This window comes from Polyodon spathula, unplaced genomic scaffold, assembly GCF_017654505.1.
Source record: "Polyodon spathula isolate WHYD16114869_AA unplaced genomic scaffold, ASM1765450v1 scaffolds_657, whole genome shotgun sequence".
Classification (NCBI taxonomy): Eukaryota; Metazoa; Chordata; class Actinopteri; order Acipenseriformes; family Polyodontidae; genus Polyodon; species Polyodon spathula.
This window is the reverse complement of record NW_024472146.1, coordinates 10,131-75,000: the sequence shown is the minus strand read 5'-3', so window position 1 is coordinate 75,000 and position 64,870 is coordinate 10,131. Positions and strand designations below refer to the sequence as shown.

The 64,870-nt window shown below is 37.9% G+C and overlaps 5 protein-coding genes across 8 annotated transcripts; 1 reads left to right on the top strand and 4 right to left on the bottom strand.

Moving 5' to 3' along the window:
- Positions 1 to 6,149: 6,149 nt before the first annotated feature.
- On the bottom strand, positions 6,150 to 22,417 carry maco1b (macoilin 1b). Of its 3 annotated transcripts, none has more exons than XM_041240675.1 (11): positions 22,146 to 22,417; positions 16,131 to 16,272; positions 15,884 to 16,010; positions 15,144 to 15,267; positions 14,414 to 14,592; positions 13,296 to 13,803; positions 10,374 to 10,547; positions 9,888 to 10,070; positions 9,157 to 9,277; positions 8,512 to 8,686; positions 6,150 to 8,148 (listed from the first exon to the last, which is right to left on the bottom strand). In XM_041240675.1, exons 1-11 carry the CDS (start codon positions 22,223 to 22,225, stop codon positions 7,946 to 7,948), a joined length of 2,016 nt encoding a protein of 671 aa, XP_041096609.1. In that variant the 5' UTR covers positions 22,226 to 22,417; the 3' UTR covers positions 6,150 to 7,945. The 3 variants fall into 3 exon arrangements, with proteins under 3 accessions (XP_041096609.1, XP_041096610.1, XP_041096611.1); XM_041240676.1 differs by having other exon boundaries at positions 10,374 to 10,532; XM_041240677.1 differs by lacking the exon at positions 22,146 to 22,417 and adding an exon at positions 21,908 to 22,103.
- A 1,463-nt stretch (positions 22,418 to 23,880) lies between these two features.
- rhd (Rh blood group, D antigen) lies at positions 23,881 to 30,054 on the top strand. The gene is made up of 10 exons (XM_041240671.1): positions 23,881 to 24,196; positions 25,676 to 25,862; positions 26,220 to 26,370; positions 26,534 to 26,681; positions 26,910 to 27,076; positions 27,430 to 27,567; positions 27,993 to 28,120; positions 28,264 to 28,343; positions 28,626 to 28,699; positions 29,126 to 30,054. Exons 1-10 carry the CDS (start codon positions 24,028 to 24,030, stop codon positions 29,150 to 29,152), a joined length of 1,269 nt encoding a protein of 422 aa, XP_041096605.1. The 5' UTR covers positions 23,881 to 24,027; the 3' UTR covers positions 29,153 to 30,054.
- Positions 30,055 to 30,118: 64 nt separating this feature from the next.
- tmem50a (transmembrane protein 50A) lies at positions 30,119 to 35,539 on the bottom strand. 2 transcript variants are annotated; one of them, XM_041240673.1, is made up of 7 exons: positions 35,420 to 35,539; positions 34,292 to 34,399; positions 33,764 to 33,876; positions 33,116 to 33,183; positions 32,065 to 32,157; positions 31,803 to 31,863; positions 30,119 to 31,649 (listed from the first exon to the last, which is right to left on the bottom strand). In XM_041240673.1, the coding sequence occupies exons 2-7, from the start codon at positions 34,388 to 34,390 to the stop codon at positions 31,604 to 31,606; spliced, it is 480 nt and encodes a 159-aa protein (XP_041096607.1). In that variant the 5' UTR covers positions 34,391 to 34,399; positions 35,420 to 35,539; the 3' UTR covers positions 30,119 to 31,603. The 2 variants fall into 2 exon arrangements, with proteins under 2 accessions (XP_041096607.1, XP_041096608.1); XM_041240674.1 differs by lacking the exon at positions 35,420 to 35,539 and adding an exon at positions 34,848 to 34,935.
- Positions 35,540 to 36,398: 859 nt separating this feature from the next.
- mgst3b (microsomal glutathione S-transferase 3b) lies at positions 36,399 to 38,842 on the bottom strand. The gene is made up of 4 exons (XM_041240672.1): positions 38,582 to 38,842; positions 37,595 to 37,717; positions 37,381 to 37,453; positions 36,399 to 37,058 (listed from the first exon to the last, which is right to left on the bottom strand). The coding sequence occupies exons 1-4, from the start codon at positions 38,705 to 38,707 to the stop codon at positions 36,958 to 36,960; spliced, it is 423 nt and encodes a 140-aa protein (XP_041096606.1). The 5' UTR covers positions 38,708 to 38,842; the 3' UTR covers positions 36,399 to 36,957.
- A 2,915-nt stretch (positions 38,843 to 41,757) lies between these two features.
- Positions 41,758 to 46,779, bottom strand: syf2 (SYF2 pre-mRNA-splicing factor). Its single transcript, XM_041240678.1, has 7 exons — positions 46,677 to 46,779; positions 45,914 to 46,015; positions 45,496 to 45,621; positions 44,404 to 44,521; positions 43,097 to 43,187; positions 42,630 to 42,728; positions 41,758 to 42,273 (listed from the first exon to the last, which is right to left on the bottom strand). Exons 1-7 carry the CDS (start codon positions 46,692 to 46,694, stop codon positions 42,108 to 42,110), a joined length of 720 nt encoding a protein of 239 aa, XP_041096612.1. The 5' UTR covers positions 46,695 to 46,779; the 3' UTR covers positions 41,758 to 42,107.
- Positions 46,780 to 64,870: the final 18,091 nt, after the last annotated feature.

Sequence of the window (64,870 nt, the reverse complement as noted above, 5' to 3'; positions counted from 1 at the left end):
AGTACTAGTATAGAAATATACAGTGCCCGAGTGTAGCAGGAGCTTCAAGGAGCAGGTTTGCATTCCGATTCTGAACGCCACACAGTCGAGTGCTATGGTGTAAACATGGAGAGTCCCTTTGGAGAGCTCACAGCATCAAGTTATCACGGAGTGTTTAATGAAATGTACTCCAAGGACAGAAAGCGATGCAATTATAAGATCAATATCGTTAAACAATCTTAAGGGAAATACGTAGACCTGTTAAATTAAACAAGTTACTTCTGAATGGCTTTACTCATAGCTGGCACCGCTGGTGCACAAAAAGCATTGGAGGCCGGCAAATGAATGTAATTGCTACACTTTCTTTAGAGTTGTCGGGATTCTTACCAATAATTAATTAAAAGAAAGCTGTTAATTGCATTAATGATTTTACTTTTCAATGCCCCATCTAAATAGTTTTTTCTCCAAAGAGAATAGCCTGATTCTGAGAACAATATATTCTCCTTAGCAAAAAAAAGTACTAAAAAAAAAAAAAAAAAAAGTGCTTCTTTTGCCCCTCTGGAGGTGGGAGTGTCATAGCGTGCGTGACAAATATACATTGATATCCTCAAGCCGACCAGTGCCTGCTGCACCCCACTCCCCCCTCGAAGCTTCCCTGCCACCATCAACTAATACAGCTGGGGCAGCACTGAGGAACAGTGATGTTAAGAGAAGAGACAGTAAGTCACTGGCTAATCTGTCAGTCTTCTAGCCTCCCACTGACACATGCAGACTGTATAAATCATGCATGAGATTCCAAACTATTGTCGTTAAGGATTTTGACAACTGGACGACAGAACTGAACCATGATCTTTGAGCCACATTCATTTTCACAGAATATCTGGAACGACAGTCTTTAGGTGTCCTCAAAGAACAGTCTAAAAGGTGCAAGATCCAGAGAGAGCCTCTAGTCTCTGACCGCTCTCGCAACAGAGCGGTGAAGGGGATTAGTTACCGTGCTGCTCCATTTCAGGATCAGAGCCGAACACTGTTCACATAATCCACTGCAGCAAAGCTAATTTTAGCTCGGTGAGGAAACTGACTTGCCGTAGAGGAGAGTCTTACCTGACAAATCTTTTGAACTATGTGGCCTTGTTCCATTCTAGACATTATGAAACTTAACGACATCTCTTATCACTGCCCTGCCCTTAACTGACCCTCCCTGTGTGTGTGTCGAACGCACAGGTATCTTGTAGACCTTGTAGTTTACAAAGTCACCTTAATTTTAAAAGTGAATGGGAGTCCTTCCTTGATGCAGAAAAGTCCTTAAACTGGCTGTGTTGTGTTTCAGATTATAGTCAACTAAAAAAAAAAAAAAAACATTGCCCGCTATGCTGATAAATATTATGCAACTCTCTCTTTGCTGGAACGTGCAGGGGGGGATAATCAATAAGGGACGGCTGTACTTTATAAAGAAAACAAACCAAAACGTTGTGTAAACACACACAGGTATATGCTATTCCAGGAATTATTTACTTTAATTCATCACGGTAGTCCGAAGAGTTTACTTTACACAGACCAGAGACCGATGCCAAAAACGAACTGGCCAACACTGTGGTGCTTCTTTTCTTTCTGTTATTATTTGGGATGCTAACAGTTTTGAGTCCAATTTGTTCAACTACAAAATGTTAATGGATCAGAATTGTGTTTCTGGTAAACTTTTTCTTCTTCTTCATTTCCAAAATTACTTTTAGCACTGCTGGTAAGCACTTGTTAGAAATGTTCGGGTAACCATGGTTAAAGGGATTACTGACCCCCATGAACATTCAGGATCTAGATGAATGGCTATGCCCATTGTTTCACTCGGAAAAACAACAAACTAGGCACCACCCTCTCAGTTAATACAGTGGGGGCTTCTGTATGGTGTGCCAGCGCTGTGGGGCGACTCGTGCCAGGGAGATTAAAAGTGGGACTGGGCACCCACTCAATCAGGAATTAAAATAACCAGAAAAAAAGAAAACAAAACCTTGTTCAAAGAGCCATCCTGTCTTGATTAGACAGGGCAGCATACAGGAAAGCCTAGCAGCTACTGTCAAAGTGAAGCCCACCTCAATTCTAGCCTGGTCAGACTGGGCAATACCTGGGGAGTAATCTAGCTCGACGGGATGGTTCAGCGTCATGATAACAGAGTGCAGTGCGCTTAGACAGATACATTCAGTGCTGCATGCGGTCAGCGTGTGTTTATCTCACAACAGTCAAAAGAAATGCGAAACGTCACCATTTGCTAGCAAACGTCACAACGTGTGAAAGACGCCTGTGCTTCACTTTAATCCACATCGTGCTGCAGCTTTGTTCCCCTTGCGCTGCATTATTTCAGGTTCCTTTAGTTACAGCCTTACAAAAAAAAAAAACCTGCAATATTCTAAAACGCTATACAGGTGATTCAGTCCGTCCACTCGCCCTTTCGAAAAGGGTTCATTTGTCCTGTCTTCTATAAACCTGGCACTAAAGCGCATATTTCTCAAACCTCGTGGTTTCAACCACAGTCAGAAACCTGTCCATCATTAATTGAGGGACTGAGGACAGGGTATCCTCGCCACTGCTCAGGAGAGACGCCTAGTCAAATTATGAAATAAACATGTATTACGTAAAAAAATAGCATGCATTTAAAATTAAAGTTCCCACATAATGCATGAAATTCCTAGTAAATACATATAATGAAACTATCCAAGCACATTACGTTTAGACCTGCTATTGTATATCAAAACCACCTAAAAACTTAGCGTGCAAATGTAAACTCAACAAAACTGCTTATATATATATATATATATATATATATATATATATATATATATATATATATATATATATAAAACATTTCAATTTGTGTAACTAATTAGAGGTTCAACTTTTAAAGTTGGCGTTTAAAACGGATACAATGTAACGTGGCTGCTGTTGTTGCAACATTAGATTCGTTAAATATATACAGTATACTATTTTAAATCGCGACATCGCAGCAATGCATCTTTTTGAGTCTAGCTCACAGCACGACTTTGCACGCAGTGTTGCCTCTGTTAGCAACAACGCCAGGTTCTAAAACTTACTTTTGTGTTTCCCCCCGCTCCATGACTGCTTCGCGAGGCTCGGACTCCGGATGATGGCCCTGCCCGCGGACTTCAAAGCGTCCATGCTTTTAAATCCACGACCAGAGAAGAGAGCCGAAGAAAACCCCGGTGTTATTAATCCTGCGCAGGTCGGAGCACCCGTCTCGCTTTAAAACTAGCTCGCCAAACTTTTTTTTCTTTCTTATTTTTGGGGGGGGGTGAGCCCACAGTCGATGGATTATACGTCTCGCCCATAATGGGAGGTGTAATGTATGTAAATCAACCGGATAATGTGCATGACGTGAAACCTTTTAAAGCTGTACCGACAGTTCTGCAGGGTGGGAGACGACCCACCGGTAGCTGGTACGGCCACTTCCCACTGGGTTTCTCCTTGTGTGTTTCCGCTTTGCGCTTGCAGCATAACAAGCTTGTATTCCTGTAAACTATTAATGACTAATTAACGAAAATGACTGCTGAGCAACGGAAAGACATTTTTAGAGAGAAGGCGTGCTTTCACTCTGTACTCGATTGAAGGACTCACTAGCAATCTACGTGGTGTTTTTTTGTCCCAGCTCAGTCGAATTCAAAACATTGTCCCTAAGAGGCTGTTCTTAAAGCTGCAGAGATCCAATTTCTTGTTACATGATGTGTGTGTGTGTTCAATACATTCTTCAGGCTTTGTGCACCCTGCTTTATCAGAAACGTCATGGTTTAAAGTCATGTTTACATTCCCACAAAAACCCACGACATAAGCTTATCACCTCCAACCTAAAGTATGTAAAATGCTGTGAAATCACGTATTTCTGTGAGTAATGTTTCTATACTCAGTTTAACCAGTTTATCAAGATGCAAAATTATACATAGGTGTGCTGCCCACAAGTGGTAATATTTCAATACTGCAGCCCCTTACACATTCCTGTCAGCCCTGGGCTTATTCATAATGCGTTATTGTGGTAGCAAATCCATTTCATGTCTGTCACACTCAAATAAGATTATCTTGGGCTATATGTGAAAGTTGCCTCCTACAGTGGTGAAGGTTCAAATTAGTGCAACAAACAGAATCTGCTTGAAGGTGACTGGTCTGAACAAAAAGATAGACTTAAACACAAGGTTTGCTAGAGACAGCGCTCTAGTCTATATAATAAGCAGTTTTACCAACCATCTGGATATTATTCTGAAGTTTGTTTGGAATGTCTGCCCACTTGGTTAGACCGTGTATCTAACAGCATGAATAATAAAAACTATCCAGATACATTCAGTATTGGTAATTACCCCATCCCTCCAAATGAGGAGTCTCAAGCACCCAACCCATTAATAGAGAAGGCTGGCAAAAACACTGATCAGTGCGAATTGTTATGATTGAATGGGATTGGTATCTGTGCCAAGTCGAAAATAAGAGAAACATGTAAAATTATTAAGAAATACCTAAGATAACAAAAAACACAGCTGTATGGAGTTTATTATTATTATTATTATTATTATTACATTATTATATTTATTACTATCCATGTTTTTATGTAAAGATGAATTCTGGTTATTGGTAGCAGTAGTGTTGTTGTTATTAATGTCATTTTTTCAAAGGCAATGATGAATGTCTTCAGCACAGTTTATATTTCTTTGAAGCAGTTCACACAGCAACACTGATGGTAAGGAAAGCTGTGAACCGCAGCTCTGCAGAGAGGACAGTGGGATGTATAAACAGTAGGGAGCCAACACTGCTATCGGCTATATTCGCTTTTATTTGCTTGACTTCATCACTCAAGAAAGACGGCGGCTCATTATTTACACCAGGAAGACTCGCTTGCCATTCTGACGAGGGCTGAAAAACACTCTCTGAAAAGTAGAATGTAACTTCTTTTTTTTTTTAACACGTTTTGAAACACATTACATCATAGTCATAGATCATTAATAAACAGCTTACCCCCTCACTGCGTGTGGCTTATTTGCATACCTCTACACTTAGGCTGCTACACCTTGGTCTATCACTGCTGTAATGTTGGGGTGTGAAGACAGAAGGCAGTGCCAGGAAAAGGAAGATTTAGAGAAAAATGATAGCTCAGTATCAGAGCATAGGAACCGCTCATAATGCTTGCAACACCAGCAGATTTAAAAGGGGTCACTGTACTGTAATTGAAACAGATAATTCCTGGGCAGGGTGGACATAAACAACTTGAGTGCTGAAAGGGGTTTCAATATTTTCCTTCCCTTCTGCATGACAGACTGGAACTGGATAAACACACCACCTTCCTGTTATAGGCGGCTCCTTCACTGTCGTGCCAGCATTCCACTGGCAAGGAAAGCATGCGGCAAGAGCATTCAGCTTGTCGTGCAAGATTCCTCTTGGCTTGGTTATGCTGGTGATGTGTTCTGTGTACCACATGTGAAAATGTCTTTAAGCAAAGAGTGTACAGCTTTTCAGCAACAAGCATGGGAAAATACAAGGATGTAGTCGAATAGTGGTTTTCCATGCACCTGGCCTGTGCAGTAGCAGCATTGACCAATGTGTCCATCAAGATAGCTTCCCGGCTGTTCCTGGAACGGTAACACTTGCAAAGAAAACATCAAGTGAAAGCAAATCTTCAGTAGCAAGCCGGGCACGATGGATCAAGCCCGCGGAGGTGTAACAAGCAACAGATGTGCTAGCATATAGCCCAAAATCACAGAAACTTTCAACGCAGGGCAAGCAACAGTTTCTACTTCAGCAATGCACCATTATGGCTGATCGTGACCCCCAAATCATGTCACTTGCCAGAACACAGCTCCCCAGTAATGAAAAGTTAGTGCATAAACTCCTTGTGCCAAGTTCTTTGCTTTATATATACGAAGAGTATATATATATATATATATATATATATATATATATATATATATATATATATATATATATAATGTAGGGGAGTGACAGTAAACTACAAATTAAATATTATCCGTGTTAAACAACAAATGCCCCCTTGTGGTGAAAAATAAATACATCCCTTATGAATATTTAAGAAATTACAGAACACACACACACTGGCTGGTGGGGGAAGCCACAATAAAGTTACAGCCAACCAAGACATGAAAGAATTGATAACACTTACAGCTCTATCATCTGCAAGAAAATGTTTATTCCTTGTAAACCCCACAGAAAAAGAATGCAGCGAAGATCAGTTATATAAAGAAACACGCTGAAATGGCAGCCGAACAAAAAGAAAGAAAAGGATTTACCCTCAGCATTAAGTCAGTGACAATATTCCAAGTTCTGCACAAAGCTTCAAGAACCCAAGAACGACTGAATTCCGCAACACTTTTCCATGGTGACAAATACACAATGTATACAATACCATTTAAACAAAAAAACAAAACACTGTCAAATCGTTAGTCTACTGCAAATGCGTGGCAGAGTCTATGGTTCAGTATTGCTTCTCTTTGAAATTTAAGTAACGTATATTTTTCCAAGTGTAACACCTTTAATTAACTATTATCAGCGACTCTTGCCAATGTATTTGTAATACATTTAACTTTTACACCCATGTATGAAAACATTTCAGGAAAATAAAGTATTTTCTTGGCACAAAAGCTGAACCCAGTATTCAGCTGTAATAAAAGATGCTTACAAACAGAAGTTGAAGCTAACCTTAAAACACACTGAAAAAAAAAATGCTAGAAATGCAAATTGTACTTGGCAGGTCAAAAGCCTAGAAATTGCACTAAAACCCATCTTAAATTAAATGTTTGTTTCCCTTTTTCACATCATGCCTTGTAGGATGCAACATCTTTCAGACAAATAATAATAATAATAATACAATTTAAACAAAGGAAGCAGTCATGCTATAGTTTTGTGTCCAGACTGCAGTAGACTGTGGTATACTTGAAAAGGAGACTGAGAACCAAGCACTTTTCTCTTGAAACATTTCTATTTTCAAGGCACTGTCAAAAAGACAATTACCAACTCAGTAACTAGAAACAGCCCAAGTAGATTCAGCACCCTCCATTTCAATATCATAGTTATTCCCACTTTACGACTTGAAAGGTACCTCTCAATCCGATTAGTCCAGTAAGCGGTGATCTGTATATTTTTGCGTAAAGGAATGACATTCTTCACACATCTCGCTTCTCATCAAATCTTCATCCGTTTTTGATCTGAAACCTTTTTATAAAAACTGTGGTATGGAATTTCAAGAGCCTGCCTCAGCTTATTATGTATACCACTGTTGGATCTTTAAATTGACTTCAACTTGTACAGATCTTAGATGAACTGAAGTGCTCTAGTTTAAAACAATGAGAATACTATTAAGCTTCTTGGACACAGGGTTTACCATTCCTCTATCTGGCCAATCTAAGTCCGGTCATGCAAGTTCTACCCTTGATCTTGAATCCTTTGTATTTAAATTATAGTTCTCTTGACAGAGAGACTATAAAGAGTATAAACAGAAAGGGTGCCATGTTGCACTTTAGACACTATTCTTTTTAAAGTTCACAGATAAAGATTTATACACTTACCCAGAACAGATCAGAAGAGAGAGTGTAGAAAGATGCAACTATGTTTTTTTTTTTTCCTTTAAGAGGAAACCAAGTTAAAAGAGAAACAAAGGCAAAATGGGTGACCAAGGAGAGGAGAAAAAAAACAAAACAAAACAACTTTAAGCAGCAATGCACTGACCAAAACAAATATGCCAAGTTCTGTGAGGTTATCTAGAAATTTACAAGAAACAAACCATTGGGCAGTTCTAGTCGACATGTGCTGTCATTTTTTTTTTTTTTTTTTTTTTTTTTGTGTGTTTTAACTACAACAAATACAGTCACACAATACAATGTCTTCTTGACCAGAAAAAAAAAAAAAAAAAAAAAAAAAAAAGTCAAAAAACCAAAACTCTTCAACAGGGCAAAGAGAAAGGCTGCATTCATTTCTTCAGGGGCTGGTAAACGGAGGCGTTTGGATCCAGTCCGGAGGGGCTAGTATCCATGAACTTGGAGGAGTAGTGTGGGGTGACAGGGTTCAGGTTGTTGGTGTCTGTACTGTATGTAATGCTGGGCATCACTGCCATCACCTCGGCAATCTTTTGTTTCAGGTCCTTGATCTCCTGGTCTTTCTGGATTATTTGCCCTTCAAAATAAATTCATAAAAAAATCGAGTCACAATATTGTTTTAGCTTTAGGGAAGCTATTTAAAACCTCTCACAGAAAACAAACGTAGGTGTGTCGGTAAATGGAGGGGGGAGGGGTGGGGGGTGGCAGAAAAACAAAACTTTTCTTCTGGAGGTTTGTGGCCAAAGAACACAACTATTTTCAACACATTTGCTTATCATAAAGAGAAGCTGCTTTGTAATCTCAAAGTGGAAACTGTGTTTATTTCAAAACAGACAGACGGTGGTCTGTGCACCAGGATGTTAAAACTGAACAGTTACAGTCTACTGTATTAGTGCCTATCCTAACAGAAAATCGCCCACATATTTCCTGTGTCTCTTACCTTGTGCAATTTCAAGCTGTCGTTTGGCATCCCCTAGTGCGGAGAACAAGTCCAGTTTAATCCTGGTTTCTGCGCTCAAGCTGTTTTCTAAGTGCTGCGTTTTATCTTGCATGGCTGAAAGAGCCGACATCAACACTTCTGTATCTTTTTCATTTTCTTTGTATTTCCGTAGTTCCTAAATCAGACACAATTCAGAACAGGTATACAAGTTGATTAGCAGGACATAGTAACAGTCTTACTCTTATTATGAAACACAGGAGGATCATTTTTCATCTATTGCAGAGCACAAGTACATATTCAATTTAACAAATGCAATTTAAATAGTTAAACCCTTTTTTTTATCACTCTAAATGGTTCTGTTGCTCCAATATTTATATTTATATTTTTCTCTGTACCCTGGGAGATTATCTAAGGCCATCTTTGTGTCAAGACATACATATTTAGCAAACACCGGTAACCCTGTAAATGACAGCATATTAAGTCAGAGGTCAATGTGAAGGGTACCACTGCATTTAGCCAAATGAGTTTCCATAACAATGAAAATATGAAGTAGGCATCTCAAACAGTTTAATAAATGGCAACATTTACAAAAATACAAATTAGAACACACACAAGCCAGAAAAAAAGGGGCAACACTGATCTCACCTGCACTTTCATTTCTAAATCTCGGATCTGCTCCTCTTTGACTTTCATATCGATTGTTAATTTTTTACACTCTGTCTCCAGCTCCCTGATGCGATTCCTGAGTGTTTCTGTGCACTCCCCTCTGTGGAAACCAAAAATATACAGGATAAATAAAATAAAATAAAAAAAAACAAAAGCACACACACAAGCAACTGTCTTCCTGAGAACTAAAACATGGTTCTTAGTCATCTTGTGGAAACAAGTCTATTGCATTTAAGTCTGCAGTCTTTTCAACCCTCAGTACAAGCAAAGAACAATGTAAATACAATCAAAGAGCTATACTGTTTTAAAGTATAAGAGATAGAGTTCCGTTTTCAGATCAGTGTCATTTTTGTATGATGTTTTAGTTGATGGGAAAGGGCCAGCCAATCCCTGTACATCTGGTAAAATCCCTGTATATTTTTAACAAGCTTTGACTGATAGACTATACCTGGTAGTAAAATCCCTGTATATTTGTAACACGCTTTGACTGATAGACTATACCTGGTAGTAAAATCCCTGTATATTTTTAACACGCTTTTACTGATAGACTATACCTGGTAGTAAAATCCCTGTATATTTGTAACACGCTTTGACTGATAGACTATACCTGGTAGTAAAATCCCTGTATATTTGTAACACGCTTTGACTGATAGACTATACCTGGTAGTAAAATCTTTAGACTATACCTGACTTTGACTGATAGACTATACCTGGTAGCAGCAGCAAGTGCCACTGCTCGTGCCGCTGTTGCCTCCTCAAGTTTCTTTCGTTTCTTTTCCTCTGCCAGTTGCTTCTCTGCAATAGCCCGCGCTTCCTGCTCCATTTTCAGCCTCTTCTCCAACTGGCTGACAGTCTGTTTATCTTTCTGTTTCGCCTGTACAGCATTGTGCAACCTTGGGACAATTCAATACAGTACACAACATCTATCAGCTGTGCTAACTTAAGACTTACCATATAAACCCAAAGAACTTCACCCTGGACAGCAAGCTAGCAGTAGGTGGACTAGCTTCCAGAGTCCTTACTGCCTTTAATTAGAACCAAAACAAGATTTTATATTTATATGTTTTGCCTAAAATAGATACATATAGAAATACACAGCAGAGCAGGAATGGCCAGGGTCTGATTCCAGAATATTAAAGTTAGAAGACATAGCATTTCAAAACATTGATTGAAAGGCAGCGGCTGACTGCTCTTACTTGTTCTGCAGCAGCTCGTTCTCCTGACGAAGCTGACCCAACTCGGAACGGATACTGCGCTCTGTGGTGCTCAACGAGCTGATCTGGCTGCGTAGCTCCTGTTCAACCTGTCTGCTGGCCTGCAGGTCTGCCTTCAGCTTCTTTATATCCTGCTCCAGCCTTGTGAAAGAAGAACTATTTAAAACACAATGTTCATGCTTATAACAGTTACATAAAAACTAAATGTAATAGTAACAGTGAGACAGTATTTACTGAAAAGCAAAAAAAGATCCAAAGTCATTTTTCTTTTTTGCACAGTAAAAGCTATTTTTTTCTGCTAATAACTATGCTGTATTCACCAGTTAATTTGTCATATTCATATGCAGCATTTAAAACAACAACAATCTGTCTTTCAACACAGCGTTTCAACACAGCGATACTGTAGTCGCTGCACCTTCAAAGATAGCCAAATCGGTGAAACCTCTTGTGCACACGCAACCCCATATTAGCAGAGGATTTCAATATGCTTCACTTTCATGACTACAGTCACTGGTATCTAACACAGTCTAATCAGGAAGGAAGTGTCTTACTTCAAACTAGACTTGTGTCCATTTCAGGATAAATGAGTTTTGTTGCACCTACCCTGTCCCCCAGTGCTCTGTGACCAATATAGGTTACCATCCATATGAACTTACCAAGAGGAATAAAGCAACTGTAAGAGAATATTACTGGCCAAAAAACAACTTCCCTGCAGGAAGGAGCAGTTAAAGTATTGCTCTCATTAGTTTTATACTTTTAAAATGTTGTATAGCTTCACTGGTAGTTTAATTACACAATGTAATATTTACTATTCAGCAAACCACCTTTGTAAACTTCTTATGCAAAGTGCTATAATTAAAAATGTAAACTGAAGTTTTACTCTAACAGATGTTTTATCTGCAGTTCAACATTTGCAAAAAATGTCTTTAAAAAGGGTCTCAAGTTAGGATACCTTAAATTCATACGTTAAGGTGTGGAACAGCTTTTCCTAAACTAGTTCTTTCGTGTATCATATATATGTGTTGTGCGCGGTGTAGTTGAAATGCAGTATCATTTAAATGCTAGCTTGTTAACTGTATTTTGTTTCCTGGCTTGAAGGAGCTTGATGCCACATCACTGTGACAACAGTATCAATGAAATCATAATTCATGAAATTAGATAGTATTAGACTGTGTAAAATAAATGCAGTATCACTGTACTGCACACGTACTTATGATGTTTATTTTAAGCACAGCAACATATTAATTGGTTTTCAGTGATCGAAATAAGACTGTCATTGTATTGCAGTTTGAAATATACAAGGTTTTGAAAAGATCTTAATTAACCTCACCTGAGCTGTTCCTCTTTAGACGGTTTGCCTAATTAGTAAACTCAGGTGAGACCAATTATGTGCACCGTAAAACCTGAAATGGCTTACACTGCTCTCCAGTGGGGGTCTTATCTCTGGTTTGTGGTATAATCAGAACAGTCAAACACCATGGGCAGATAATTCAGTTGACCCATGTGGACCACTTTATGTACAACAACTTGAACCAGGTCTTAAAATGAGTATGAAAGTTACACCAATCGTGGAAGAATTAAAAAAAAAAAAAAAAAAAAAAAAGTCTTCAACATTGAATCCTAGAAGCAACGTTAACCAGAAGGAACAGAACTCTAGAAAATTAAAATCGGTTTCCTTAATAATTAGCCAAGGCTGGATGTCAGATCATTTAAATTAGCAAATTTGGAAACAAAATAAGATGGGTGCAGAGATACACAAGATGATCTTCACTTACACTCTGAACGCAGGCAAGTTCATTCTCAAACCTTTTCACATTATACCATATTGAGCTTGTCAACTGCCAACACCAGCCAAATGATTGCTAGGGTAAGATCTTCTTGAAACACTGCACATTGAAAAATACATTTCTAACAGTTGCAGAATGAAATTCAGCAAGGATTTATTGAGCCTTGACAACTTTTCTAGACTCTGACGGGAGACAGCATCTGCTGCCTAATGTTGTACTCTTAAGGGTTATTCATGTTTAAGAATCCAAAATAAATTTCAATTAATTTCTCTATTTTCAAGAATGTGAAAAGCACAAGCAATAACCCCCTTAATGGGAATAAGGGTCACCTATTAATTTTGTTTCATATTATTTACTGTGCATTAATATTATATATAATATAGATGATGTAAAATAGAGAGGTGAAAAAAGATCTCTCGTTGCCATGCTACGCAATTAGAACAATATGGCAGTGAAACAGTTTATTATTATTGGACACCAGCTGTAATAGAATACAAGTACTGTAATTCAGTGTTAATAATAGTCATTAGGTCAAATTAGGTAAATGTCAAGGTTACCAACATGATTAGCATGCACACCTTTTTCTAATCCTGCAAATATGGTTACATCCTTATATGGTCTCTGAGATATGAGACTCTGATACTGTTGCAGTGGCTTGATTGTAAATTTAATTAGACAAAAGTGCCATTTCTTCTTGCATGATACGTATGGTAGAGCATAGTTGGGTACCAAGAATTAAACCAATACCTCTAGCATTAGGTCTATTGGTCCAGAAACCAAAGTCATATGAGCCCAGTATGGCAGCAATCCTAGGTCAAAGTGAACAGTACCATTAAATATTGCAGGAGATCCCCAAACCAAAATTTAAAGGCAGCCCCTAAAATGGTTTATGAGATACTAGCAGTTAAAATAGAGTCTGTGATACTTTACTAAGCGGTTCAAAATACTTTTACAACATACTTTTTCAATGATGCATATTTCTCAATGATAAGAACAGATAGTGCTTGAAAATGGAAGTGTATTATACCAGTATTTAAGGAGATTTGGGATCAAAAGGGATGGGGTGCAAGATACAAACTAAACCAATAAATACATTTAAAAAAAGAAGGAAACATACCGAACTAGTGTATCAGGTTTGCTCAGCTGGTTATTAGGTATACAGTTTTCCATTAAATCCTTGTGAGTGCTCGGACTCTTGCTGGTGATCTTCTGTTTCTTCTCGTTCTTATTGGACGAAGACGAGGGAATACTCCCATTGGACGCACTGTGGCTGCGAGGAGACGAGTTGCCTGTCCCGCTGCCGTTCTTGTAGTTTTTCGAGGAGGCCAGACAAAGCTCCTCTTTCAACAGGTTTTCTGTACTCCCCACGAGATCGTTATTCAATCTCTTACTATTGATATGATTTTCCATGTATTCAATTTCTTGTACTTTAGAGTCTACGGATTGTAAAATATTGTTATTTATTCCAAGGTTCTGTTTTTTGGCATCTTTGTCCTTGTCTTTCCCTTTTTCTCTGTATTCAAGTTCTGGTAATGTTGTGACCAGTTTTTTACTGGCTGGGATTGCCCCATTCTGCTGTGAAATCAGCGTGGAATCCACTTCTGAGATCCCTTTGGCTGCTGCAGCTGGAACACAAAAAGAAAGATATAGCTTATTAAACAGAAGCAAATGTAAGGAACTGGCTTATACGTTATATATGCTGAAATATTAAAGTAATTTAAGATACTGTTCAAAATACATTTATTCAAACAAAAAAGAGGTGTTTCCATTGTGGTTTACCACAGCATTTAAGAACAATACACTTTCATGTATAAGCAGCACTCTCATGGACAACCAGCTACAGTTATATAGGAAATGTGAACCGACTTATAAGAGATGCCTGCTGAATTCACTGCATCTTTGCATTAGCTAATTATACACTTCAATTTTACAAAAAAATGGTTTTCCAGGAATAATCATATTCATTTATTTGATTCATAAAAAAGGTAGAAAAGAAAAAAAAAATCTCCTAATTCATCTTGTGTTTCATAATAGTTCTGAACGATTAACTTGCATATTAAAGTTTCAGGTTAGAAGAAGCAATAGAACACTTCTTGTGTGAATTTTTCATCACACAGAGTAATTGTAAAAGTTTAAAGAGCAATGTCAAGATTAAGCAGTATTAAAAGTCTTTAAAGCTAACAGACTTCCTTTTAAAACACTACTTTAATACCAACGTTCACATCCAAATCTCACCTTCCTCTGCTTCCCTCTCCTGCCTCTGAAGCATCTGCTGTTCTGGAGGCAAAGCCTGCTGAAGAAGCTGCATATAAAACTCATTCTCTTTCTGCACTTCCTTTTGTTTTCTTAATCGCATCTTGTAGCTGACATAACTTTTGAAACCAAAGCCCAGTGTGACAACAGGATACCCAATGCTTCATGGACAGAAAAAAAAAAGAAGAAACTAAGTACATTATTCTTCATAAAACCAGGGAATATATAATATTGTACTGCTGTTCTTAATGGAAATGATTATGAAGAAGTGCAAAAATCTACCAGTTATGTGCTTCCATTTGCTTTATAGGTCTTGTGTGCAGTTTTGAGAGAAATACATGTTATGCCACTATGTATTTTTCATTTTAATAATTTTATTTGGGTTTTGTACTATAGTATACCTTCTTGCCAATTGCACCTAGAGCGTGATATAGTCCCACCCACTTCAACACATGCATTCCTGTCATTAACCAATCAGCCGCTTGCTTAAAGCGAGAAATGCAGACATAGCTTTCTTTATCCTAACGTGGCACTATATATATATATATATATATATATATATATATATATATATATATATATATATATATATATATATATATATGGTACAACAGGTTTTTAAAAATGTAATGAGACATATAAACCCAATGGAAGTTTACAACAAGGTTAGTTGTAACTACTTTTAAAGGCGTAAGAAAAAGGTCACACTTACCAGTGTGCAGCAAAAGGACGACATAAATCCACATGAAAATTTTTCAGATCTTTAAATCTGATTGCAGCTTCTATATAAACAAACAGTATCCATAGTGATACTGTGGGTAAACATACTCCCCTTTCTGTGAAAAATAAAACACAACAAAATTGATTTTTTATTTTTATGGCATACTTCATACACAAATTCTACTCCCTGCTCTCACAGCTAAATAATGAAATCATGGCCTTCATCAATGTAAAACTCGGCTATTACTCAAAATGTAGGTCTTTTGGCTGGTGCCACAAACCCTGATTAGCATTAATCTCGGAATACTTTACCTGGTTAGCCTACACATTCAATGAGGGGAATGAAAGCTGTCAGTGGTGAGGCTTACTTATTTGTAACATGTTAAACAAGTATCCAGGTAAATATTTACTATTGCAAACAAGTAAAATATCTTGATCAGTCACATAAGCTAATTTAGAAGCACATTTAGCTTATTCACCAAGCTGAAAAAAGGCTTGCCTCAGGTTTCCATATGCAAGCGGTGTGAGCAATTACAAGTCTCCAAGTGCTAATTAAATTGTGCCCTTTTTTAATTTAGTTTAGAATGAACATTGTATAAAATGTAGCCTTATCCTCCAACAGCACTGCCAGAGAAGGGCAACAAAACAGTTTCTGTGTGTTTAAATACCACAACAGTATATCATTTTTCAGTATACTTGTCAACCAAACAGGAAAATGTGATGCAATCTTACCTGTGTGCCACACATACTGTACCCAAACGTACGTACTGGCAGCAAAGAACAGCCATTGTACAGGTATGAAGAGTAGGCATATTATATCTGACGTGAATGCTACACAAACAAAAAACACTGAAAATGCCTGAAAGAGGAAACAAATTAAAATCAGCATTCGTATAAAATAACAATTTTAACAAAGCTAAGTTTCTTTTTTTTTTGAAAAAACATATTTTAGTTTTAACCTGAAAAGGGAAATACATACCAGACCCTGGTACCTGAAGGAATCATAAACACTTCTGATAAACAGCCAGAATGGCCACAGATATTCGAATCTGAACTCCAGGACGAAATCCGCCAACAACACCAGCGCCCAGACAACCAGGAACTTAAGGTACAAGAAGGTGCTGCAATTAAAAACAGAAAATAGTTCAAAAGAAAAACAACACCAGACCTTGTACAGGATTATTGCAGTCTAATCTTTTAAAAAACACACCAAAAGCCAACAATCATTTACATTTTTAAAGTAGTAACACATGCTTACGGTTCAGTTGCATAGTTAAAAAGAACTTGAACAGTTTGAGAGGAATCTTGAAAAGAGAGGTTACATTTTATTCAGGGACATTTATTTCTTTTTTTCCCCACTGATAGCATGCTATGCTTTGGTTCCTGTTTGTACAGGGTGACCTCTTTACTACTATATTCCACATCACTGCCAGATTAAGCTCTATCTTTACTTTCTAGGAGTCAAATTATAACATTTACAAAAAACAACAAACGCTCAGATCCCCTTGTCTGAGCTACTGTACATGGGCATGATAAAAGCAATATGGGGATCATCTGCTTGTAGCTCAAGCTATAAATAAAATCAGCATGTACAATTGGATCACCTTGACAAAAAATGCATGGTCATAAAACACCACAATCAGATTTGTCATTTTATCTTACAAAAAAAAAACATCTCAAATTTGCCATTAACAATGAATTAAAACATCAGCACAAAAAAAGCATTAAAACAAACAGTCTATATATTTCCATGACTCATTAAATGAACCAATTTGCCTTTCTGTCATGCAAATGTAGTCTAAAAACAAAACTATGGTCCACAGAAATCATCAGGAAAGTACAGTGTAAACAGAAGCTTGGTGCATCCCACTATGCTTCATTAATCCAGACAGTACTGTAAACACTTATCACATGAAAATGTGAGCATTGGATTTTGCCTAAACAGTTTTTTTCCAGAATTACTTTCTCACCACCCTGCTTATTCACAATGGTGTACTGTAAAACAAAGAAACTGGACTGATATAAATTCAGTCATTGCTTGGGATGCGGACAAAATACACAACAATTTAATCTTTCCAATATGTCTGTTGAGAAATCCGCCTAGTGAAGCCAATAATCTACATTCATCTTTAAAAATGACACATTCTGGCAACAGAACAAATATATTTTTAAAACACATTCACATTCACACAAAAACAAAAGTCTAAATGCGTAATGGAAGTTCTCTGACCTTCTGTTTAAATACAATGAACCATTCTTCTTTTTTAGCAGATTCTAAATAATTTTTTTTAAAAAAGCTTCCAACATTTCAGCATTACAGCCTGTTCAGTCCAAAATCCAGGTACAATTACCATGCCCTTCCTTTTCAGAATTGCTCTCATGTGAAGGTGACATGCATGCATAGTTTTGTATTTAACTTCTTTTCATTTAAGTGACATTTTTCGAGTACTTGGATAATAAATGAAGGGCTCGAACTCACCCCTACCCTAGAGTATGGTGGAATGTGGCATAAAAGCTGGCTTTAACAAAAAAAACAAAAAAAAAAACATTTAAACTGGTTTGCACAAACTTATCTGCCATTAGTTCATAATGTTCTCATGATTTTGGCTCTCTGGTACTCGTCACTTTATTCAAACAAAATCCCCAAGTGTGTTACAGAACTAAAACAAAAATGTTCCTGCTTCCTTGCAGCAGGATACAAGCTGGACACTGTCACAGAATCATATAATCAAAATTAAACAACATGTCTATTAGTGGATATTTCCAGCTAAACACCCTCTGTTCTTAAACTTAATTAATGACCTATCATCCATTCATTTACATTTGAGGAATACATACATACACACACACACACCACACTATATATATATATATATATATATATATATATATATATATATATATATATATATATATATATATATATATATATATATATATATATACACACACACACACACACATACATACATACATACACACACACACATAAACCTCAGTACACAGTAGCACATTACATTTCACTGCTATCTATGTTAATTTCTCTCCTTATTTGGGTAAGTTTTGAGTTTGCCTATTTTAATATGGTAATCCTGACTTACATTTCGATTTGCTAGTTCAACAGCACATTACCGTAATACAATTTTACTGAAATGATTTAGCAGTAACTATAATCATCAGCTAGGATGCTCTTGTTTACCTCCTCATTCTTGTTTCCCCAATGCAAATCAGGCAATTAGTTCAGATTACAGCAAGCAGGATGTTTTCTAAATGATGTAATCAACACAACACTGACAACAAGGAGGTTTTTTTTGTATTATTAGTTTGCAGACACTAGTTAGGTACTTTACGGCAATGCCCATCCTGGATAAAAATCATTACACATGTTAACATAAAATATAGGCCTAGATCACACTTAGAAAAAGTGCATGCAAGTTTTATTTATATCACCCTCTGTAGGATTAAAAATCAGAGTTGAGTTTTCGTTCAAAATAAGTACCTACGTGCAATGTTTTTTTGTTGGACTGAACATGATGTGGCGATTAAGCCTGGGAGTCATTATAAACCAATCATTTAACATCGCGTACCAGCACTGCCATTACACACATCTCACAAAAATGCATCACTTCTGATTTTACTGTTGAGAAACTATGTCTTGGCCACCACTTACCCACCTCTTTGAAAGTACTGTACTAACTGGGGATTACAAATCTTTTTGTAACAAAAGAGAAAAGGACACGAGCAGCACAAAACAAAATATTTAATCTTTCAAAGACGATTATTAATGTTAATGAATGCAGTGAAAAGGTCAAGTAGTAGCTGAAATTATTTAGAAATGCTTTGCTTCATTATCATAATGTTCTTTGGGGCCTTTTCAAAGTATCTGCACCCCACCTCAGATAAAATCATGTCACCATTCTTGATAACCTTTTGGCACATGTGTTCATCTACTTATGGTATTAGGAGGAAGTTTAATAATAATATTTTGCATTTTCATAGCATTTAAAAAACTAAAGAATCACTTACACGGAATGCAAAAAAACAAAACAAAAACAGTAAGTATAGTATTTTATGGCCTTAAATGGGACATGCTGTCCAAGTTAGGGCTTTTTTTTTTGCTGCTGTAGGTCACATTAAATAAAAATAATTCAAGTCAGTAGTGTTCAATATCTGGCTGCGAGCAGTCGTTAAACTGTCTTTTCAAATTGAATTAATGTGGTGCTGCTAGGTTCAACTTCGGGAAGCAAAACCTTCCACTGAACTTTTTAGAGGCTACAAAGTATACCATTTCTGTTAATCATGAATCTGTGAATCAGGACTCAACAGCTGGATAATTGAGAGGCTGGATGAATTCACACTGTGCAACTTTTACCAAGACCCTGAACAATGGTTCTAAAAACAGAAAATATTGGTCCGTCACGTCAGCCGATACAAACAGTTCTCATCCTAACCTTTTCTCCCATGGCAGTGTACACATACTACAGGAAAGGTGTGCCTAAGCTTTTGCAACAGCCTCAAAGTACTTGATTCTCAAGAATCCCAACAAGTAAACAATGTATTTTGGCCATGTAGCCACAAAGCAGCATTAAGCAGGTCGATTTGTTCTGCATTACACTAGCTATATATTGAAGTTAAGACTTGCATGGAATGAGCCATACCACTGCATCAACATTAAAGACAAACCGTAATGCAAGAATCTACAAGCTACCATCTGTTTGTTTTTAAATCAAACTAATGGCATATGATAATGCGACTTATTTGTGTCATTTGGTTGTGTGAAGCCCTGAACCATTCACAAATCAGAAAAAAAAAAAAAAAACAGGCAAAGTTCAATACCCATTCATTGGTTTTGAATCTTAAAAATAATTCACATTCAGATTTTAGGGTTCAGCTGCAAAAGCAGAAAGATTTATAGTCAGGCAATTAATGAACCTGGCCAAAAAAAAAGAAAAAAAAAAAAAAAAAGACAAGATTCCTTGGTGTGCTGACTAACACTTGCGAGTATCAATTTATTCCTGTCAGCACTGCTGCCTTAAAATCAGCCCAAACCTTTTTTTTTTTGTTTTGTTGGCAAGTCAAAGTCTAAAACCAATGATGCACAGTTTTTAAATACAAGAGAAAACTTTTAGGAGCCAAGTCAGTGAATGAACAAAGCCAACACCTGTGTACATCTGCAATCAAATTAAATGTGCAGTATGGCACATTGAATACGTACTACATCTACATAAAACATTTCAATTTAACAATGAACAGTCAATTTGTGTTTCCCAGAATTCAAATGCAGTTTTGCCATTTACATGAAAAAGGCATAAATTTGACAAAAAGACAGAATGATCTTTTGGCAAACCTTGAAAAACCACTAATTAACCTGCAATTAAAACTTCATTTTAGGAATGAAAGTTAAACAGATGGACAGCCATGGATAGTCACAGCTGCTCTGTACACTTCTTTCATTTTAGTTTGACACCTCTTCAGAAAAAAAAGGAAACATTGCAGGGATTTGTACTTGCATTTAAATGAAAGATTCAAAAGTCACTTGACCTGAGCAGTTAGTGGATATGGCAGAGGTTGCAATCTTTAGATAAAAGCAATCAAAGTTGGAGGACAGAAACATTAGACCATGGGAATGAGCACCCCATACACATCCCAACAGAAAACCCTGGTAATAATACTACCCTATTGATCTCATGGTCAAATCACCTAGCATATTTGATGAGTACCAAAGAAACATTAAAATGTACAGAACCTTGAACACATGTGCAAGGTATTTTGACACATTTAACCAGGTACTGTACGTCCTATGATCTACAATGTCATGCTTGGGGTCTGGCCTTACTAAAATTTATTTTCTAATGCAGCTTTTGTTGGCATTTGTGTGGCCCAGTGGTTAAAGCAAGGGGCTTGTAACCAGGAAGTTCCCGGTTCAAATCCTAGTGTGTGACCCTGAGCAAGTCGTTGTTGTAAGTGACTCTGCAGCTGATGCACAGTTCACACGCCCTAGTCTCGTATCTTGTAAAGCGCTTTGTGATGGTGGTCCACTGTGAAAGGTGCTATATAAAAATAAAGATTATTATTAAACACAAGGATACTTAACAAACCTAAACTTTGGAAATATATGGCCAAGATCAAAATGCAAAGACTTACAGACTTAAATACAGCTATGCACAGGTGCGGTTTTAGCTTTGTTAGACGAATTACTAGATGTCTTTCTGCGGGGGGTAACCTTTATAATAAGTTTATCTGACAGACGCCTTTATCCAAGCAGACTCACAGGTGTCACGGTAATCAAGAGTGTTATTCAAATACAGATACAAAGAAAATAAACTACATCAGGCGTGAAATCAAATGCAAATCGCATTTTCCCCATGAACATAAATAAATAAATAAATAAATCTACATAACATTAAGGAATGAAAACAATCTGTTTTATCTAACAATCAGTGTATCTTTCGTGGACTTGCTACACAAGAAAGGACGTTTGTTTAGATGACACCGATACATATAACAATAGAATAATTTAAAATCAGAAGACATATTTTTGTACGGCAGTAGTCGCTTCATGATCCACGCCGTAGCTATAGACAATGTCAAAGATACCGTCAGCCACACACACACAAAAAAAAGGAAACCAGCACAATGCTATATAAATAGCACAACAATCTCGTTGGGCTGTAAATGCACGCATTTAGGCAGTGTAAACGTGGAGTCTGGAAAGGGGTGGTACACAAGGTGAAGGGAAAACAAAAAAAAAATCACCCAGCTGCTTTTGCGAGGCTCATTCCACAGGAGAAGCCCAGGCTGCTGCTCGCGGCCTAACCCTTTCCAGCCGCTTCAAACACACAGAGCGGCGGCGCAGCTGCCTTGTTCTGTCGCGACAGCTGAAGGAAGAGCAAGCGAGGCGTGCGAGACACTGCTGGCAACCCCGTCCCCCAGCGCCGGCTCTCCGGGGTTTCGACACAGAAACAGTGAAAGCACCCACAGGCTCGCCTCGTACCTGCCGTAGATGCCCTCGGTGATTCGGTTCCGTTTTAACGGCCGCCGGAGTTTGCTGCAGTCCGCATTGCGCCGCTTCATCCTCCTCCCCTTCGCTTCGGGCCTCTATACCCCCCAGTAACACTTTCCACTTTTTTTTGACTGGCAATTAAAAAAATAATAATAATAATAATAATAAAAATGTATCACTATTATTATTTTACTGGAAACAAAGAAATAAATAAAACGACTCCCCCGTAGACCCTCCTCTTTTCTTTTAGCGCAACCTCGATACGCCGTGACGTAAACCCCAATGCGTGCTGACCGACAGCAGCTGCGCCCAATCAGCATCAACACTAGAGCCTATCAGTTCGACTGACGTGAGGCTCAGCCAGTAAGATCGCGAAATCGGCAGTCACTTATGAAAAGTCCTTCAGAGGAAAAGGAGGCGGGGAAACAACGGTCTCATCAACATTGCGTTGCTTCGACCAATCGGGTGCCTTGACGACAAACAGGTTTTGCAGGCTGGCCTATCATATTCTCAAGGAGGCGGAGCTGGCCAGTTTTGTTGTGTACGCTTATTGCGTTTCGAGGCGCCTCGTAATGACGCCGGCGTAATTGAATGACAGGAGCATGCAACGTTGAGCGTCATCAGTACAGACACTGTCAAAACTGCCTTTCAGGGGACCAATCAGACGCCTGGGTTAAAATGGGCAGAGTGCTATGTTAGAGTGAGAATCAAACGCTGTTTGTCTTCAGCCAGGGCATCAGATGATTCTTAATGGTTAGGGTTAGGGTTATGTTTTAGGGCTGGGGTTGGGTTAGGGTTAGGGTTAGGGGGTTAGGGTTTAGGGTTAGGGTTAGGGTTTTAGGGCTGGGGTTGGGTTAGGGTTAGGGTTAGGTTTTAGGGCTGGGGTTGGGTTAGGGTTAGGGTTAGGGTTGGGGTTGGGTTAGGGTTAGGGTTAGGGTTAGGGGGTTAGGGTTGGGGTTGGGTTAGGGTTAGGGTTAGGGTTGGGTTAGGGTTAGGGTTAGGGTTAGGGTTGGGGTTGGGTTAGGGTTAGGGTTAGGGTTAGGGTTAGGGTTAGGGTTAAGGGCTGGGGTTGGGTTAGGGGTTTTAGGGCTGGGGTTGGGTTAGGGTTTGGGTTAGGGTTAGGGTTAGGTTTTAGGGCTGGGGCTGTGTTAGGGTTAGGGTTAGGTTTTAGGGCTGGGGTAGGGTTGATGTCGGAGAGGAGATGAGCTAGGTAAGGTGGGAGTTCTTGGTAACTTATTCTATGTTGTTGATATGCAGCACACGTCTTAGTTTCATGGTATCTCATTTAAAATCATGGTATCTCTGTAGATATTCTCTGTCTCCACAACAGAGGATCATATGTGATCTAACACTTCCCTAATATTTCAGTTTCATATATCTTATAATGTGTATCCTGAATAATTCTCTAGAGTTGTTTCGGATCATTATTTTTCCACACTTTCTAATTATTCCAGGAACAATTGCTGTACAGGGCACAATGCTTCACCTGTGGTCTTCAGTGCACTGCAAAGCTAATAAACTTCCTCACCTCACTAAACAAAATAAGCAACTCCCGCTAGAATAGTTAGTGATAAAGTATGCAGACACAACAACAGTGAACACACAGTAGGATATTAAACAGCTCAGGCATTAATTATATATCCTATAGAGCACTGGCATCTCTTTAAAGACCATAGCTTTCTATTTATCTTCATTTTCAGGCAGGCTATAAGAACGTCAGACAGTCGTTAGGAGCAGTCCTTGTCACTGTCAGATAAGGAGTCCTCATGTATAATCTAATGTCACACCCCTATTTTCTGGACTGGATCCTGTCTATCCTATTCCCTTGCGGTGACACAGAAACAGCAATAGAAATGCCCTGCATGGCATCGTAATGGCTCCTAAATATGCCCCGAGTCTTCGGCGACGGCTGCCTGTCCTGGCGATATGTTTGGAAATAGCGTTTCTACTTCTTTTCATTTTTTTTGTTCAGTATGATGATTCTTATATCCAGGATGAAGCCCAATCGAAAAAACGAAAAACTGTTACAGCCATCTATGCAGGTAATTTCCTGTTTCAGTACTGTTAGTTTGTGTTTTTCTGGGGGGGATTTTTTGGACAGAAGTATCTGGTTTATGTATAGAGTCTTATTTGCTGAAGTTTATTTCAAGGCTGTTCTGTGAAGCCCAATTTTCAAAATGAAAGACATTTTTTAACAAATGTTATATTCGGGTAAAGTTAATAAGGTTGTGCACAAGGGATAAGTGGTTATTATAAAGTTTGCCACGTTTCTACCATAAATTGCCATGCTTTCGCATTCCTTACCAAACAGTCCTCAATAGTAAAGCAGTTGGTCATGACAGCACACTGGCAGATATAATGATGATGACAATATTTTCATATTATCACCACCAGTAACATCACAATAGTTTTCAACCATGGTCCTCAAGTATAGGTAGTCTGGTTATGAACATAGACTTTACCAGAGGCTGTCTGTAAGAGCTGTCTTCTGTGCACTAAGAGACAACACATTTTTTAAATAATGCAGCTCCTGGTTAGAATTAAAAACCAGGGCAGTTGAGGGTACTGGAGAACCAGAGTTGACCACTGTGCAATATTTGTATAGAGACAGGGGCCACCTCTGTGTTGAAATTCAATTTATTGACTGAACGTCTAACTTATCATATGGGATTGTTACTAAGCGTTTGGCGCCACCTGGTGGAAAACAAGGTGTGCGTGTTATTAGTTTACCATTCCTATTAGATATTATAATGTCTCACTCCCAACATACTGTTTCATTATGCATGGCCTTTTGTAGTGGCTGATATCAACTCTCCTCCCTGACAGTCTAACTGATAAAAGGATTGGACTGTGAATATTTATGGTCGTTGGTGCATTGGTATTTTGTACAGGGATTCTGTTAGATAAAAGCCAGTGTGAGCTTTACCCAAAGGTTGGTCCCTGGAATTGGACCTCTTCTCTCGATTTCTGATGGGGGTTTGCGCATGTGATGTCTCAAAGGGTGAGGTAGGGTTGTTGGAATCAGTAGAGCGCAGGGCTGCTTCAGTGTAGTGATAAGAGGATTCCCTGCTTCTTGTTATGGCTGTCTGTTCAGTGCTAACCTGATAAGACTGAAACTTCATAGACAGCAGGCTCTCATGAGTTGAAAATTAAATAGTATCACTGAATACACATTCAAATAAAAATTATATATATATATATATATATATATATATATATATATATATATATATATATATATATATATATATATATATATACTTACATTTATATCCTCATGATAGCTTTAACTGCACAATTAAAGCTATAAGTATGATACAAAGGTCTGCAAGAACTTTTTAGAAGTTTCTAAAGTGTAGAAAAGCATGTAACTGTGTCACATGTGCAGACTCCTCACCTATTTTTGTTGCAGGGCATGCAGATCTATGGAAACTGTACCTGGTCAGTATGTTTTGTTCGTTGCTTTCGCTGATGGAAAATGTAGAACCGGAAGGGTGATATCGCTGTCTCTCCAATGACAGACTTCCAAGATGTCCACGTGATGGTGTTCCTGGGATTTGGCTTCCTCATGAGTTTCCTGAGGAGATACGGCTTCAGCAGCATCGGGTTTAACCTGCTTGTGGCTGCCCTGGGAGTGCAGTGGGCCACGCTAGTGAATGGCTTCTTGTTTGAATTCAGCGATGGCAAAATCAGGATAAACATGATGAGGTAAATCAATAGGAAATAACACAAGCCTCTCATTTGCATGCACAATACAGGACATACAATCAATTTTCAAAACATTTGCTACAGTATTTAATACATTCATGAGAACGTTTACTTTTAAAAATATACCCCATTTTGATGTTTAGAAATTCTTTGTCTTTAAGAGGCAAACTTTGGATAGAGGGCACTTACAAAAATAGTGGAGGAGAATTGAATTAGAGACCTTGCCATGATGTTGAAGCTCTGAATCTTAAAAGACACACTTTTGAGATTAACCAGCTAATAGGAACCGAACAAACACTGATCGGATCCTCTCGTTCGTAAATGATCTTCTGTTCTTTAACTCCTCTTTCCAATCAGCTTGGTGACTGCGAATCTCTGTGCAGCCTCAGCACTTATCTCAATGGGAGCAGTGCTGGGAAAGACCAACCCGGTCCAGCTCCTTCTCATGACTCTCCTGGAAGTTACCAGCTTCATTTTCAACCACTGGCTTCTCACCAGGTTCACTAAGGTGAGCGGCGTACGGTAAAACCTTCAACACAGAATCTGGGAGCAGCTTTTCACCGTGTAGTTTGGGCTAAAAAAATTTAACTTTTAAAGCAACAACCCTCTGTAATGTTTTTGAAAGAGAATTGTCTAGAATTCAATTAGAAGGGCTGTTTTCTGAATTACAGATGGACTGTGTTTCCAGCATTATGCATCTCCACGTCTTTGGGGCTTACTTCGGCCTAATGGTATCCTGGGCCTTATATCAGCCTGGACTGAGGCAGAGGCATGAGAAAGAAAAGTCTTCAGCTGATATGGGGAAATTCTCAATGCTAGGTAGGTGGTTCTTTTCTACAAGCATTCTCATACACCCTTATTTCTTTCATACACAGCTGAGCACAAAAAATGAATGGCTCAACAACATTCTATACTTGGCAATGTGGAGATCGGTCAAAACGCTTTGTTGGCAACTTTATAGAAAATTTGGTGTCAATTTAGCATTGTACGTAAAATCTAAAAGGTATGTCTCAGTGAAATTCTAATCCTAACCTTTTTGTGCCCCAGGTACAATCTTCTTATGGATGTTTTGGCCGAGTTTCAACTCCGTGCTGATCGAAGGGAAAGCTGAGAAGATGAATGCCGTGTACAGCACTTACTTTTCGCTGGCCGCGAGTGCAGTCACTGCATTCGCCTTTTCAGTGCTGACCAGCAAAAAAGGAAAAATGAACATGGTAAGGGCAGCGATAAATCCTCTATCAACATGTGCTTGTGATTCATACTTTGTGATGTCTGCAAGAGTGGGACTGTAACATCATTTCAGATGGAGATATTTCTAACAATGTAATCAGTGCGAGTACAAACGAACCACTTCACTCCCAGAAAACAACAACAGGACTTAGCAAGTACTTGCAATGAAGATTTAAATTATCATCACCTGGGTCTGCAATGTTGAGGGGTTGCTTGTCATGCACTGGGAAGGGGTCCTAATAGATTCCCCATGAATTGCCTCCATTGTGTAACAGTAATCAGCTTCCCATTGCCACTGTTCCTGACCCATTATTGCGGTCAATGTTTGTGCTTGCAGGTCTATATCCACAACGCCTCTCTGGCTGGGGGTGTTGCTGTTGGAGCAGCAGCCACAGTGATCCCCTCTCCATGGATTGCATTGACTATCGGCTTGACTGCAGGACTCATCTCCATCCTGGGATGCTGGTTTATGAAGGTACCTGCTTTCAATCCGACTGTCAGAGGGGTTCTGGCTGAAGAAATGATTCCATACCTCTCACGCTCTTCCGTTTGCTATTTACACGTCTCACATGTGCAGGTTTGAAAAATGGTATCTGGTACCATACTAGGTTGAAAGAAAGTTCTCAGTTTGCAAGCCTGACTTTCAAGCAGTCTGTTACACTTCCACCTCAGCAGCGTCACTAGCTACAAAGCAGATGATTTATGACCTAAAAAGTAGAACAGTATAAGGCAAGCAAACTGGTAGCTTTCTGTAACCCAGCATGGACCTCGATCAATGACCACATTCAAATGAAAGAACAATGACAACATTGCAGGTTTTCTTTTGCTGTTGCCCCCTCCGTTTTTACTTGAAACGATCCTTAAATCCATAACCGGTAATCGGTTTTGTTTTTTTTACAGCCAATCTCTGAAGTAGCGTTTGCTATGCAGGATGTGTGTGGTGTTCACTACGTGCATGGCTTACCTGGGATCCTAGGAGTGCTGATTCGAATCGTCATAGAGCTGGCCACAGCGTCCAACCTCCAAGTGTATGTGCAACAAAACACAAACATCTGACAAACACAGCACCCAAGCAGTAAACTTACACAATAGTACACTAAAATGCAGTATATGAGGGTTGAAGTAACGTCATTTATTTTTCAATATTGTTTCTTTTTTTATATATTTGTAGAGCTTGGAATGAGGCAGCTTTTTATTTGTTTGCTCTTTATGTCACCTTGGCACTGAGTCTTGTACTGGGACTATTAACAGGTAAGTGAAAAGGAATCATTTTAATCCAATGGAGGAAAAAAAGTTTTCTTGAAACATTTCTATTGACAAAATGTATATGTATGATCTTAATCAGATCCTATATAAATCAGGCAGCTGCCAAACATGCACATGATATGCGATACGTATAAACAGTGGTGGGATGATGGGACTGCTATCAACTTCATAGCAAACGTTTCTACAGATTGGCGTTAGCAAGCGCTACACTATGTAAGACCAGAAAACAACTGATGCCAAGGGATTCTTCTTTTTTTTTTTTGATAGGATTTCTTTTAAAATTGAACATTTGGAAGCCACATCTTGATCGGAAATGCTTTGACGATCAAGCGTTCTGGGAGGTAGGCTGTAAACTAATTCCATGAAACGCTTCTTTTGTAACAGACAAGTCCTTGTATACATCACAGCAACTGTACATGGAAATGACGTCATCCTTCACGTGTTCTTTATCATCACTTATCACTGGGTCTGCACTCATGGCTATTCAGAAAGTTTAATAAAGTCATACTCTCTGAGCAAGCCTGAGCGTTGTGGAATTTCTGTAATGAGTAATGATTTTCCATTGCAAATCTTTAAAAAATACTATTATGCAATTACAGAAGGTATTCAGTAGTTCTTTAAAGTATGTAACTAACAATGGGCATAATGTACATTGCAGTAGTATTCCTGATTTGATACTGAGTGTTTTCCAATGATAAAAGATCTTCTGCATGCCACATCCAACAACAGTTCATATACTAACTATTGTCTCCTCCCCAACCCCACAGTTCCCTCATCAAGCCGTGACACTTTAACAAGGATGCACACGACCCCCCCCCCCGTATCACACGTTCAACAGACCGGAACGAAATGAAAAACCTGGCCACAGGAAAGCCTTAAAACTGTGTGTTTGATACATGCATCTTCTTCGTAAAGTGTGTTTGTTGTATGTGTTTGACATTTTCAGTTGATCTTATCAATAGCTGATCAGTATACAGCCTGTTTAGATTAATTTATAGTGCATCCAAGTCTCTATAGTATATTTTGTTAAAAAGCCAGCGTGGGTCCCACAATATTATAACAGCTCTATTTCGATTCACCGCCGTTTAGGCCAACTGAATTGAGTTAGTAGGCTGTTAATGTACAATACATGTACAGGAAAGACCTGGGTAACACGTTCAGAGCCAATTTCTGCTCCGTGCTTCAGTCTACAGGTCGAGTCAGATTATTGGATTTAGTTAGGGTACTGCTTATTGAATTATATACACACATAATATCCAACAAAGAGTTTTATTTCATACTGCAAAGCTATGCCATGTTGCTCTACGTTACATTTTGAAAGTAAACACATTGCTGTTTTTATATCCAAAATATTGAATCTCATGTTTTGCATCTTTGATCTACAGAAAAAAAAAAAAAACATAAACCAAGTCCCAAGACTGGTTTTCTTTAAAAAGTTTCATATCTTGACATTCTACAGGCCCGACATGTACTTCAATAGATATATAAAAAGAGTTTATGATTGTTAAATGTAATTAAAGTTGAAAAACATCACTTTTCAATCACTCTGGTTTAGAAGCAATACACAGTGTTCTGTGGAATTGCACATTTGAACACAAATTTAGAAGAACATTTGGACAGGTAACTTTGGCCAACACTTCTTACCTTTGTTGGCATCAGTTTTAAATCACTAAAAAATACATTTTTGTAACAGTTTTAAAAAAAAAAAAAGCTTGATCATTTTCACCAAGTTGATTTATAAAGAAATGATACAAAAAGACTCTTGTTTCACCTTTACTTTATTTGCACTCAGGTAAAGAATGTGTCCAGCCGCTACACTATAATCTCACTTCCTGTGTTCCAGGTAACAGGACAGGAAGTGAAGACGGACAGGGATTATAGCGTTGTGGCATGATAAACGGGCTTCACCAAAAGTGAAAATTCATTACATCATGTTTCTCAAAGCTTTGATTAGAACATCCAATATCAGTTTTCTCAGTATTAAATAACTAAGTATACATTTCAGGCGAGCCAGTTTAGTTATTTACCACAGCATGTCAGCATTATGTTTTCTGAAATATGAATTAACCAGTAGTGTATTACTCATTGTTGGCCTTTAACGTTAGTTTTGAAGCACATGTATCCAGCTAGCTGGCTGAGCTGTAATGATACCTTTCAGGTCATGTTAATATCACAGCTTATTCTTCAGCTTGACTACTCTTTTATACAGATGCATTCACAAAATGATCTCATGGCATTCATAAGAATAAGAACATTTCAAAATGTGGGCATTTTTTGTGGCTAATCTGTGTACAAACTGTAAATGGAAAAAGCATACATAATATTTAATGCATAAAACAGAGCTCTGAACAGTGGTGTGAATTAACATCACGTGCAGCACACCTTAAGACAACACAAAATGCAGTAACCAAGAGTCAGCCAGCTCACTTGCTTACAAAATCTACTACACAAAATACAGGAGAAAACAATAAAATAAAAAATAAAAAAACAGCACAACACAATAACTCTCTTGCCAACACGCATCACTTTGCACACATACTGTATATTAAATTGACATTCCCAGCAGACAGTTTAAGAGGGTGTTTTTGCTTTGGAGAAATGACATCGTTTTTAACATGCACTGAAGTTAATTAACAAGCAGAATACATAACAAACTTCCGCCCCTAAAACCAGCTTCAGACAAACGCTGGTCAAATGTAAAGATACCGTTGTGTTAGGGCCACAGCTCAGTCCTTTTGCTGGTTGAAAGAGGGATTGCACAGTACAGGCGTAGTTACAGGAACAGCAAACTGAAATGCTCAACACGCCGCTTCATCATGGACATGGTTTCACACTCCCTCAAGCTTTTCTTTACATTTAACCCTTTCATGCTTGAAATAGTTTTAAAAAATAGCTGAAAAAGTCGTCTTGGACAGAAATATATGTCATCGATTTTTTCCCCCCCACCTGATTGCTTTATATGGGGACAGAACATTGAAGGGCAGCAGTATTTAGATCATTAACTACACCAGTATTGGACTGTGTTGATACATCACTGCTCATTTCTGTCTGTGTTGTTCAGACGTCAAAACTCAGTGCGACCGTCACTGTTTTCAGAGAAGTAGAAAGGTAGCACATTACATACTGTAAACTAACACCACGCTATAATATACCAGAGAGAGGAGACCAGTTAGACACACCACACAGTGTGCCAAGGCAAGAGGCTTACAAACACAAACCCGAACAGAAACACGAAGTGGGCAGCACTACTGCCACAAGTCTTCTGTACGCCCGAACTTAAACACCAGACCCCTGCAAGACAATCAGACAGCGTTAGCATTTAACCATCGATTACCTTTAAAATCAGAGTGACACAAACATCATTTCATCAAAACAGCCGTCTGCCTTATTTAAGTGAACCGATCAAGAATCTAATACAACAAGAACTTTGCTGGAAATACTCACCCAAAGAAAATGAACGCGTTCTGGAAGAAGACTGCTATACCCGGATACACCTCTGCCTTCTCTGTATCAAACAACATTGGTATTATTAGTAAAGGCTACGAACCAAAACAGCTTCTTCCCATAACACTGTATTCAACAGCTACTAGTGCAACACCTTCCAGGATGGAATTATTTCTCAAGGTTAAGGCACTGTGCAAAGGGCCTGTTGGGTTACCACTGCTAATACTGAATTCACTCAATGTTCTTAGAAAGTGGGACTTACGTGGCACAACGTAGCCTCCAAAGAGGATCCACATGGAAGCGATCAGAGAGCCAAAGGCCAGCATGAAACCAATGAAGAGCCAGACCCGAGCCCCTGAAAACACACAACAGGCAGCATGCACTTCAATGCAAGCTTTATGCTTTCTTATAAAAGCCTGTTTGTGAAATCCAACATCAGTAAATTGGTCAGAATTTCAGTGCATCTTATCTTGTGTACAGATGTCATCCAGTACATACATACATCACTCAATTCTAAAAGTAAAAAATAAATAACTCCAACACAGTTAGCAGTACCTGTAATTCCTGCTTACAGTCTATAATAGGACAATAGGGTGTCTCAGAACATGACAAAGAATTTGGCACATTTTCAACAGCCCAGTTTTGCTTCCTGGTCCTCTTGCTCAAACTGCAACACCCTACACACAACAATAATATATAATAGACACACACACAACTACTCAAAGCAAACATTCCAGGCACTCTACACAATGGGATAATCCAGATAGAATGAAAGACAAGTGGATCAATTGATCTCAATGGTGATGATCCAAATACAGCCAGAGCTTGAACAACCGCCTTTGAGTGTCTTGTCTCAGAAATGGGACTAACTCTGGCATTAATTAACCATTCAGATAAACTGAACTGACTCCACGATTTCTACTCTCAGACTAAGCAAGCATCACATACTTTTACATTAAGGGATCCAGTGCTACAGTCTTGGGGGCAAGAGACAGAAACACAGCAGACTGACAACAGAGCTGGAAAGATGTTCCAAGGCTATTTACAGCTTTTTAAAAATAAAATAAAATCAATAGCATAGATCAGATTCTAGTGACGCAGGCAACACTCAGCCTGCTTTATCTGATTGTGATCTCCAGAGGTGTACAGGAGTGACATGAGAGGGCATTTCACCCTGGCAGAAAGACAGCTGAATAGAGCTGGGTGGAGTCGTATGGAGGTGCAGAGAGGACATCTGCAGATGTCATAAGGCATACCGTAACCATGCAAATAAACATAGCAGGACTACAGAAATGGAATTTAAAAAAACCTACCTGTCTGTCCCATGCACCCGTCGCTGTAGCTCTCCCCACGGACCTGTCCATTAGACACCGCATTGATCCTGCAGGAAGAACACAATTACCTATTCACCTTGAAAAAGTAAACCAAGACAACGTCAAACAGTTATCCCACCTTTAAACCAAATTTCCCCACTGCAAAAGAATTCAGGTTTGATCCAACCTGAGTCTGACTCTAATTGCATTGTGGAACTTGAACTCAATTCACTAAATGTTTTCAGCAAGTGTAACTTGGGTGGCACAACGTAGCCTCCAAAGTTTCAGTTCACAAGAAGTTTCAATCAAACTTGCACTGTGGAACTTTGTGATTGAAACCTCTCAGTACTGTACCTCCCTTCACTTGTGATCTGTGGTTGCATCTTTACAGTTTAGGCAGGGATGGAAATAAGACTCCCATTGCATAGCAGTTGGATCCATTCCCTGTTTAGAGCACCATGTTAAGCTCCACCTACAGTCTGCTGTCCAGAAATGCAACTACTTACAACTCAAACTACCTTTAGGAGAATGTACACAAACTGTACTGTCAACAAGTCCTCCCTTCTGTCTGTAGCATAACTCCATGTTATTACATCCTTGTGTAAAACGCAGTACCCCTCCACCCTTTCTGAATTAGAAAATACTTACATGAGGAATGCAACAGTCGCTATAACCCCACAAGCATGGTAGGAATGGTTGAATCTGTCCATGTCAGGGTATTTGACTGCTGCATCAATGATTATCCACCATCCTGTGAAGAACTGAAACAAACCAGCAAGTTCTGTACTGTACTGCTATGAGACCGACAACAGAAACAAATGAGTGCCAAGCCACTGTGGACCCCTGACCTTACTGATATACTGAGTGTTATTAAAACCATCAGCATTGTAAGGAAACTGCTCCACTGCCTTTCCAAGAAGAATAGCACGCTATTACACAGCCAACCCATCTGGGTGCATTCAATTTACATTAAATAAAACCTACTGGAAACTAAAACAGGAAATTAGCAGTTTGCATTTAAAAACGACATTTTTTTTCTGACTTTTTAGCTTCTGCGGTAAGGTCATATTTTATTGATCCCTTGACTGTCATTGAGATGTTTCATTGTGCATGAATACAAACAAAAATGGAAAATACTTGGTTCAGAATAGGAACACAATCGATGCGCAAACCTACCAATACTCCAGCAGCTATGGATGCGATGGAGTTCCGCTTCTCCCCCCAATCTACGCACTCACATTCTCCGCACCGGACATTATCCAGAAACCCGGACATTCTGCTGGGCTGAAATAGAACACGGGAATGTTTTTAGACAAGGTTGGGATCGACGCGTTGCAAAAAACATCAAGCAATGTGATTCAACTGAAGAAAAAAAATCACGGAGAACAGGCATTTGCGGTTAGTCTACAATAAAAAAAATTCAATCACTTCAGTGTTTAAAAAAAAAAAAAAAGTTCCACACTCCACAGAATACTTAAACGTTTTTTTTTTTTTGTTGTTGTTGTTTTTTTTTGCAAAATTAGTAGGTTTTCTTCGCTGTTAGAATAAAATCAGTGTAATTAGTACAATTCTTAATAAAATAATTGTACTATGCATTTGATGCTTGCTTCAGCAAAGCAACCTACAAATTGCAAACCTATCGGCGCAAAAGCAGTCAAACCTTGACAATCCTTTCATCATCTTACTAACTGGCGAGTAAGTAATCCAAGTAAAGTCACAAGACAATACTCACGACCCTGCCTAAAGAAAGCGCGCAGTACCCCTTTGTTATGTGAATGAGAATGCAATGCAGGAACTAGCTGGCTTGAGAAAAGTACTGCCCAGGCAGGCATAGAATAGAACCGCAGTGATCTGTGGGCGATGTAGTCCTATCATCGCCCAGCTCAAGCTAGCCAGAAGGCACAGGGTATTTTAAACAAACTACATCACCCATTACGCAATGTGGTAGCTTAAAGACCAGTGCCAATGCAACTGCAAGAAACTACGACACAGAAAGAACAAAAAACATTAAAGCGCCCGACATTGCTTGGTTACTCGAATGTGTCAGCTTCCCGGAACAAATATAGACTATTGGGTTAAAACATATTACAGATTTAAATAAAATATATTTTAAGGAAATAGGCTATCTTAGTATTTTACTTTGCGTTGCTTCCTCCTGTCTCTAACAAGACAACGGGCTTAGGATAAGTAAACACCGCTGCCAAAAATGCTTCTTTAATTGCGTAATTGTTCACTATATTTGTATAGGTAACGGGAAAATCTGATGTCACGTTTTATTTAGCTAGTTTTTTTTTATTTACATACCTTTTCTCGTTATTTTCAGCACACAATAAACACAAATCTCTTGAGTTTTACTTTTTATTATCCTCCGAGTTCACTGGTGTTTCTTTGCGCTTGCTCCGTGAGGTTTTCCACGCCTCGTTGTGATGTCATAGCCGAGGGTTTTTGGCTAAATTCCCACTTCTGTGGGTCAATATCCAACATCAATAGGTAATCCCAAAGGCTGGTACATTAATTATATTTGTTACCGTTGCTGTTTGTCCAAGTCATTATAGTGACGGAAGAGACAGTAGGCTTAAACGAGTGCAGCAGAGCATATCTGATAACCTGTCATACTTTCAAACATTTATAAACATCACATTATCCTGCAAATAACTGGCAACACAGCTTTTATATGTATTTCCCAAAATGCAAATATATACATTTATGAACCATTGTGTATATAATGTATAGTTTGTATATCATATATAGATAACACAAGAGTCATCGGGAGAAGTCTCATTTGTAGTCAGGGCGCATCATTTGCCCATGCCTAGTTTATGCTTTGTGCCACCTTTGAAGCTTGTCTGATTCAAATCTCATTTCAGTGGATTTGCATTAAAATGTAATGATTACACACACAGAAGGTACAGAGAGACACTTATTGAGTACCACTACAGTAGTAAATACACTATCAGCACAGTGTGCTCCGATCTTCTACAGCAAAGAATATACAACAAATTACTTATCCAATCAATACAGTTATACAATATATTGCACATTGTTACGTTATTATTAAAATTGTGCTGGAGTGACAGATACGGCTAGGAGACACTGTTTGGCAGGGGCAGTATTTAGCACCTAAGGTGGCAATGCTGCAGGGACTCAATCTGGCATTACAGAGGGTGCACACCGATGAGATGAATGGCTGTGAAGATATTTAAAAACAAGTGTTTTCTCAATGTTTTCCTCTCTACATAACAGTGTCAACCTTTCCTAAAAAAAAAATACCATGCATACGGCATCGAGAAAAGAAAATCTCTTTATTGGAACATAATGGAATGCAGTTCCATTTGAATTACTGGCATTTATAATAAAGAGCTTACTCTGTTAAACTAGCCTGGACAGATGTGTAAAACAAACATTCAGTTCAGTTTCTATTCCGGTCTCACAGGTGATCATGACACTCAACAGATTAATAGTGAGGCTACCAAAATACTGTGATCACAAGCTATACATAGTGCAGAATCATCTAAAACCACAATAAAGTACAGTACTGTACATCACATAGCAAAGACATGTCTCTTTCTACTGGCCTCTTTCACATCCACAGTGTTCTAAATTAGAAGCTTGTGATTTGCCTACAATGGAAATAATTGCTGTTGATTACTATTTTTTTTTTTTGGACACAAGAGACACACTTTTTAAATGTTGCGTGAAGCTATGAATTAATATTTATATTCTCAGGCATGGTCTACCTGCAGAGTCAGTTTGGAAATGTACCAGTGTGTTGCAATGGAAGTTTTCACAGTAAATAAGTGCTAATCATCATCCTCATCATCATCTTTTGTAGGTTACACTGATTACAGCATATTCTGCAATTGAAGAGCTGCTGCAAGAGACAGCAAAATGACACCAAGATATCCAATGTACCCATAGGCACCGTTCATCCTCTTTGCAGGGTCTGAAAACACAAAGATCACATAGTTACAAAACACTGTTGCACTTCCATATATATATATATATATATATATATATATATATATATATATATATATATATATATATATATATATATATATTATTACTTAGCAATTAAATATGTCTCTTTACAATTAAATTATTAAACTTTAATAGTAGTGAAAGTGTACTAGATTGCTAAACAGACGTTTTGACAAATGCTATCGAAAGCCATGATTTAAAGCTTAGCAAAATCAGGCCCACAACATTACAGACTATGCATATAAATGGGTAGAAATTGAAAGAGTGAAAAAGTGAGTTCTTACCTCCAGTGTAATACCCCCAGGCATAGGAGAACCTGCTGGTGACCCAAATAACCCCCAGCACAGAGGCAACCGTCTAACAAAACAAGACAACGACGAGAAACAAAGCATTAAAATGTAGGCCAATTCCAACGCCCACCATAAGGATGTGTGTTATCACAGTACTTCATTTTAACCAAACAGCCTCCTCTCAGACTCGAATCTTCCCAGTACTTACAGGGTAGGCAAGTCCGGAGATACACTGGAAGATCAGCCACTGAGGGTACACTTCCAGTGTGTTTTGATGAGCTCTTTGAATGCAGTTGAAAACTGGATCCTTGTCACTGTACATTGTAGGGTACTGCAAAAAATAAATAAATAAAACAATATCATTTATTAGAAATATTGCTCACAGTATTTATAAACCAAGTTCTAATGTAACAAAACATTTTTTTAAATACATTTTTTTTTTTTTTAATTAATAACTAGAGTTGCCTTGCATACTCAAACCAGCTTGCATTTGTGCAGTTTCTACAGGTATGTATTTGTACTTGTACTAAAAACTGCAAGTCATCACTATCTAAAACGATCACTGGAGCCCAGCCTATTTTGCAAGACCTATCATTATCACAGTAATGCCTCTGTACCAAAGGTGAAGTTACCGTGTAGTGTATTCGCGAAGGCTGCAATTCGCGGACCGTTCTCAAACGCAGATAACACACTGGGGTGGAACATGAAGACCATACAGCACCTTCCTTTTCCCCGTTTTGCACAGCGCACAGTTGACTATTTAAAGCGTTTTGCACCGATATTTATCATTTGTAACATGCACACATTCTGATTCATATAGTAAACTGGAAACGAGGTTTTTGCCAGAGAAATGGGCTGTGTATTTGATTTCAATAAATCCACGTGTGTAATTAAGAGGTTTTAACTAACACTATTAATGTCGAAAGATCGGATACACTGTAGCACAGCAGCCAAAAGTCATGAAGCCAATACAACGAACGACGTGCAATGCGTACAGGATCAAAAAAGGTTTGTTATGTTCAGCTCATAGTAATCACTTTTGCAATTTGCTGTAACAACCATTCAGACTCACTTTCAGAACGCAAACAGTTTGGCTTCTGCTGCAGCACCAACATCACTTTGCATTGTCATGCTACCCATTCCATGTGACTAGAATGCTGTGTTCGGTAGACGACAGTGCTGAGCAACAACTTACCTTAACATCGTACTTCTTCCTCGCCTTTCCCACTTTGACGCCCAAATAAGACAGCATGACCCAGCTGTAGAAAATCGTCAGAATTACATAGGCGAAGTTCGCAGGGAGCAGATTCTGAATAGTCATGGTTAAGTATGGACGCTTATGTTTGCTCTGCTCGAATGTTATACGATTGTATATCCCCACTCCGATTGTGTAATTGAGGACAAGGGACAAGCTAGCGACGAGCGATCTCGCGATGGCTGGATTTTCCCTGGTTCTCCCTGCTGACACGATAGTGAAGTCAATACACTCTTTTGCAGGTGACCTGTTGACATTACACATGTGCTTGTCCCAGAATTGCCGCTAGATGGTACCAGAGCGCTTGATACTGTATACTGTCTTGTCGGGAGAGGTACGTTGGGGATAAAACGTTCTTCAACGTGTTACGAGTGTTCTCTGAATCTGATTGGCTAGACTTGTCTGTACTCACTATGACTAAAGCAGACCTCTACCATTCGATAATAGAATTTGTTTTGTCATTCTGCCAATGAAGCTGACTGCCTGTTAACTCAATACAGAACCACTGCATAGCATTGCCACTGAAGACCAGTCCTTGAGCATTTTGTGAAACATGCAGGCTGTTTTTGGAGTGTGATATAATTGTAACAATGTAAGCATCCTGCATGTATAGACTGATAGTTGTTCTTGTATGTCCTGAAGTTGTAACTACAGCAGATGGCACCATTTTGCCTAGGACAGGCTAATGCATGTGTAGTACATCTCTTGATTATAGAGCTGGTTGCTCAGTGCAGGGTTTGGAAAGTAAACAGACACTCCTTTGCCCATTAAAACACTCCACGGCCAACTGTTTATTAACAGCAAGAGACTGTGAGCATGTTCAGTCCAGATCCACCAAACACAATCCTGAACTGTTACATTTAGCCTCCTGAAATGGTCTTTTTACATTTCAAAAAGACCAGCATTTTAGGAGAACAATCTTCCCAAGGCACTAAACAGTCAAATATTACAGCATATTTTCATACACAAAAAAACTAAACTATAACTTCCATAATTTGTATGGATGTGGGAATTTTCATCTATAACACACACACACACACTTTGAAAGTATTGCTAGTTTAGAGAATGAATGATGTCTGGTTAGTTTCCTTTGAAAGGCCACGTTACAGCAGACCAAAGCACAGGCTGGGAGGGAACGGCTCATTGATCAAACTCTCTTCTGTGATAACAGCGTAGTCATGCTTTGTGACTGAATGCGAGGTATAATATATCCCTGCCAAAGACGTTTCTCTTCTTTGTTCCACAAAGGGCATTTAAAAAAAAAAAAGTCTGCATTGCAATTCATTGCGCAGAAAAGCCATTCAGTTGACAATCAGGTGGTGCCAGGTCTGGCCAAAGATTTTGCAGTCAGTAATCTAGAATCTGCATACTCTAGCTTGCCTGTTTATGTGACACGAGATAAGCATGTAAATTGCCAAGTGGGACCTCTTGGCTATAATTCTGATATAACTACAAATCTTTTTCATTTATTTTATGTTCAGAAATGTGCACAAAGAAGCTGATTATTTCAATATACAAATGCCTTTTCAGATTAGCTTGAGAAAAATGTTAAAAGTCACCCCTGCAGGCAATATTTTTTGTTTAATTTCCTCTTAATGCTACAGATATGAAGGAATTATTTTGGGATGATCACATGAGTTTAATTCAAAAGTCTTAGACATGTTGCATTTTTCTACTCTGATGCATTATGAGCAAGCCTCAAAGCCTCCACTAGTGTTTTCTACTATTATAACAACCTTGACTTGCATAAAGAAGGAAAAGCATTGAGTGATAATAACCTTAAGGAATAGAAAGAAGACAACAGAATTGAATTGAAAACAGAACTGTATATATATATATATATATATATATATCCACAGCAGCATTGCCACTGCCTATATCCTGTAGGCACAGATTTGGGCAACTCCAACAAAACATCAAAATCCTCCTCATGGGCATCCTGGCTTTGTTGCTCAGGGTGTCAACTCTAAAATGCAACAACACAATGGCATTGTTCCTTGTGAATACAAAAAAGGGGCTTTCAAATATCAGTGAGTAATGGTTTAAATAACAATAAGAGCAAAATGACCCGCTAAAGCTTCAAGAAGCCTTTTTGATCTGAAAATAAAGAACAGATTTTTTTTTACACAGTGATGCTGCGGTTACTCTCATGTGGTAAGCTATATAAAATATGTCTGTTAACAAAGATTAACTATTATTAATGTTTCATTTTCACTCCTTTACCACCTGTTTACCTTCCAGCTACATACAGTGACCCTAGCAAATGTAATTACAATGCCAGGGAGACCACAAGAAAGCAACTATTGCAGAGAACAAACTTTCTGTCATTCAAACATAATTACTTCCCAGCATGATTCATATGACAGCCAATTCCCTTAATGCATGTTCTTGTGAGACTAACTAATATGTAGCTGTGTTCCACAGCAGTCTGTGTGTGCTTTATGAGGATGGCAATAACTTGGTCATGTTTTTTGGGGGGGGACGAATGTGTGGCTTTGTGACCTGCAGTGTTACTTTTAGAATCCTGTTGGCCCATTGTATTACTCTCTTTTCCAATACAGAACCATATTTAACATTGGATAAACTAGAGCCCACACTTAATGATGCTTCTCAATTCCACTAGGGGCAGTAATGATCCATGTAGAAAAATCAAGGTACTTTCACAGAGGTCAGTTGATTTTAAAATTATGACATGAGAAACTACTCACAAAGCTTTGACCTTTAATAGGAACAAAACTCACGCTATGCTATTAAAGCTTGCAGGCAAAACTAAAGTGCCGAAGAAATTCACACGTAAATGAATGCCCAAGTTGTGTCTACGCCTGGAGTGAAATCTGTCCTGTGATTTCACTACTTGCAAAGCTTTAACAAGAAATATTTAAAGAATGTTTTATTGAAAGTCGTTTATGAATAAAATATTGTTTCAAATTGATGCTCAAGACTTGAAAAAAATATATAATACATACATTAATATGAAATTCAACTTGCCAGTAAATTAATGCTCTGTCTTTTTAAATTGTACATATATATTTGGCTTCTGTGTTTTCAGGAGAAATATATACAGACATAATTATAAATATAAAAATGGTGAAATGATTTAAAAGTCAAGCAGGGGGCAGATTAGAAAAAGGTTTACTGATGAGCATACATCTTAATAACAATATACAAAATAAAATGAAAATAAAAGGAACATCCTTACAATAAAACAAAAACTATGGTCACATAAGTTACTTCTATTTGTGCACATAGAAGTTAATGACCAGTATAGAAACAATACTCATTACTACACGACATTATGAAATAGTTTGTCATAATCACTGTACTAAGAGGTACATATCAAAACATAATGGTACCAAAAATGTAAGTTACAATACAAGTTGTTTACTGAAAAAAACAACAAAAAATAAAACTAGACTGTACGCATCTGTCATTTAAGAGTAATGGATCTGAGTGTACACAAAAGATGTTAAACCGCAGTGCCTCTCTCCAGGTTCTGCTTGATCTCAGCAGTGTATTTTCCATAGAATCTTTCTGCTTTCTTGTTGAACTTGGCATTCCTCTCATTAATGTAGTCGATATCAGCATCATCATTGTATGCTCTGCGTCTGCTGTACTTGGCTCTCTTCTCAATCCTAGAGGAAAATAATGAAATAATCCAATTAATAAATTAACCATGTACACTGGAAAATAAAAAAATAATAATAATCTGCAGTCGACCAGCCTTTTCTTTACCCTTGAACGGATTAAATGAAATCAGTCTCTAAAACTACAAGCATTTCAATCTCAAACACTTATTCCTCCTCCCCCTTTGATACAAATGATTCTTGATTATTCATGTAATGGTCAGAAAGATATCTGAAGTTCCCCAGTCTTTAAAACTGGCCATAACAGCCAAAGGAGTTTCACTATATTAGCTGATGTAACATCAACAGCTAGTCACAGAGGGCACAGTGATCTGTATACAAGGAGAATTCAAGCGGTTTCTTACTGTTTCTCCACATCTTCTACCATCCTGTCAACTCCTTCTTTTGAAGGCACATGACTTCCATGCAACAGGCTGTTCGATGTAGGATAGAATTCATCTCCACTGCAACAAATCAGTATAACAGGGCGAGTCAGAAGTCAAGGGCATAATCATCGGTCATTTCCTTTTCTTATTTCATTTGTCATCCCACAAAATGTCCTTGACCCTAATCTGATAAACATTCTAACAGAACAGCTAAATCTCTTGCACTTTACACCTAAGATGCCAGCATTGCTAGTTTATTAACTGAAATAACCATTTGTCAATAGATAATAAATATAATAGCCTTATGAGCAGCAGCGTATGTAAATTCCCCCAAGTCAAGTTATGCTTAAAAAGGAAATGCTAACAGGATGTAAGTAACCATGACAACGAAAGTATAAAAAAAAAATATGGAAAAGTTGAGCCATGGATAAAATAAGCAAACGTACCACTCGTCACGTTGTTTTTCATAATTCTCCATGTCAGGCTTAATCTGCTTAGTGAGTCTCTGATACTGACGTAACTGTGCAGCAGCATAATCTGTGAAAACAGTAACACACTCAGGTTTAGTACTTTGTCAAATAAGTCTATTAACTGCCAGAACAAACAACCTAAAAATAAGTGATAAAAGCTGTTACTAGTGAAAAAAAAAACTTTCCTTCAGCATAGAACACATTTCCAAGCTAAATTCCAAAACACTTTTTTTTGATGCCACAGATGGCTGCCATATTGAAAACACCAAAATAGTGCTCTAGATTGAACTGCAGTCAATTAAAAAGGGATTTATCAGATCAGCTTTACACAGACGCAACTTCCAGTTTAAGATGGAAAAGGATACTTATAGTTTGGCTGTATAGTATCTCTACCTTTGTTTGCAATGTGGAAATAGGCAATTTTATTTTTTACTAAAACTGGAAAGGAAACAAACTTAAATCAAATTTATATTTCCCCATACGAACCTTGTTTCACATCATGACAACTTTCTAATCACCCTGTATATTGTACTTGCTTTCTTACTAATCAGAACTTTCTTTTTTTCCTTCACATTTTGTATATGTAGTAAGGCCATCGTCAAGCGAATTCAAAACCAATGTCTTTAGTTTATCCTCTTTCTCAATTAAGTTGTTCTTTCCATCTACACAAGCAATCACTGCCTTGCACTTTGAGCAGTAATTACTACTGGCTGTAAAAATGTCCTAGGTATTGTTACTTGGCTACAATTTGCTGCCATTTTCAGTGTCCCAAGAACTAAAGCCTTCCTCAATACAAATTATGGTAATATATTGAGAGGTTAACATAAAATACATGGAATCATGTGTTGAATGGTTCTGGGCTCTGATGCTCCAGTGCTGAATTATTTTCTTCCATGTCTGTCTTTACCTGGTTCTGAATTTGTTTTGAGATGATCTGGATATTTCTACTTGTCTAGCACCGAACAGACAGACTTCTTCATTCCATTCAGACCATGTGACCTTTCAACTCTCCTGACCCAACTTACTCTTCATAGATACAGAGAGGGTGAGCAGGTGGGACCAACCAAGATGACCATTTTGTCACGACTTGAATGGAGTGAGAATCTGTTCAGTTTGGCAGAATTTTGCAGACAAGCAAAGACACGTTGGATGTACAGAACCACTAACCACAACCTAACAGCTAATATTATTAAAATAAAGTACTTAAGCTAAATGCCCTCTAAAGACTGGGGGACAAGCACATTTCACATATATAAAAAAAGGGCTTTAAATGGTTTATATACCTGAAAAGCCTGGGTCTGGATTCCTCTTCTTTTTCTTCCTTTCCCATCTTTCCGCATCCTCAGCACTGATATCCAGCAGCTTAACCCTGTTGTAATCTTCTCCTTTTGCTGCGCATTCCTAAAACCAACAAAGCAAGCTTCATAATGAAGGACCGCAGGCAGGCCAACATAAGATGCAAGATATCAGGTTTAATCGTACAGCCGTAAGGCAACTTCACTTACAACCGATCTCTGTCCCTGGACTGTCACGTAGATACACTCTTACGTGCCACTTTCATCCTGTTGTCTGCAATGATGTCTATAAGTTGGACTCAATACATAAGAGCATGCTTTTTTTTTTTTTTTTCTCTCTCAGTTTCTGCATGCCAGAGTACTGGATGTGAAAAGTATTTAACTTAGGTTCTAATTATTACTAATTATTTTTTAAAGGCTGTCCATCAATGAGTTATTTCTTTTAAACCATTTATACTTGCCAGGGGTGACTGAGTATTTTTAGAGATTTTTGAATATTGTTTTGTAAATAACACTAAAGGTAAGTGTTTTTTCTCGGGTTAACATTAAGAATGTTTGAGTCCCAGTAACACAGTGGCAAGCATACAGAAATCCCTAAACAACTAAAGAAATAAAATACCAGTATAGGTAGTGTCTTTAAATCTAATGGTTATGTCACAATAGTGCATAGCTTAAAACAGAGAGAAAAAAAACTCAAGAAAGTGCCAGTTTTGCAATTAATCTACCTTGTGTCATTATTTAAAAAAAAAACTACAAAAAAACCCCCACCAAAACCTCTTTTCTGGCTTGCATGGAAAATAAAATTTAACAAGACGCATCTACTTCTTATCTTTAAAAAGAGTAGCATGCAGTTCTTTATATAGATCTGTATTTGAATTCCAGAAATGAAAAGCATAGTGTATTAGAACAAAAAAGGGGGATTCAGAGAGGTGCACAGTTTACATTTGCAAATGGTCTCCATTTAAATAGCTTGTTTACCTTACAGATGGATGAAAAACAGTGCATAATAACAGATTATATATATATCGGTATTATTATCATGAGTGGCAACCCAACAACTATAGGCACAGCATCTTGCACCTTCTTCTTTTCATCTACTTGCAGTTCCCACTCTAGCCGAGCCTTCTTTGCTTCCCAGTTTGACGGCAGTTTAAGTCTTTTGTCTTCTTCCACGACTTCCTGGTGGTTCAGTTTGCGAGCTTCATTCTGTTTAAAAAAAAAAACATAAAAAAAAACAACAGTGTTAACTGAGATTAATGTTCAATTCCATATCAAACCGTGGCCCCTTTTCAAGCTGTAGAACAAAACAAGCTTTTAGGGTTATTCGTGTCTATTTATTTCACTACAATAATAGTTAGCGCTGAAGAGTGGAAGTTACATTTCTGTTTATGTACTTTGTGTTTCACTCCAGTTTAATCAATTGTAAAAAAACTAGCATTGGTCTTGGGACACACAGATCTGGGGCATCGTACATTTTTGGTAAAGAAAAATCTCTCACCCTTTTAAAATGCAGTTCCCGAAATTTTCTCAACCGGTCTTCCCTTTTCAGAGAGGCTGTGCTGCATTCAGACTCTTCACGGCTGCTGCCTGGACCTGCACTCTAGACACACATATACAACACAGCTTAACTAGACATGGGTGTATGTGTGTAAGCGTAAGAACAGCATTAACTTAATGGTTTTAAAACAATGTCAAATGGAAACTAGCAGTTCTGTAAAGTGTTGCACAGATAAGCAGTTTAACTGTGGCACTGCATTTCAGATATTTCCATATCTGCAAAAACATAAATCCACATTGGAGTGTTAAAATATTTGCATTACTAACACATCTTACATAACACTGTGCACGCTTACACCTTTTACATTTTCAAAGGATACAACCTAAACCACAAAACAAGTTCTGGGTTCAGTTTCTTGACTAGAATGACGTAAAAAAATGCCCGTTTTGGATTGCCAAAGATCACTGGCAACAGCACAACATCCCGCGGCAAATAAATGCTTTTGTAATAACTATCATTCGTACGGAAACTTTTTTTTTGCCAGCAAGTAAACAGTCTGTGTTCAATCGACCGTCCCATCGCGTTTCGATTTTGGGCCGCAAAAATAAAACGAGAAGTGCTGTCGAGATTTACATTTTCGACAGGCAAGAATCAGACTTTTAAAATGATCCTAAAGACTGTTAATAATCCAATAACTACTGAGTCAAGCCATGTATGTACAACTTAGTCTTGTTTATTGTGACAAAAGCTTATGTTTACTTACTTCCACACCAGACGCCATCTTGCAGGAAGTAAGGAAATTACGTTTTAAACAGGGGCTGGGATAGACCAATTGGATTTCATAAAGAAGCAACCTTTTTTTTTTTAAATCAGTTTAATCTGGTCCCATAGCGGTCGATTAACAGGAATGGAAATAAACCATGACATCGAGCTTTCATCCAGTCCTGGTTTTACTACGAGTTTAGTAAGACACACCTGAGCACGGTGTCTGTACGCTGCGACTAATCAAACTCGTATTTAAAACTCAAATTCCGAAACTGCTGTGCAATTTGAATCTTATTTGTTTCCTTCCCTTTTTTTAAACATGTCTTGGTTGGCAATGGCTTTTTTATGGAGTTCTCATTGTAAAGCGTCCTGGGATGCTCCACATGAAGAGTGCTTTGTTAAAGCAAATTGTATTGTATTGCATTGTATTGTGTTGTGTTTTACACACATAACACATGTGCTGTGGCATCCTGCTGTCCTACCCAGCCATCACAGCCCCAAAACTGGGATTGAAATTAGCAAAATATTATTCTGGATTGACATCTGCCATTGAAGTCAACCTGAAAACAGAATCAAACGAAAAAAAAGGTTGTTTTTGGAAATAATATCCCGAGACACCCCTTTTGTTTTAATTCCTAAAAAAAATACAACATTTTTGTTTGATGCATCAGCACACATCGCTTCCTAAAACACCGTTACACAATGCTGAGATAGCTTTCAAATCTGAAAAACTGGCTTTCTGGGCTTCAGATCTTGACCCGGGGCTACAAAACTAACAAGAGCACCGTTTTCATTATTTTATTACTAACTAATGCAATGCTTCGAGCACCTCGCACAGCTGCCACACAAATGCTTTGCAACGGAAATCATTGGCAAGGAACAGAGATAAAAACGTTTTTTTGTTTTTTGTTTTTTTTTGCATGCGGGGGAAATACAAAACAGCCATTAAATATGAACCTCAGTTTGCGTTCACGCTCCCAGCTATATGCATATTGTTTAAGCACAGTTTAATATCTTAATGAAAAACTGCACATTCCCACTTATAAAACAATACTGCTTTCCTATGAGGTCCTCTTAAAAAAGTATGGATTATGCTTTGTGAATTTGCCAGGAAGTGATCAATCATCATAAACGTCAATCTGATATTCTGAAGAATTTTGCAGCAGAAATATTGATAGCTTTTAAGTCTTGTCAGTGAATCTATCAATAGCCCTTCCCACCCCTAGCAACTCCACCAGTTTTTAGTGACTAGATGATGTATTACACTATGCTAGGGGTGACCCACAGGGAATATTTGAGCAGATTGGTTGTGTGGGATTAATTCTGCACTCTCCTAGGGAATCAGATCCATTTAGAGAGAATTAGAGCCAGTTTCTGGGAAATGACATGTCTATTTAAGATAATGAAGAAGATGCAGAAAAGGAATATTGATGCAGCATTGTATTTGTAAGCTTCACTGCTAATGGGATGTACCTGGTATGCATTTATAGTTTGCTTTACCAAACGCTATGATCGGTAAGAGGAACTGTGTAAAATGAGCATTAACAGCTGGTAAATCGTTTGATGTTATTGCTTGATTTCAATGGATGCAAGTAGAAATAGACTTGGGATACATTTATACATGTATTGTGAATTCAATAGGAAATCAGATCTTTGTTGTACAGTATGGGGTCACTATATTCAAATAGTTGACAAGCAGTGGCATTGGGTGCTATGATAAGAAGGGGGTTAGCGGAATACATGTGGTGTATATATATATATATATATATATATATATATATATATATATATATATATATATATATATATATATATATATATATTTATATATAAGCTTATTACATGACAAGACACGTGTTTATTGTTGAAAGGCTGGTGCAAACCACGTTAACTGATTCTGACTTGAAAATTTAATCATAAGGCTTCTTAATTAAATCCAAAGTCTTTTAGTGCCTTGTTATTCCGAGTTCTCTCGTTAGGTTGCCACAGAGTTTACAGAACGGCTGAAAAAGAAAGAAGAGGGAGCCTTTGTTTTATTAGTCTGAGATTCCTTTCACAGCTGTTAACATGAGAATGTGAGAGATTCTGCTCTTAATGCAAAACATTTCAATGAATCCCAAACAGTCAACAGTAAAATAACACGAACCCTGTTTATAAGCAGTACCATTAAATCACAAATGAATTCTTTGGAGTCAAGCATTTCAGTTCAGTTCAATTTCCCTTGATGTTTAGGCTTCGCTGGCATGGAGCTCAAAGGAGAACAAGTTTTATATTCTGAAAAAACTCAAAAAGAACAATAAAACACACCCGCCCTGTTAAAAGCGAAACCATTAAAACATATTCTTTAGCTAGGTGTCAATGTTTTCTCTAAAGAGCGAAAAAAAAACTGTATGATTTGTTCAGCTTAACTATTGAACTAAACACAAAACAAAACTGGCTTGATATGCAAATATTGCATTAAAGCAATATTTGATAAAGTACTGTATGTCATGATTCATAACTGTTTTTAAAAACACATAATCTTTGCTTGACATTAGCACTGCCCTGTGTGCTATTCAGTCCTACAGTGACCAGATGTCAGTGTAGGCATTAATTAAAAGTAATTGATAGAATAATTAAGCAGTTTTAGACTTCCCTATTTTTACCCTGTCCACAGTACCTAAATAGTGCTTGATGAGCTGGTGTTCAGCCTCCCATTGAATGGGCTTCTGTTCACTTGATTTACAAATCTTGATGATGGCACATTACACAGGTGTGAATAGCATCACATCTAAATCTGTGGCACCTGGGACACGTCTAATTAAGCTCAAGTGTGACTAGTTAGGATGGCAGTGTCAGTCTCATTAGCTATAGCTCAATGTTTATTTTCATCAGTTCAATATAATACCTGATCTCTGTTAAAGTTGGCTGGAGGACTAATGAAAGGGACAGTCAAAGTTTTATTTATTATTTAGAAGGTGACCATATGGCTCTGTGTTCAGTGGGACAGTTCAGGCTTTTCAACTCACAACCCAATGCATTCTGGTACATTTTAAAAAGAGGGATTAGCAATGCGAGTTTCCTTTCAGGAGTGCCCATTGACCCTCTTCAAGATGTAATCCATGCCAGTTTTAAAAGGTACAATTAATAAAGCATTACTTTAGGCACTGGATGGAAGGGTTGGCTGAATGAAACCATGAAGAACATAATTGTGTAACAGGCAGTGTTAAACAAGCTCTATAACAGGGGAGTCCAAAGCTGGCCCTTCCACTCCTGGTCTTTGTTCCAACCCTGTTCTAAATTGTTTAATTGAACAAATTAAACCATCCAGACTGTGGAGTAGTTAACCATCTCATTTTACTTGTTAAACCTGGAGTGAAATGGCCCTCCATAATCATGACTGGACACCCCTGCTCCATGACCACACACAGAAGTACGTGGCTTTTTTACAAGGTGGTTTATACAATGGCTTGCTGTGTGCGTGATCGCAGGTTCGAGCTTAGCCTCCACCAGTAACGTTCTTTTACATTGGTTCCACAACCTGGATCTCAGTAGACTGATTCATTTCACTTAATTGCTGTTCTCCACAGAGACCAGTGCATTATCAAAAGGAATGAGCAGGTTCCTTTACTCGAACGCATAGCAGCTCTTGAATTTGGCTACAATGTGTTCTTATTAAAACTATGTTATTAAGTAAATCCATGTGGCTTTGAAAAAAAAAAGAAAAAGGAAAAGAAAAAAAAGCTTGCTGTTTCTATAACTGGCTTCTTCAAATCTCTAGCTGGTTGGAACCTCAGTGGTTCTATTTTCATTATAGATTGAACAAATCTGAATCTTTTCAGCTCCCTCAAAGTTTTGCTTTTGTCTTTTATTGATGGACTGGCTTTTGCACCTCGGCTAACAGGAGCATCGCTAACCGAAACTAGCCAATCAGATCCTGGGCAAGGCTAGTTAGCTCACAGCTGCATCACATCTGGAGGTTAAAGTAAACAGCATGGCCTATAAAACCATTCCATTTCCTTAATTATTATTCCTGTCATTTCCGCACCAAACGCAAAGTTATTCATTCCAGTCCAAAACAAGCACACTTCCGCCAATCCTCAGAACTCTGTATGGAAAACCTGGTCAGAAGACATCACAGCCACTTGTTGCCATTAGAAGTGATTTGCACCAGCAACATGAACAAAAGGTCACCTTTTTCGGTTAAATGCGTGGAGGAGAATATGAAGCTCAGCACTATTCTCTTTGGAGGATATGACTCTCAAAATACACTCCTCCAAAGAGCAAAATAAATATAATGAGAAAAGATGCTGGCTGTTGCTTTACCGTGCATTCTTCATAATAATTATTGCACAGGCTTACTCTGAATACAGGCTGGCTCTAACGTATAATAACATATAATAACATATAATTAGGATCTTTTTTTGATTGGCACATATTTTTCATATTTACCCCGTCCTGAAATGTACTGTTTTTCAAAAACAAAAAGAGAGAAAAAAAAAGTTAGTTTCGCAAGAATGGAACCACAAATTTAATTGAAGGTCTTTCTTAAGGGCTCTTAAGCTGTTTCTGTCTCATTTTGTAACATTTCCCCTCATCCATACACTATAAAAAATCTATTTGGTTTTGAAATGTGCGACACACAGAGTAAATCACAGACTGGAATACATGCTTCAAAAGGACAAATCAGAATTTCCTCGACACTTCTAATAATCATGTTGATGATTAATAAAAAATGAGTGTTAGAATTGTTTGTATAGAATTATACGCTGAATGTAATATTAATTGCACAAGCAAAGGTACTGTGTTTCTTTATGATTGTCAACCGTTTTCCCTTCCTCTGTGCACTTAATATCTGAGGCCCCAGCCCATGGTAACAGACTGACCACGGACCCTTCTACTGACAATTAAACTCTGTTATGGTTCTTCAAAGCAACCATAAAGACAGCCTTTGATGCTTTTATGTGTTTGTCAACAGCTGTGGATCTTTTAGCTTTTCATATAAAGGACCCTATTGTCCAGAGACATGTAAAAACTAGCTTTAAATTACATTTCTTTTTTTATCCTGAACTTTTTATGATGTTTTCAATTTTTCAATGATTACAAATGACTTTTTAAAGAGGAGACGTTCTTTTTAGGGATGCCAGGATATTTAGTGAGTAACAGTCAGAGTGAAGTTATCTGGCAACAAACTTCCCATCCCCAGCTGTCCTAGAACAAAGGAGAGCATTTCGGGGTATTACTGTACTTGGGTCATAGCTTGCTCATTAAAATACTTAGCATATTTTTAAAACAGAGACGATTATCTATTCAAAGATACCCGGGTATTTAATAAGTAAGGGATCTGAGTGAGGAAACATGGGCAATACAATCCCCACCCATAATTTTGCTGTAAATAATCTGTTGTTGCCATAATTTGTGCCAGTACTGTGTGTGTGTGCGTGTGTGTATACAGTATATATTATATATATATATATATATATATATATATATATATATATATATATATATATATATATATAGTAAGAGTAGGGAAGGAAAAAGGATGATGTAGTCCTTTTGTAACGTGGGTAGCAGGACTACAACCCCCAAAATGCACTGGGCCTGGGAATTAGAGTCAGAATACATCTGGCTCTAATGGAATGAAGCCTGTGTTAACAGGATATGATTAGTATTTCAGGAACTGCTCTGTTTCAATTCTGGTTTCCTGCTACAAACATATACAGTTCAGGCTAGATCAGCCAATGTGTCTTTATATTAGCAGCAATCAGCACCGTCTAGTGCACAGCAGTGTATTGCAAGCAAAGCAAAAAGAAACTCGATACACACTTGACGGCTGACTCCTAATTTAGCTGATCAAACCCGTGTTACTTGTATCTATGACATGCAACTAGAAGTGAAAATCAGATCCTAATAAGACTTAAAAAATAAACCCTTTCAAGAATATCAGACCTTTGAGTTAAAGTTGAGGGCCCTGTGTGTGTATCATACTTGGGGAATTAAGCAATAATCTGGTCTTCTAATCACCCGAGGGAGGAAACGTTAAGAAGACACATATTTTCTGGCAAAGAAGATGTCTGTAAATTTGCTGAGTGGTGAGCTATTAAGATGAATAATTTTAAAGCACTGTTTTGATTGAGTGGACAAATGACCACGCTGTGCTGCACTTCCAGTTGGTCCATTTTAGAATCACTCTGCAGTTGGGCTTAATGACCAGTAGAGGGCATTGTACAATCACTTCATGTGAAGTGGCCATAACTCTGAAACACAATATAATGTATTCTTTTGCTGTTTTTGTTTTGTTGTTTCGAATGAATGTGGTTGTACATGTTTTATATAAATTAAAATGTTATAACTCCGTATTTATGATTGTTTTGTATTATTTGAAAGGGGTTACGTTTCATATTTGCAGGATTCCAATAAACAAGTTTTTAAAAGTTAATGGCAGATTCAGTTTGTCACTGATTTAGCTAGATGTGTTTATACAGGTTTACACTAAGCAATGCATGATGCCATGAATACAGGTGTCATCAACTAGCATTGGATTTTACAAAGAAGAAGAAGAAGAAGAAGAAGAAGAAGAAGAAGAAGAAGAAGAAGAAGAAGAAGAAGTGTTAAGTAAGTAACCTTGCTCATCAGGTTTCATTCGACTAAAGCAATACTAGTTAATTTTATAGGGCTATACCTTTAGCCAAAGCTGTGGGTCCCTGCAATGTTATTTTGGAGGTGTGAGAATGCATGCTAGGAGTTACATACAATGCATATATGATTCTTGACACGGAGGGGGGCAATAAACAGCTTACTGTAGGTTAAGAAGAGAGAAAGAGGAGGGCTGCTGAATGATACTGGCTACCACTGCAGCCATCGATCTGCAGAACACCAGGACCACACACACACACACACACACACACACACACACACACACACACACACACACACACACACACAACACACACACACAGTCCTCATGTTTCTACAAACATCATCTATCCAGCAGGACTTAGCATAGTCAATCAAACAAGTTATGAAGTGCCTTTAATTACTGTGTATTCACTTAGTAGTTACTGAGTAAATACATCTGTACTTACACACATTCACAATGTCATTATGCATAGATGCAATGTATTAATTTTTTTGCACAATATATGTAAGTACACAATTGTATCAGAAAAGGGTTAGGGTTATATCATGCAAAGAAAATTACACATTAAGTAACTATGCATAATAACATTGTAATTATGTGTAAGTGCACGTGTATTTACTATGTATCTACTATGTAAATACACAGTAATTAGGGATACTTAATGTAAAGTGTTACCCAAATTGCTTTCTGTTTGAGTCATTTTAATATCAAATAGGAACTTGTACTTGAAACATGCTGTGCTATGCTATTAAATTAAATACACTGCTAATTAATAGGAAGTGATTGAATTGGTGATTCCTCATGTGTGGCTTGATGTGAGAGCTGATTAGGCCAACAAAGCCTGCAGAGACATTAATACGCAATATGTGGTTCTTAGACTCCGACCAAATTTAGCCAAACTCCCTAGATTAAACAAGATCGTTAAATGGCTGTGGAATAAATTACTAATTGGTCCATCTGGGTGAAAGTAACTTCAGAGAGCCGCATACAACAAAGGACACAGATTCCTAGTGCTGCCTGGGATTTTAATTTCTGCACGTCACGCATGGAGGGCTCCTTGCGTCCTCACAGGCCCTGTGAATCTAAACATTTACTTTCATTCACATTCAAAACAACAGGAGTTTACATTCGCTGAGGCTGACTAAACAAAACCGCTTTTGTGTGAGACTAGAACTTGTAAAAAATATCTTTCTTATCTCTACCAACATCAGGTCATGTGACCTGTAGCAGATTTTCTATATTGTTGTATTAAATATCTGTACAGTTGATGCCACCGGCTTTCAAAAGGGCCACTTCTCACAGTCTTATCTCATTCATTTGTGTACTCTTCTTCATCAACCTTTGTCTCTTTTTTATGAAAATGACACTAGACTAAATAAAGTATATTATTTACGCTATACGTCTGTGTGTGGGTTATAGCCAGCCTGGGTCCTGTCACCTCTACTTCCCTGACACAAGTCAGTTTTCTTGTTTACCCTGATAGATCCGATTGTGCTCCATGGTAACAACAGCAATGCAGTGATGTGCGCTAGGCACTGAACTAAGGGTTAAACATAAACTGATGCAGGATTCAAAATCTTCCCTGATCAGGTAAGCTGTTTTGCAGGGCTGGAACCCTACCTGAGGAGACCAACACAAGCAGACTCCAGGTTCGTGTCGCTGCAGCTCCTTTGGTGTTCTCTAATTAAATTGGTAAGGTACCCACATACCAGCACAATGCTCCATTGTCTGAAAATAAACAGCCGGGGAAAATCCACCGAGTGTGTGTGTGTGTGTGTGTGTGTCTGCACTGCCTGCAAGTCACATCACCAATTGTCCTTACGCACTGAGTTCAGATAACTTTTCCAGCCTTTTTTTATGCCAAAAAAGAAACTGAGAAATAGGCATTTTGTGACATGATATGCCTTATTTTGAACACAGACTATCAAGCCATCAAAGCTGATCAAGGCACCCAGGTCTTACATAACACAGTCAGGTATAGTTTTGCACCGGATGTAAATGTACTTTGAGGCTCTTTTTTTGTTTTTTGTTATTTGTTCTCCTGTGGTGGAAGATGGAAATACACAACAAAGGTGTTGCTGGGAGACACTCTGATGTACTCTAGCTAGCTTGGCTTGGAGAGAGGCTTTGTGAGAGGCTTTCTGAGGTCACAGGCTCACTTTAAACTTCACCAGGATGTGATGACTGTTAGTGAAAAGGATAAGATGGAAAAGGAAGACATGAGGCGCTGATACCATATTTACCTGTAGATCTTAAATAAATCCGTTCATTGAAGCGTTGACTTCAAAACAAGAAAAGCTTCCAATTCCCTCACCTTTACAGTTGATAACCAATCAGTTGTCAGATTACAGCCTCAGCACAGCAGTGCAAACGTCACCGCTCCGTATCAGAGGAAAATTCACTAACCAATCCACTTTTAAAACACTCCGGAGTTAAATCGCCATTGATTGGGACTCAGTTTTAAAAGGGGAGTACCAGTGTTGAAATCAACACATTAATGAATGGATTTATTGTATGCCTGTCAATAAATACTTCTTAAGGGCAATTGGGAGTTGAAGTGCCAGCACACCGCTGGTACCATTTACTCTTTAACCCTTTCAGTCCTGAATTATTTTTTTGTCGAGCTCAATAATGCGAAATTAAGTTAAATAATTCAAACATTACTGAGCATACACGAGAACAGGACAAAAAATTATGATTTGGGACTTCACAATCCTGTCAGTGCTTTAAGTACTCTGAATCCCAAATATTGAAAAATAACTTGTGCACTTTGGCTTCAAACATCAAACCATGTTTGCACTCACTTGTATAACAATACAGCTGATGTCATATTGTTCTTACTTGCCTTTTATCACTGCCATACAGAAGCCTAGGTCGCTTCTCGGCATTTCTTTTCAGCACATGTTAAGATACGCCGCTAAGATACAGACTGAAAGAGTTAAGCTGGCCCCGGATGACCCACATCACAACTGAGGCATCGAAGCCGTTTTGATGTACTAACAAAATAATATTTCAGAACAAGTGCTGTACGAAAAAAAAAAACTCCTACAGGAAAGTTACCTCTGCTAATCTATACAACGCCCAACTGTTTGTGAACATTTTTTAATTCCCCTGATTTCAGAAATATATTACAAGCTTAAAAGGGGCATTGTTTAAGATGAAGTGAGATTTCCATTACTTTGGATAATCTAAATCCTAACATTTTAAGAACAGAAAGACTAAAGGATTAGGTGTCTTCGATGCATATTTACCTTTCAATAAAACATGCTGACTTAGTGGAAGGCAGTGCCTGTTCTGGCAGCTTCTGCGCTAGCAATGCTCAGGAGCACTTGATGGTATACTGGATCTCAAACAATAGGGAGCTGCCTAATGAGCAGTGAACCAGTTTGGCACTTGGAGGGTGTGCAAAAACAAGAATAATGTTTTAAAACAAAAAAACCAAGCCTTCCTTTTTCAGTGAGGACAGAGCAATTTCATTGTCCACCATTCAACTGTCTTTGGATAGAACTATTTTTGCCTTCTGAAAATCATGCAAGGCAAAGGGCAAATTGTAATACCTAGTGCCTTGTGTTAGGCCGTAGATCTTTCATAGTCTATTGTATATCCACTATAATGTGTAACATTGAGTTCTGTAGATGCCAGTATACTACAAAGACCACTGTTTCCACTGTGCTGTAATGATAAGGGGTGACTTGTTTATTAAAGTTAAATACAGATGCTATAATCCTCATTTAACTGCTATTTGATATTTTCATTTTACTCTTAAATTACTTTCAGCTTCATATTGCATGTCTCTAAAACTGGGTTATTTAACTTAAACAAATGACAATTTTCAACACGTCTTAAAAAGGGAACATGGAAATTCTACCATAAATTGAAAAAGAGGTGGAAGTTATATACTAAGAATTATGATATTAGGCTTTGCAATGTCAGGATTGCTATTTTTGACAGATGATTAGATCATAGTAAAATGACAATGAGGAAACCTAAATGTAAATATGCAGTACAGAGGGCCAGTGAAGTCCAACTCCAACCCGCTGGTTACATTGTCACTACAATTGATTTTTTATTTTGCCTAGCCACTATGTTGTGTCACTTCCCTCTGTATTTGGTGGTTAGGTTTTGGCCATAGTTGTGACAAACTACTGGCAAATTATGGTTAGAGACTTAAATTGCAGGATCTCAAGGACGCTATAAAGGAACTCTATTTTTGCCTTTTCCAGTAACAAGCGAAAACATTCAAATCTCCTGACAGTTGTGTCAAGGGCTGCATAAAAAAAAAAAAACAACGGCATGATGGATAACCTATAGAAAGGAAACACAGCACAAGTCATGAGAGTATGTGGGAATGAGTATGTGGGAATGTGTGAATGGCGCACAGCCTTTGGCAGGCTCTGTTCGTGCTCTGTCTTCTTTTAAGTCTTGTTTCTTCTCCTGCCAATTTGTGACACACTCTTAGGGATTAGGGGAAGATCAAACAGAGATCGAGTTGGGTTGTTACACAATCTGTATTATAGCCGATCTGTAGTGACGAGTAATGTGGATCAGATTGCTTTACATTGACAGGGGTGGGTTCTCCCTTCTTTTTCAGCCTCAGCTGAGCTTTTGCTATTTCTTTTGCCCCATGTACACTAGTTATATGCATTTTATCAAAAGTCAATTCTTGGGTGCTGTTTCACTTGAGAAATTGTGTGATTTTCTTTTAATGGAATTAATTTGGTTTAGGACCTTTTTCTCCCAGTTGTATGAAGGCAAAATTACCTTTATGGGACGGCTTTGAAATATCTCACAGTCATTTTTTTTGTAAGCTCAATGAATGGCAGAACAGCAGAAGGAGACTTTTGTTTTTAATTTACAATGCCCAGATATTTTACCCCCATAATTTCCCCCTCAAAGCAACAATGTCCCACACATCTCAGGGAATCTGAAGGTTCAGTGGGTGTCCTCTGATCCCACGACCGAGCCAGCTTCCTCTTCTCCACCCAGGAACTCCAGATGTCAGCGAGCTACCAGCTTCTGGAGAGCTCCTCCATCATGATAATGCAAGAGGAAGGCAATTCAACTCTGCTGACTGACTGACAGTCCCACGACTGAGAGACAAGAGAAATCAGCCTCATCGACGGTCGCATTATAGAATTATAAGCCAGCCTTTAGAAGCGAAACAGCTATATTTGCAGTCACAAGATGAGTCTGTAACAGCAGCTCATCTGCACCAGATGTTAACAGCAGTAAGAGTAATTGCACTTTGTTTTTATATTCTTGTGTCCTTCTCTAATCTTGTTAAAGACGTTGGGCTCTCTTATTTCAAGAAGGAAAGTGTAAGGCACACAGTAGCTGTTTTTCTTTCTTTGTTTTCTTAACTCCTCAGAGTCTGCTCTGTCATCTACACGGTGGTTCCAGTTTATTCCACTTTACCCCAGCTCAGCTAAAAGAAGGATCTGTTTTAAAATAGCTACCAAGCACCTTCAATAAATCACTGCAGCTAAAAGAAGGCAGTGTGGTCAAGTGGGAAGAAGTGATGAGGACGGAAAGCCAGGAAATCCTTCCACTGAAACCTCTGCTCAGCTGCTGATTTACAGCAAAAAACCACGAGGGAGTCCAATTATTACACTCGCAGGCTGTAAAATAAACCCAAACCAAACTGTGGAGAAGGAGATGCTGCATTGGAGCTGTGCTTTCGTGGATGAAATATTTCAACAATGTATAAAAAGGATTAGAGAGTTTATACAAGGCAGCTGGTAATGCTATTCATGTGTCTCTTTTAAAGGCAGGGAGAAGTTCCACAGTCCCGATGCCCTGTTTATTTTTTTCATTTGACTCAAGCTCCTCTTACCTATAGAAGTCCTGAAAGAAGCAAAAAGTATAATGCATCCCCTGTGTATAACACACACCCTGTATATAACACTTATACTGTAAGTCTTTGATTGCATCCCTTGTATAATGCACACCACTTGTATATTACACACTGTATAATATCCCTTCACCAAATGGCATACTATAGAACACTATTCACCAAGTATACTGCATACCTTGCATATAACACACAGAAATCTCCCCAAAGTTTGCCTGTGATGTTTAAAAAATGACAGTATTAGTTTTTGAAATCCAACACAGCTTTGCATTGTTGCCACGCACTCAGTATGCAGCATGCAATTATACTGCTATACCATTACAATTGTGCAATTTAGAAAAATGACTATTATTTGAGCTTTTCCAGTGTTTTTACAGCAATGTCCAGACTTTGGGGTTATAAAATGTGGCAGACACTTCCTCCAGAGACTGCTGTGGGATCTGGCGAGGATGCACGACAATTTGTGCAGTCTCATCCGTTATATATACACACACACACACACACACACACACACACACACACACACACACATTATATTGTGATTGGCTAGTGTTTTTTTTTGTTTCAAGTTTTTGGCTTCTATCGATTTGAAATGACTTTAATTGAAAAAATATTGCAGAGTGTGGTTTATAAAAGGCATCTGCGATTGACTTCTGTACATATCATCAGACATTGCTAAAATATATATATAGATTCAGTTGGTATTACAGCAGATTTATTTGTTGAACTATTACAGTAGATCCTCCTCTTATGAAAGAAAGGGTTGCGTTAGGACTAGCTCTTAATTCTGTAGTTTAAGCTTGTCAATTATGTCAATAATAATGCAAGAGTATACTGTTTTGTGCAGCAAGTCTGCCCATCTAGTTATATGAGGTGATATAGCAATTAAAATAATTGAATTAATTGATTAATTATAACTTTATATTAAGTCTAATACTCCATGCTATTGACTCATATTTAAGAGACGTTTCCTTTAAAGCAAAAGGCTTTGTCCTCATTGTGAGTTCGTGTCTCTGTCTGTGTGTGTGCTGGCTTGTCATCTGGGGAGATCTTACTTCGAAAGAATGAAAACATGTCACCTGTTTGAGGATCTCACCCAGAAACAGGTGTTTAGAATGCTTTTTTGAGAACACATGAGAGAGAGAGAGAGAGAGAGAGAGAGAGAGAGAGAGAGAGAGAGAGAGAGAGAGAGAGGATTTTGTTTGTAACTTTTCATTTATTAATAAAAAAACTGATCATCTTCTCTCTGGGGTCGCTACGAGAGGTCCTAAATTCAGCTTTAAACACTCTATTGTAAAATCTGTACTGTAGCGGTAATGCAAAGAGAAACCAAACTTTCTCAGTAATCAGTGTTGAAATGTTTGTTTTTCCTAAACTAATGTCTCTTTCAGTGTTCCTAGCTGTGCTAAGCCAGAGGACTGAACTAGCCCTCGCTAATTAGAGAAATGCTTGGCTTTTGGTCTACCACTTTAGCGTGTTAGTGTGGCTGTCTGATTATCTGTCTGCTTCTTGCATTCTCTCACACTTCTTCAGTCAGAATGCTTCAGCAAGACAAAAATGTGCTTCCAATTATGAGATGAAGAGCCAGACTCACTAAGCTTCACGCCAGTGCAAATCTGAAAGGAATAAAAGAAACAAAAAAAAAATGTTGATGTTCCAAACTGGAAATAAACAACTCAAAATTGGGTTTCTACATGCAAGATTTTTTTTTTTTAAAAGCTCTTTTTTGTTTTTCAAGAAAAGCAAAGGTTGATTGGTTTTGTGTGGAAGTGTGATTGTTCTTGAATAAATCAAAGATAATCTGTAACGAGATTTGCTGGAGGTATCTCAGTTTCTTAGTCATGCTCACTTGATTTATTACAGACTGTATTTTAAGAACAAAAACATGTATGTGCTCAGGTGACCAGAAGGACCATTGACTATCTTTTCCCTAGGCTTGAGTTGGAATTGTGCAGTTGTGTTATTATTATTAATATTATTATGTGTACCAGTATAATAATAATAATAATAATAATAATAATAATAATAATAATAATAATAATAATAATAATAATATGTTGTTGTTGTTGTTGTTATTGTTTCTTTCCTGGTTTAAAAACAATACCTGTGCTTTCAAAACCTGTTATAGCGATACAAATTGGAATTACTTGTCTGAGATGCTTTGGCGTTCACAGGATTTGATCCGATCCTGCAGGATTATTGCTGGCAGTAGCTCATTTTTATGCCTACCATCTTCCAACCTCAAAAGAATCACTCTGAGATCAAGGCGTGTTGTTTGAAAACAAAGGCTGCAGCCTTCTCTTGAATAACAAGACAGAACAGCATGTAACTGTGCTCATCATTATTGTATCCAGTGGACTGTTTCTGATTATTGAACCCATGAAAGACAATGAAAATAAATACCATGTATTTTTTTTATTTTTATGAAGGGGGCTTGGTGCAGCCTTTGAAAAGCATTTTATTTATGGTTCTGCCTTTAGGTCCCATTAACAAATGGGCTGTCATCGTATTTGGGAACGAATTCTGTATGCTAGGAACACACTCGCTGACGTAAATATTAAAACACTATGCAGATCCGCTTCGGTTTAGATCACTAAAATACACTGAGATGTGGCCATGCTTTTAAACTGATATTAGTACATGTTGCCTTATTTTTTAGAAAGGAGAAAAAAAAACAAAACAGATTTAAACAATGAGTTGAGCTAAATTATATTAACACTACAGTCATTAAAAAAGTTTTAGAAAACTTCCTTTGAATAGCCTCTCTCTGTGTGCGAGTCTCTTAAGTGTATGTTTGTCTCCAAATATAAAACATAAGTAAAAAGGCAGGTTTGGTTCTAACTCGATATTTAAAAGTTGGACATATTTAAATCAACGACTCTTTAGATTAATTGAATACAAAAAACACTCAAGTTTGGAATTTTCTCCTTTACAAAAACAGGAGTTCGGACTAAAGCTGAAGTAACACAAAACCATAGGAACAGTGGCTTGAAACCTGGTTCCAGGAGACCTAGTTTGAGACAGCTTTGCTGTATTAAGCCCTAAGTCTCCCTTGGTATGTCACGCGTGGCGTGAAACCTGAAAACAAGTCTCCTGAAACCAAGTTTCAAGCCAGCTTTATTTCAGTGCTTTGAAATTTTCTTGTTGGCATAAAAAGACATTTCTGGTGCACCTTAATTATAACATTTAGCTTTATTTCATTTTTTTAGATGTTTTTCTTCTTACAGGTATTTATTACATCTCAACTGACCTTTTCTAATTTTGGACCTTGAGAAGACGAAGGAATGAAAACCCTGCAAAAGAAAAAAAAACACACACACATCTGTTTTCACAAATCAGTTTGTATCACGATTCATACTCATTAAAACCAATGAGGGTAAAGAATTGCTTGATCTCTCATGCACTGGCGGCAATCCCAGTTCGCAATAGGCAGGCCTCATCAAAGTCTCTAGGACCCATCTCAAGTGGCAACCGGGTTTTTTTAATATATAAAAAAGGAGATGCCAATATGACTTGTGTAGCAGTGTTTCAGAGGAATGGGGCACCGTATCTGGGAAACAAATTAATGTGGATACGCAGAGGAAACGAGAACCAGAAGTTAGAACTGCTTTTATATAGTTTCAAAGTGGTTTGCAAAGAGTTTTGGCAAAAAAAGTTCTCATTTTCCTATTTATTGTAGACCTTAAAAATGAAGCAGCGTGCTTTTCTTGTAGCCAAACAGCTGTTCCTTAAAGGAAATAAAGGATGGAAAAGATCTTGTCAGCTCAGTGGATTGGTGGAAGACCAGTGAAAAATCCAGTGGCTAATGTTGGTAGCTGAGTGTTAATATATTAAAACGTGCATTAGTACAATAAAATGTGTATAAAGAAAAAAGAATAATAAAGTTGTATTTTAGTCGTTCAATATGTCTTTTTTTCTCTATGTGAGATTATTCATAGCCAGGTTTCAAGTACAATGCTACAGAGAAGATGCAGGCAAGCATCACATTATTATATTCTATCAAGGGCTTATTGCCAACTACCAATGGAGGTAAATATTTTTTTTTAGAAATGTAATTTTTCTTTCCAGCCAGCCGTGGATTTTAAAAATACCTCCTTGCCACTTTTTCGGCACCTCTTGTGAAACAGAATACAGCATAATTGAATTTTAGATTTATTATTATTATTATTTTTTTAACACCGCCTAAGAAAAAATGAAACCAAAATAAAAACCATACGGTTGGTTTAGGTATCCTGCATTACAGCTCTGTGAGTTGAGGAAAGATTGAAAGTTAACCCACATGCCACTCTGTGGATGAACCAGTTTTGCATCCTGTCAAGGTTTTTTGGCAGACTCTTCAGCTGTGCACGATAAGCCTCAAACCAATGTGTCTAGCTCAATTACATTTGTGGCTCGTTTATCCTGAAATGTCAGCTAATTTTAGAGCCAGGCTATTCCTCAGAATGAAATCATAAAGAAGCCTCAATAGTTGGTATTTATATTTTGGCTAGCTATTATGCTAATTCAACAATTTGTATCCAAGAAATCCAGCTGATTCCATCTTCACATCCTCTTCACTAAGGCAGCTTGCATTGCACCTGCCTGCACTGTACATAGTGCTGGAAACTGAACACAAGAACATAAGGAACGTTTGGGAGCGAGAAGGGGCCGTTCTGCTCATCAAGGCTCAGAAGACCATTTGCTCCTACTAAGGGGGACATAATAAAAATAAAAATAAACCCTATATGATCAGAATATCAATCTTTTATTAAACATCATGCAATCAAAGAAGTTACAAAATGATATCGCAAAAGTCTACCGGAAGCCATAATAGTAGTGAAGTAGTATTTCATGTTAGATTTTGAAAATGTCACATTTTTAAAAATTTTTGTCAGTTTTCCGTTACAGTAAAAACTACAAAAGCGGTATGTAATTCGATATGTTAAAGCAACATTATTCTAGCAGGTTTCACTGGACTTTATGAAGCAGAATGAGTTAATTCTATAGGGTGATGCAAAACATTTGGCCATAGCTGTATTCAGCTTGCATTTTTATATAACAAGTTTGAATGTATTCTGACTCTATGTTGACCCCCCCCCCTTTTCATCACGGTACAGATTGGATAGGGGTTCAACCATCCTGAGCAGACATCATTAATCTGTGTTATTATATACCTGCAGCTTGCCACTAGAAGCCTCTTCAAGCCAGCCACTGCAAATAAGAGTGGTCAGCCAGCAGTGGGTTAGAATTCCACCATCTGCTTCCACTCACCCACCACACTGATCCTTCATTTGTCCTGTCCCTTAGTGGTTTCATGCAACTTTGGTAAGTGCAAGCATTCCTGCATTCATATCATTATTATTGACTTTTTCTTTTCATCATTTAGGAAGAGCATGTGAACGATGGATTATTAGCATCTCTTGTAGGTCCTTTATTATTAATAAACTATCCCACCACATTAATTTAGGCTGCATGCTTAATTATTGTTATTACATGGTGGATAAAAGGCTTGCTAATGAATTACATGCCTTGTCTTTTACATGCTTTCTTGGAAGTGGTGGCATGTATGAATTATTTTCAAGAGACGGGGGTTTCGTTTAAGTTATACACATGTTAAAAATACCAATCAAAAATAGTTTATGGAAAAAAGTAGCAAAATATTGCAATAAAGACTTGTTCAAATGGTAAATATCCTTACCTAATTCCTCTTTTGAAATGATGGAAGATGATAATTGTCTGA

Coding starts and splice junctions, on each gene's coding strand:
- mgst3b (XM_041240672.1), bottom strand. CDS start 38,707: ATGACTATTCAGAATCTGCTCCCTGCGAACTTCGCCTATGTAATTCTG. Junction 37,718..38,581: donor GGAAGAAGTACGATGTTAAG/GTAAGTTGTTGC, acceptor TATTTTTTGCAG/TACCCTACAATGTACAGTGA. Junction 37,059..37,380: donor CTGGGGGTATTACACTGGAG/GTAAGAACTCAC, acceptor TTGTGTTTTCAG/ACCCTGCAAAGAGGATGAAC.
- syf2 (XM_041240678.1), bottom strand. Junction 43,188..44,403: donor TCCAGACCCAGGCTTTTCAG/GTATATAAACCA, acceptor CTGTTTTCACAG/ATTATGCTGCTGCACAGTTA. Junction 42,729..43,096: donor GAAAAACAACGTGACGAGTG/GTACGTTTGCTT, acceptor GATTTGTTGCAG/TGGAGATGAATTCTATCCTA.
- rhd (XM_041240671.1), top strand. CDS start 24,028: ATGGCTCCTAAATATGCCCCGAGTCTTCGGCGACGGCTGCCTGTCCTG. Junction 24,197..25,675: donor TGTTACAGCCATCTATGCAG/GTAATTTCCTGT, acceptor CTCCAATGACAG/ACTTCCAAGATGTCCACGTG. Junction 26,682..26,909: donor GGGGAAATTCTCAATGCTAG/GTAGGTGGTTCT, acceptor TTTGTGCCCCAG/GTACAATCTTCTTATGGATG.
- tmem50a (XM_041240673.1), bottom strand. CDS start 34,390: ATGTCCGGGTTTCTGGATAATGTCCGGTGCGGAGAATGTGAGTGCGTA. Junction 33,877..34,291: donor CCATAGCTGCTGGAGTATTG/GTAGGTTTGCGC, acceptor GGTTTGTTTCAG/TTCTTCACAGGATGGTGGAT. Junction 31,650..31,802: donor AACGCGTTCATTTTCTTTGG/GTGAGTATTTCC, acceptor ATTGTCTTGCAG/GGGTCTGGTGTTTAAGTTCG.
- maco1b (XM_041240675.1), bottom strand. CDS start 22,225: ATGAAGCGGCGCAATGCGGACTGCAGCAAACTCCGGCGGCCGTTAAAA. Junction 16,011..16,130: donor CCTTCAGGTACCAGGGTCTG/GTATGTATTTCC, acceptor TTCCTCTTTCAG/GCATTTTCAGTGTTTTTTGT. Junction 9,278..9,887: donor GCACTTGCTGCTGCTACCAG/GTATAGTCTATC, acceptor TGGTTTCCACAG/AGGGGAGTGCACAGAAACAC.